We start from the raw sequence: 72,089 nt of genomic DNA, 5'->3' as shown, positions 1-72,089 counted from the left end.
ATGCGGGTGGGGCTTGATCCCAGGACCTCGGGATCATGACCTAGAGCCAAAGGCAGATGCTTAACCAACTGAGCCACCCAGGGGCCCCAGCATGATACTTTACGTGAAAAACCCAAAAGACTCTACCGCAAAACTGCTAGAACTCATACAGGAATTCAGCAACATGTCAGGATATAAAATCAATGCACAGAAATCAGTTGCATTTCTATACACTAACAATGAGACAGAAGAAAGGTAAATTAAAGAATCAATCCCATTTACAATTGCACCAAAAACAATAAAATACCAAGGAATAAACCTAACCAAAGAGGTAAAGGATCTGTACTCTAAAAACTACAGAACACTTATGAAAGAAATTGAGGAAGACACAAAAAAATGGAAAAATATTCCATGCTCATGGATTGGAAGAATAAATATTGTTAAAATGTCTATGCTACCCAGAGAAATCTACACATTCAATGCAATCCCTGTCAAAATGCCATCAACATTTTTCACAGAGCTGGAACAAATAATCCTAAAATGTGTATGGAACTAGAAAAGACCTCTAATGATAGCCAGAGGAGTGTTGAAAAAGAAAACCAAAGCTGGTGGCATCACAATGCCAGATTTCAAGCTATCTTACAAAGTTATAATCATTAAGAGAGTATGGCACTGTCACAAAAAACAGACACAGAGATCAAAAGAATATAATAGGGAACTCAGAAATGGACCCTCAACTCTATGGTCAACTAATCTTTGACAAAGCAGGAAAAAGATCCAATGGAAAAAGGACAGTCTCTTCAGTAAATGGTGCTGGGAAAATTAGACAGCCACATGTAGAAGAATGAAACTGGACCATTTTCTTATACCTTACAAAAAGATAAACAAAATGGATGAAAGACCTAAACATGAAATAGGAATCTTTCAAAATCCTAGAGCAGAACACAGGCAGCAACCTCTTTGACTTCGGCCACAACAATTTCTTGCTAGACATGTCTCCAAAGGCAAGGGAAACAAAAGCAAAAATGAACTATTGGGACTTCATCAAGATAAAAAGCTTCTGCACAGCAAAAGAAACAATCAACAAAACTAAAAGGCAACCTATGGAATGGGAGAAGATATTTGCAAATGACATATCCGATAAACGGCTAGTGTACTGCACCATATCTTGATAAAATAAACCATCCAATTGGTAGCAAGTGGATTCATGGAAGAACAATGATTTTTCTTGATGCATTTTAACTTTGCCTTTCCTTCAGAGCCTCATATAGCAACCATAGTGAGGTTAGAGAGTATTTGATTCACCCAAACAGGATACTTTTTAGGGGCATACTTTTCAGCAAAGGTGATACAGTGTGAACATGATGATGAGATTCAGTGCTCTTATTACATATAACAATAATGAGAAAACACAGACCTGATAATAATAGAACAACATGTGAGTGCCGGCTCAGAGATAATAGCCTGTAGCATACCCTGAGTCTGTGGGGAACCATACCATCAGGATTCAGGAAGACATAATATCAATGATCATTTAGTACTTTGTCCCAATAGGCAGAATATGTGAGTCCAGAAGTCAAAATACAGGAGTGTTTCTACTTAACCATATTCCCGGTGATCTACTTTCGAAACTTGGGAATCATTCCCCACAACTCCATACTCTGTGCATATAGAGGTTCTTATTTCCATAGAGATATTACTTCTACCAGGGAAAAGAAGCAAGGGACCAGTTATCAAGGAAAGGAGTAATTTCCCTCTCTAGAGGAGGTAGAGTAGCTATTACACAATGAGGGCAGGGAAGGAGACTTGGACACCACATGACACTCTATGGAAATTCCTGGGACACTCTTGCCCTATTTTGATTGTAAATTGCCATGTACAGTACCACTGGCTTGAGAAGTTCCTGGTGGTTAGAGACTCACATCCCTCAAATCATTCTACCAGGTGAGCCACTGAGACCAGTGGAGGTGATACCTGAGAATGATGGAAACTTAGCTAGAATGGGGATAAGAAGAGGGAAATAATAAATATCAGTTGCTGTTCTAAGACCAGCAGCTAAGCAACAATTATATGGTATCTCAAAAGCCTTTCTTGTGTTAGTTTCCACTAGAAAAGAAACCCAACAACCCTTAAAGAACTATTTCCAGCTGAAAAAAAAATTGATACAAAAATGTGGATCTGAGTGAGAAAGAGAGTGAATGGTGTGATGTGCTGCCCTGACCCACCCACATTACTTTGAGACTGAGGCACCCATTCCCTGACTGCCCAGGGCAATGGCTACGGATGGCTTATCTGTGAGTCTGTCACTGAGGACTTCCTTCAGCCAAAGGGAACTATCCTAATGAACATTTTTCACTGGTTGACGCAGGAGGGGAGACATAGGGCCTATCTCAATTCAGGCATCTCTGAAATACTATTTCAGGTTTTTTTTTGAAATTGCCTTATGGTTCAGATCCCCCCGCCCTTTTCCCAGTTGTGTTTGTCTTGCTCCCTCATAGGTGTTGGGCCCAGGAGTGGTCCCACTTGCAAAGCTCAGAATTTCACAACCAGAGTCCCAGGGAAACTTACCTTTGACACTGTGAGCAGTGCAGCCACATAGCTTAATCCATAGTGGAAGGTTGGAGCTAAGGAAATAATAATTAGTACCAAGTAAACAGATGATAGGCAATCTGGAGAAATAAGAATATATTTGAGACAGAATAAATCTAGAAGGTAGAAACATCAGCATTTGAAATTTAACTGGGAGTGTGGGAGAGATGGTCAGTCACCTCTGATTTGGGGAGTCTGTTCAGAAACTGTGTGAACTAGAAAGAGAGCAGAGTTTGGAGAAAGAAGGGAATATTTGGTTTGGGATATAATTTTAGTTGTTTTGAAACCTCTCAGAAGAGTCCGTGGTATGTAGATACAGACTGAAATTGTGGGATTAAAAGGGATTATTTCAGGGACCTTTTATTGCAAAAACAGAAGGCAGTAGGTCTAAACCAGAGGAACACAGACCTTGAGAGATGACCAGAGGAATGAGGGAAGTTCTTAAAGATAGTCCATTGAGCTGAGGCAGAGGAGGAGAGAAAAATAATCACTCCATTTTTGATTGATGAAAAGTCATCTTTCTGTTTGTAGTTTTTCTTTATCACTTAAAAAACAAAAAGATTTTAATCAAGTTTGTTGTTTTGCCTGCTAGCTAGAGTACTAAATGAAAATGCTTTATCAAAATAATTTCATGGTGAATATGTATCCCATATTTTCTCATATACTTAGAAAACATGTTTTTATGAACTCAATATATCTTAATATAAAGTTAACTAGAGAATATTCAAAACAATTAAAATAAAAGGAAAATTTGCTGGAGCATGTTTTTGTTTCTAAATACTCTTGAATCTTCTTCCTGTTAACCAAGGATCTGGCTATTATACCAGCTATTATATTTTCTTGGCACTATTAAGGATATTTGGACAATCTTAGATTTATGTTGTCACTCTTGATTGTTTCCAAATGTTTCAACTGGTTGGAACAATGTCTGTCTGGAACCTATGAATGTGACCTTATTTGAAAGTAGGGTCTTTACTGATGTAATCAAGTTAAGATGCCGTCATACTGGATTAGGATGGACCCTAAATCCAATGTGACTGGTACCCTCCTAAGAGGGCAATTCAGACACAGACACACACACATGATGGCCAGGTGAAGATGGAGGAAGACGATCTAAGGAACATTAAGGATTGCCAGCAACCACCAGAAGCTAGGAAGAATCAAGGAAGGATTCTTTCCTAAAGTCTTCCGGTGGGCCATTGCCCTGACAATAACTTGATTCCATACTTCTAGCCTCTGGACTGTGAGGAATACATTTTCTCTTGTTTTAAGTCACCCAGTTTGTGGTGATTTGTTACCACAGCTCTAGGAAACAAATATAGTCTTTATACAAAGGAGAATTTGAAAATGCCCATGTTTTTGTTTTTCCGATATAATTTTGCATTTCTCTGTCCTCAACTTCTTCTGGGTTTAAAATGAGAAATAGAATTGTTTAGAGTTTTTTGGGGTTTTTGTTTTTAATATAACCTATAACTAAACTTATTTTTTCTTTCAAAGTTGCTAAAGCCATTACCTGTACAATTGACCTGATTAACATATTCTTTGATCTCTCAGGTGATCACTCACTTTCCTTGCCTCTTAACTATCCCTTGTATAATCCCTTTAATTTCATTATGGAAATGTGATAGAATGATGATATACATATTTGTCCTGACTTAGGAAACACATAAGCCCTTAGAATGAATCATTTAAGTAATAGAATAGTTTTAAAAATTTAAGGTATCTATCCCCCCCCCCCACCCAGGCCTGATGAAAACAGGTAAAGAATTCCATGTTCATTACATCTTTCTAATAGTTCCTGTACTTATAAAAAGACAGTAAGTGGTCATAGCCAGGACCACTATAATTTGCAGAATAGAATGCCATTCCACAGTTGAAACTTCTCTGAGAAGCTTGTAGGCTACCAGTTCCTCACTCCAGTAAAGTAGGACACAGCTCTCTTTTCCATAGATTCTCTGAAACGTATCTCAATATTTCTATCACTTCCTTCCCTTGATTTTAATCCACAAGCAGGGATCCAAGATATGCATATGAACTCTTTTTTTTTTTTTAAGATTGTATTTATTTATTTGACAGAGAGAGACACAGCGAGAGAGGGAACACAAGCAGGGGGAGTGGGAGAGGGAGAAGCAGGTTCCCCGCAGAGCAGGGAGCCCGATGCGGAACTCGATCCCAGGACCCTGCGATCATGACCTGAGCTGAAGGCAGTCGCCCAACCGACTGAGCCACCCAGGCGCCCCGCATATGAACTCTTAGCCTCCCCTCTGTCATCATTTTCTACATCCTTCTGGACAGGATAGCCCTAACACCAGGGATATCTTCATGACTTGGCATGATTCAGCCATTACAAATTATGGGTGCCACCAGGGTGCTTTGGATTCTTTGCATCTGGCAACCAGCAGGCAAGAAGAGGAGTCAACATAATGGGTGTGCTCTTTGACACTGACCAGCAGGCTTAGGTAGGGCTACTTCCACATAACGGAGATTTGAGGACACCTTGCAAACCTCCCGACTACTCTTTGCCCTGTTGTAACTGCAAATGGACATGTGCAGTCACCCTGGACTGAGAAGGGTATGACTAACCTTCTGGAATGAAGGCTTGTATCACACTACCAAATACGCTGCCAAGACCTGCTTTGGTGATGGCTGAGCCTGGAGGAAATTGAGAATCTATAGTGAAGTGGGAGAGGATGAGCACCCCTTGTGGCCCTGAGATTGAATGCAGTGGTGGGAGCTGTAGTTCATCACACTCATCTCCTGCATAGGAGTTTTCCTTCAGAGAGAAAAGCCCATAGGAGTTGTGCAAGACCTACTACTTGGACTTGTGTGAAGTGGATTTGTGCACACAAAGGGGAACTGTGGTGGTTCTGAGAACTGCTTCATTTGATAATTGAACAAAGGTCCCAGCTTCTGTGCTCCGAAATCTACTACCAAGCTTCCTCGTGCACCTCCCAGGCAGTGACAGAGAGCAGAAGGGATATTGAGGCAGGTGCATTCCTGGGAAACTGGGAATCTTTTAACAGCCCACTCAAAACTCAAGGGTTCCCTGGAGACTTTGCTGAACCTCCCCTAGACTGCAAAGCAGCCCATGATACTTCCACCCAACCAATTCCCTCAGAATTGAATCATGGTCCAACAACCCTCTCAAACCCTTTACCTTCATCCCTACTTCCTGTCACACTGGTATTTCCTCTTTTAAAGTCTATGTGATTCATTCTGTCTTGGCATCTGCCCCGTGGAGAACAGGCAGACAGCAAATCAGGTATTTCCAGGATCTGGTTTCTGCGTGACTCTTTTTGAACATTGTCCTCTCCGGCCTTATTTAGGATTAGATTTCTCCAGGTCTCTTATCCTGTACATCTTATCTTGTACATTATTAGAATACTTTCTGTTGTTATGAGTTTGGAGTCCCAAGAATTGCTTTAGAGGTTTAAGCATTATCGATTTGGGATTTCTTTTGACTCTTGGTTTCCTTAAATATTTAAGGAATTTATTAAATATTTGCAAAATACTTGTTTTTGATCATGTTTCTAGATATATCTGTGAAAGGGCGATTTTTTTTTTTAAATCTCTCATAGGATGGTATTTTAAAAATTTAGTATAGGGCGCCTGGGTGGCTCAGTTGGTTAAGCAACTGCCTTCGGCTCAGGTCATGATCCTGGAGTCCCGGGATCGAGTCCCACATCGGGCTCCCTGCTCAGCGGGGGGTCTGCTTCTCCCTCTGACCCTCCCCCCCCATGCTCTCTCTATCTCATTCTCTCTCTCAAATAAATAATAATAAAAAAAATTAGTATAAAGTGAATTACTAGAAAAAATGAAATTAAAAAATGTATTGGATTTTGAAGCAATATCAAAATGTTATGACAGCTTCTAAACACTCACTCTCAATGTATAAGCAAACCCATAATAAACACTTCAGGAATTCACACCAGTCTGTGAACCAGTTACAGAAACAATCCTTTAGATCAATTTCATGGGATGGAAGCTACTCAGAGAAGTATTGTAGAATGTGTTTTTGATCTATAGAATTCCTGTTTCTTCAGCTTTATCCATGTTTTCATGCTGATCTTGAGTTAAAGTTTTCTGAATTGAGGTATTTGAAATTATGCCCTTGACAGGGGGGGCAACTGGATGAGAATGCCTCTCTGGAGCATTAATACAATGAGTGTGTTTGGCTTGTGTATGTGTGTGTGCACGTGCGTGCATGCATGTGTAAAGAGGGAAACCAGGGCAGAAGCCAAGATGATCAAACTTGATTTTTCCATCGATAACATTTTCTCCTTTTCTCACTTCCCTCTATGTGCTTGTTTCCCCATTATTGGGTTAGAAAATTTCTTTTGTTTTACATTATATAGAATGCCAGATTATCAAATTTACATTTTCTATTGTAGTCTGGGAAACAGACTTTCTAAGAAAAACCAGGCTTCCTCTATTTTCTGTCTCCAAGTGTCCCTTACGTGTAGTGACATACGGAATGCCCCAAGAAATACCTAATGCATTATAATATATATATTTAGTGATTAGTTATTGCCAACTCTCCTACTGCTATGCCATTAGTAAATGGGAAACAAACACCAGGCCATAGTTTAATCAGCCGTTTCTCAACAACATAACAAGTATTGACATCTGAACTTAGCATGGTGAGGTCCTCACCACCTTCTGCTCTATCTCCTCCATTCAGTCTGACCAAGATGACTTTAATGTTCCCCTCGGTCTTAGTTCTTTAGACTGCTATTACTAAAGTACCATAGACTGGGAGGCTTATAAATAACAGAAATTTACTTCTCACAATAAATTGAAGTCTGGGAAGTCCAAGATCAGGGTGCTGGCACATTTGGTGTGTGGCACGATCCTGCTTCCTGGCTCCTTGACAGTCCTCTTTTGGCTGTAACCTCACATGGCCGAAACAGGCAAAGTAGTTTTCTGTGGTCTCTTTTATAAGGGCCCTAATCTCATTCATGAGGACTCCACCCTCCCAAAGGTACACCTCCTAACGCCATTACAATGGGAATTAGGTTTCAAAATATGAGTCTTGAGGGACACAAGCATTCATTCTATGCACTTGATTAAATTTAAGTCAGGTTTCTTTCTGACACTAGATCCATGACCTCTCTTAGAGCATTTACTTTAGAAAACATGTAAACGTTTTCTATGCCCTTTGAGATACAAATCTTTTTTAAAGGTTCTGTTCAGTTTTCCAACCCAAGGATGTCTTTCTCAGGGACTGGGAGCCAACCTTTTGGAATGTAATCATCAAGGAAGATACTGCACCTTTCTCCCATTTTCTGTGGTAGGATAGGAGGTTAACTTCAGCAAGAGCCTTGCTCCATGTTGTAAAACTACCTCCTATCATGAAAGTCCACTCTTTTTTTTTTTCTTTTTCTTTGAGTAAAGCAGATTAGGAAACACAGATGGTCTATGATGTCCCCACCTCAGCTCTTAAAACTCTCCAACTCTTTATTTCAGCAAAGTTGAGTTCAGACTGAATTCTGGCCTCAATCTCTTACTGCAAAAGCCTTGAATAATGTCTCCCTTGCCTGTTTAACTTTATACACTGCAGTTTTGTTTTGACAAATTCATTCCATTTTATGTTGATTATAGTACCATTTCTTCTTGGTCCCAAATTCTTTATCATTCAGAAAACTTTCCTCTGCAACAAAGTAATAGTGAAATCACAGTGGCCCAAACAGTGGGGAAGTATATTCTCATTTATCATAAAGTCCAGAAGAGGAGTGGTGTTCAGGTTGATCCAGCAACTTAATGGTGTAATCAAGGTGCACAGGTGTTTCTGAGTCTCAGTATGCTTTCCACAATATTGGATCAGTGCTGAAATTCTTTAATCTCCTGGTTGTAGGATAGCTGCCAATAACAAATGAGGCTAAATGCTTCCAATTTTTAAGAGAGACACAGAGAGAGAGAGATACAGAAATATATATATCAATTTCCACATATATGACTTGGAAGTTGGGAACAATTATCATCAAGACTTCCAGCGACTTTTTGATTAGACCTTTTTGATTAGACTTTTGCTTACATTTGGCCAAATTTCAATCATGTTCATAAACCAAATACTGACAGCCACATTAACACTATGTGAAGAGGATAGGGTAAAATAGTTGCTAGCTTTCAATAATAATGTCCACTACAAAATGCTATCCCTAGATTTTTTGAATTTTAAAGTTTTGTTTAATTCCATTATTAAATTTAAGTAAATTGAAGTATAAAATTGTGATTTTTTGAAACTAAAAATTATAAATGTTTTAAAATACCAATATTTTTCTCTGCTGTTCACATATTTCTTTCTGAAACACAGTGGTCTGAATAATAATACTTTCTAACATTTTCATACTTTCCTTTTAGTTGAATTTCTTCACTTTTATTATTTTGCTGGAAATATTAATTTTGTGTTATATTTTCTGTGCTTTTAACATAATTGAATAACTGCATAATAAGTTTTTTCTTGGTATAATATGAATGCTTCCCATCATTCTTCTTCAAGCATGAAATTAATTGAAATGATTGTCATCATCATGGTTGTTGATGTCATTACAAGAAGAGTAAGATGGATATTTAACTTTGAATTCAGTGTTGTAAGTCAACAAATATGGAGAGAAAAAAAATCGAGGACACACAAGAGAATCTTAACAGGATACTTGTAATTGCATCCAACTGAAAATACATGTGTTCAAGTTGGGATATTAAAGTTAGATTAAAAGTTAGTTTGTATTGTGAATAATTCTTTGTTACCTTAGAGTAAATGGCATGCAATACGCTTGATTGTTATTTTGCATTTTATTTGTGTTCCTTGTTGTCATTGGATAATTGTCTGTGACTTGAGCTTCAGAGAAAATACACTTTCAAAATTAGTAGTTGTGTAATTTCTTCTATAACATCAAGTCATGGTGATTCCAAAGAGGCAATATAAGAATGATTCATGTGAACACATAGTTTATATCATGTGTTAAAATGCCATGATACTACTCTTTTATTCTTTTAAATTTGGAAGAAAATTTTTTCAGTTTTTTGTTTAAATTCTAGTTAGTTAACATATATGGTAAAATTAGTTTCAGGTATAGAATTTAGTGATTCATCACTTATGTATAACACCCAGTGCTCATCACAAATGCCCTCCTTAATACCCATCACCCATGTAGCCCATCCCTCACCCACCTCCCTCCATCAACCAACCTTCAGTTTGTTCTCTATCTTAAGAGTCTCTTATGGTTTTCTTCCCTGTCTCTTTATTTTCCCCCTTCCCCTATGTTCATCTGTTTTGTCTCTTAAATTCCACATATGAGTGAAATCATATGGTATTTGTCTTTCTCTGATTGACTTGTTTCACTTAGCATAATACACTCTAGCTCCATCCATGTTGTTGCAAATGGCAAGATTTCATTCTTTTTTTTATGTCTGAGTAATATTCCATTGTATATATATGCCACATCTTCTTTATCCATCAGTCAGTTGATAGACATTTGAGCTCTTTCCATAATTTGGCTATTGTTGATAATGCTATTATAAACATCAGGGTGCATATGCCCCTTCAAATCAGTATTTTTGTATCCTTTGCGTAAATGCCTAGTAAGGTAATTGCTGGATGATAGGGCAGTTCTATTTTTTTTTTTTTTTTGGTAGTTCTATTTTTAACTTTTTGAGGAACCTCCATACTGTTTTCCATAGGGGTGATACCAGTTTGCATTCCCACCAACAGTGCACAAGCGTTCCCCTTTCTCCACATCCTTGCCAACATCAGTTGTTTCCTGTGTTGTTAATTTTAGCCATTGTGACATGTATGAGATGGTCTCTCATTGTGGTTTTGATTTGTATTTCCCATATGGCATTACTAAACACAGACAGATTTGCTCTTCTCTAAATCTGTTCTCTTAAAATTTCTCAACCAACCATCTCAGCAATTTTCAACTATTAGAAACATTTGATCTGTTATAAGCATTACTGATCTCTGAGAAGTTACTAGTGACTGAATTCCCCTGCTAATTTGTAGGTTAGATTCCAGTGGGTAGAAAATAAATCTATAGTTGAAATAGGTGAAAGATAATGTAGGTGGTGTTCATTCAGTCTTATCAAATTGGAACTACCACAATTTAGTAAATATTTCCAATGGCAAACATGTAAAAAATATCCAAGACATATTAGAATGTATTATTAAATATATCTGTTATTTACTTAGAAGGTATTTTAATTAGCCTTCCTAGTTTGATAGTCTTCCTAGCATGATAATCTTTACTGATAAGTTAGATATAATAAAAGGCAAGCATTTTTTAGCATATGTATTTCAATGAATCTGACAAATTTAAACACTATAGTTGAAATATGGAGTATTCCTACCAATCACAAAAATTCACACATGGTTCTTTATCACCAACCCCCCTTGATCTTTGACTCCACACAACCATTAATTTGCTTTACATTATTATTGACTGATTTGCATCTTCTTGCTTTCCATATAAAGAAAATCATGCAGAATATATTTCCTTTGTGTCTACCTTCTTTTGCTAAGCATAATTATTTTGAGATTCATTGATGTTGTGGCATGTGTCAATATCCAGTCATTTTTGTGACTGAAGAGTATCCCAATTAATGGATATGCTGCACTTATACATTCATCTGCTGATAGGCTTTAGAATTATTTTCAGATTTTTATTGTTATAAATGAAGTTGTTATGAGTGTTGGTGTGCAAGTTTTTTGTGGATATGTATTTTCATGTAGCTTAGATAATTATCTAGAAATAGATTTATTTTTATAAGAAAGTGCAAAACAGTTTTTCAAAGTGGTGGTTCCCATCCTTTGATTTTTACCTTTGTATATATATATATCTATGTGAAAACTATTATCTATCTATCTATCCATCTATCTATCTATCTATCTATCTATCTATCTATCTATCTATCTATGAAAACTCTACACAGTAAGGTTCACAGTTGGAATCATATAGAATATACAAATAAACATTTTTACACAAATATTTACACACAAATATTATACTTTACATAATAATTGATCATCACTTTTCCCCTACAATTTATGCAGTGTTTTTCTATTCCTCTGTAATAAAATATTTTGCAAGATTATTCTTATGAATTTTAAGGGATTAACATGAATTTATGTTGAATTTTAATGGGTTAACATAATTTATATAATCAATAGCTTTTTACATTGATTCTTTTCTTATTATAAGAATGTCACAGTATTTTTACACTTAGTCTGATGTACAGTTCTAACTAGTTCCTCCAAATTAACTTTTAAATGTAACATAAGCCAAATAAAATAAATAGTTCTTAAAAGTCTTATACAGATTTCTAACTACTTCCAGCTACTTCTGCAGCTGCAGGCTCCATTCCATTTGCACAGGTGGTTGATGCAATAGCATATGAAATTGCTGTCTCACCGACACATTTGACTACAGTTTGAAAAGAAACTATATTCTTAAAACCCTACAAAAGATTTCTTTTACTTTACATTCACTTAGCTAAATAAGAACCTAGAATTTTTTTTTTTTTTTTTAGATTTTATTTATTTATTTGAGAGAGAGAGAATGAGAGAGAGCACATGAGAGGGGTTAGGGTCAGAGGACGAAGCAGACTCCCTGCCGAGCAGGGAGCCCGATGCGGGACTCGATCCAGGGACTCCAGGATCATGACCTGAACCGAAGGCAGTTGCTTAACCAACTGAGGCACCCAGGTGCCCAAGAACCTAGAATTTTTTAAGAACATTTTTAATATTTTTTTGTGTGACTTCATATTTTTCCTTCAGTCAACCTTATTTTCTTATGTAGGCTATTTATTTATCTTTGAACATTTGAATTAAAATTAATCTCATAAAATAAAATTTTCTCCCATATATGTGCTGAATATTTTTTTTATTTTTTATTTTTTTTAATTTTATTACGTTATGTTAATCACCATACATTACATCATTAGTTTTTGATGTAGTGTTCCATGATTCATTGTTTGTGTATAACAACCAGTGCTCCATTCAGTATGTACCATCTTTAATACCCATCACCAGGCTAACCCATGCCCCCACACCCCTCCCCTCTAGAACCCTCAGTTTGTGTCTGAGTTCATATTCTCGCATGGTTCGTCTCCCCCTCCGAATTCCCCCCCTTCATTTTTCCCTTCCTGCTATCTTCTTTTTTTTTTTTTTTTTTTTTTAACATATAATGTATTATTTGTTTCAGAGGTACAGGTCTGTGATTCATCAGTCTTGCACACTTCACAGCGCTCACCATAGCATGTACCCTCCCCAATGTCTATCACCTAGCCACCCCATCCCTCCCACCCCCCACCACTCCAGTCTTGAATATTTTTATCTAATTATCGTTTTCCTTCAGTTTTTTAATATATGGAAATTTAAATGTTTTAATTTATTAATTTTATAAATTATTTATATCATTTAAGTTTTCACATTTAAATATCTATATTTTTACATTTATTCATGTATAATATTTAATAAGCAAATTGTTCCATCATCTTTATTCAAATAATATGTCTATATTACTTTGTAATAGAACACTATATTTATAATAAAAAACTTTGCATACTCTGCGTAGGGTATTTCAGTGTATTCTACTGAGCCATTTATTTTATTTTATTTTTTAAAAGATTTTATTAAGCAATCCCTACACCCCATGTGGGGCTCAAACCCACGACCCTAAGATCAAGAGTTGCACACCCTTCTAACTGAGCAGCCAGGTGCTCCCCATTTATTTTTATTTTGGAACTGTACTGTTTACCGTGTATTTTTATTTTTTATTTTTATATTTTTTGTATTTTTATTTTTGAAAGTACATGTTTTCTTAACATATGTATTATTACTGTATGTATTATTTAATGTAAGCTAATCTATTTTTTTATGAGTCAAAGATTTCATTAACTAATCAAGGAAATGTTGGGGCGCCTGGGTGGCTCAGTCGTTAAGCGTCTGCCTTCGGCTCAGGTCATGATCCCAGGGTCCTGGGATCGAGCCCCACGTCGAGCTCCCTGCTCAGCGGGAAGCTGCTTCTCCTTCTCCCACTCCCCCTGCTTGTGTTCCCTCTCTGTCAAATAAATAAATAAAATCTTTAAAAAAAAAACTAATCAAGGAAATGTTAAAACCAGTTTTAAGTGTGTTTAAGGTATTATTTATTGACTATTTAATAAAGAAGCTTTACGAAAAGAATGTCAGATTAGTTTTAAAACTGGTTAAAAAACAGAACAATAAATGACTTTTGGAATTTTCTTTCTCACTGGACAGAAATCATTGATAAATATATACACGTTAACTTCTGCTTCTACAGAGCTGTAAGATAAGCTGTAAGAGAGCTCAGTACACAGTAAATCAATTAAGGGTGCAAGCCCAGTATAACATTGAAGAGAAAAACAGCAATCGCTTCTGTTTGCTCCCAGGTTCTGCTAATTACTCTCACAGTCTAACCCTGTGTGATCACAAATAAGCTCCAGAAATTATTCATGATCACAAAGGGCTGTCCTCATTAGATTTGGCCTATTTATTTCCATAAGCACAGCAAAAGTATTGATCGCTGTTATTAAAAGATAAACTGAGGCGTATTAAAAACTTTAAGAGTTTGAGCAAAAATCTAGTCACATCAGGCAATGCTCAGCCAGACGTGGCTAGGAACTGTCCACCCACAGGAGCGGGGGAAAAGATCTTTACGGAGAAGATGCTGAAGCAAAGCAAGCTAATTACTTAGTGGGCTACAGCTCAAGTGAGGCCTTATTTGAGAAAGCGTCACTGGCTCTTTGTGTTTGGTTGTCCTCAGGTTTCTGTTTCTTGACCTTGCAGCATTACAGGCGTAGGTTTTGGTTTATTTAGTTAGACTACTAATACCTTAAAGCCACCTCAGTCCAATGGCCTCTTTGCTTAATTTAACACTATATATAAGTTATTTGGAAAATACACTATTGAGCAAACTGAGGCTTTCTGTTTGTCAGTGTTCACATGGAATCTTAGATTGGATTTTTTAAAGTTTATGTGATCACCACCTCTATCCTGACACTAGAAAAATAAGCCCAAGAGATCAGATTTTAGGTCCTGTAAGTGTGGCTAAATTCCTCTGTGACTGAGGTTTCAAAAATCTGCTAAAGTTTCTGGCCAGTCAGTGGTTTTACCAGTGAGATTGAATCCCTAGATGCCAGATACTGAGCCAGTTTTCTTAAGAAGGCTTTGTGTAGAGCACTGATTCCACATATAAAGTCAATTTGTGTTCCTTAATAGTGTCCTTGTCAGAACTTGTTAAGTTAAAATTATTTGCAGATATGACACTTCAGGTAGAAAAAAAAAGATTTACTCTAGAAGGTGGGAAAAGACATACATGACTTAAGCAGACGATGAAGGATATACTTTTCCAGAAACATAGTTTATTAGCTATCTTGGGTGAATCGCTTTGGCTACGTGGGGGTGGTGTACAAAACTGTTAAAGTAGAATTTTCAAAAGGGGTAAATTATGATTGTAATGCAAAAACAACATGAATGCCTTTCAAAAATTGTATTAATATTCTTAAAATCCTTGCTTTATCCCTGCAACTTCTTTGAATGTCCTCAATATGGTGTTTCTTCTTCAACAGGAATTTCAACTACTCCCCATAGAAAGGGGGAAAAAGAGGGTGCCTGGGTGGCTCAGTTGGTTAAGTGACTGCCTTCGGCTCAGGTCATGATCCCGGAGTCCCAGGATCGAGTCCCGCGTCGGACTCCCTGCTAAGCAGGGAGTCTGTTTCTCCGGGGCGCCTGGGTGGCTCAGATGCTTAAGCGTCTGCCTTAGGCTCAGGTCATGATCCCAGGGTCCTGGGATCAAGTCCCACATCGGGCTCCTGACTCAGCGGGGAGTCTGCTTCTTCCTTTCCCTCTGCCTCTCCCACTGCTCATGCGCTCTCTCTCTCTCTCTCTGTATCTCTGTGTCTCAAACGAATAAATAAAATCTTTAAAAAATAAAAATTAAAAAAAAAGAAAGGGGGAAAAAGATCTTTTTAGTTCCGTTCTCTTGCAAAAGTGACTTTCTCAGATACTGACCAGGTGCTAAAGGACAGTCTACCATCTCCGTTTCTAGACTAAAAGGGAAGGTGGGCTGCTCTGGCCCATTGTTTATGCTGTAATGCCACTCAGTCTCCCACGCTACACATAGAGCTTTATCGATTTCCACAACAGCTTTTCTTAAAAAGCACTGCGTATTGCAAAAGAGAGGGTTAATCCTATTTTTTTAAATTTTTAATGTATTTATTATTATTTTTTCTGGAGATAATCTGTTCTAGCTCCATGCACACACACACACACACACACACAAAAGCATATGCCTCCTGTTATTAAGAATTTTGATGCTATTTCTAAAAACATAATAGCACTAGCATTACTTTGTTAAAGTGCATTTGACTCCTTCTACAACCGGGCTTCCATTAAATCTGTCCCCACTTTCACAGTGAATAATTCTGTCTCACTCATACAGTGTAGGTGATACCAGTTCTAGTTAAATTTTTTTCTGATACCTCAAACTGGTCCCTGGGCAATCACTGTTAAGCCAATTTAGAGGAAAATAGCATTTCTGCCATAAGAGGGGTGTTATAAAATGTCTCAACTCTCCTTAAGTTTACAGTTAGTGTGTTGAACATTCTGTATGATAAGGAGAAAAATCTCACAGGACTTTGTGGATAGAAATAACAAGACGTGAAAATTCTCTGCCAAATAGTCCATGTCCTGCATCATTTTTCAACAAATTATCCTTCGAGGTTTCATTTTAGGTTGCCTTCTTCCCATTAGTTTCATTCTTTATCCTCAGAGGAAAAAGAAATGGAGAGAGTGTTCTCTAAGGATTCATATACTCTTAGCATATCTCCTGAACATAGGAGCAGAAAAAAATAATAATAAGTCCAGGACTTCATTTGAATAAGAATGATTTATCTACTAAGTGCTGAAGGACATGAATACATTATGGATATCTCTTTGCATTTGACTTTTATTTCTTTCTTAGCAAGTAGATGGTTTCAGAGAATACTTAAAAACAAGTCTAAAATAGTATGATGAGGCATTTATTTCTCTCAGTGACATAGATTTTATATGAATTATACTGAGCTATATGTGGGATTTCAGACTACTGTATAATTTAAAATTTATCCTAATAGTGTGATTATTTTATATTTCCAAAGTTCAGTGTATGGCTCCATAAACTTTCATGTGTTAATATACATCAATATTTATGACTGATAACTTTTTTCCTATTGAATTGATACTATAATTGTGAAGTAAACATAGACAGAGATTCGGGAATTAATTTTTTGAAGATAAGCCTTCCTTAGTTTATAAAACTACATATAATTAACTAGAGAAATTAAATCTGAGATACGACTTTGAAAACTGGTTTTATGCTTGTAAAATTTTACATTGTTTTTTGTTTACTTGCAGAAATTGCTTTGTTTATGCTATGTTTGTTTTTTTTTTTTTAAGATTTTATTTATTTATTTGACAGAGAGAGACACAGCGAGAGACAGAACACAAGCAGGGGGAGTGGGAGAGGGAGAAGCAGGCTCCCCGCAGAGCAGGGAGCCCGATGCGGGGCTCGATCCCAGGACCCTGGGACCATGACCTGAGCCGAAGGCAGACGCTTAACGACTGAGCCACCCAGGCGCCCTGTTTTTTTGTATTTTAAGTAACCAAATAATTTTCACATATATGTGATACGAAGATTATTTTAGGTCTTTATCGAGGAATGCAACATTTAACATAACATGGTATAACTGCCTTATCTTTTAATGGATTTAATATTTTAAGTGCTTTAGAAATTCCTGGGACTGAGACATGAGCAGCTTAATATCATCCCATTTATAAAGAGGTAAATCACTCTAAATTCTTTAGGATAAAATACTATAATAATTAGAGAATAGTAAAGAGACAGGGTTCCTGTTTCCTCTAATCTAAGGTCCTTGTTGAATGATTTAACAGCATCAGACACTCGCTGTACCCTTTTTATATTCCTGATTCTTAGCCTAGTCTTTGCCATATAGAAATCACACCAGTTATGATGTGATAGGTTTTAAGAAACCAGCTTATTATATTCTGAGTTTTAAAACTAAAGGACTATAAGTTTATGTATCAGTGGTGTTACTTATGATTCTGTCGAATAATAAGGAAAATGTGATCCATGTCTAAAGACTCTAGACAGATGAATGTATGATAATCAGTAAACTGACACGTTGAAAGTTGAATCAAAGTTTTTAAAATGAATAAAATTTTTGTCCTGTAGTATAGTCAATGAGGGATCCAGAAAATTCCCCTTGGATGCAGTTGTAGCTGCAGATTCACATATTTACCCTATATTCAGGTATATTTATTTGGCTTATGCTCCGTGAAGGTAGGAGCCATGTGTATTTTTTTTTTAAAGATTTTATTTATTTATTTGACAGAGACACAGCGAGAGAAGGAACACAAGCAAGAGGATTAAGAGAGGGAGAAGCAGCCTTCCCACTGAGCAGGGAGCCCGATGCGGGGCTCGATCCCAGGACCCTGAGATCATGACCTGAGCTGAAGGCAGATGCTAAAAGACCGAGCCACGCAGGCGCCCCACCATGTGTATTTTTGCTCACCACTGTTAGTTGCCTGTGCCATGAATTTTTCATTTTTCCTCCCATATCTCTGCAATTCTAATACAAGATGTATTGCATTTGAATTTATAAAATATCTTACTTGTTTCTCAAATCAGACAGAATGCGATTATTTGAAGCAAAGCTCATTTTTCTGAATTTATCTATGTTTTCATAGGGCCTAATCTTGGGTCTCAGGTCAGTTAGGAAATATTCAATGGATAATTGGCTATGTCTGCAACCCTCTAAAATCTTCACATCTAGGCACCATTGGTAGTTGGCTCTCTGTTAGCTATCCTAGTTGGAGAATCATAGGTCAGATTCTAGGATCATGGAGCAAATCCAGTTTTGTGCAGAAAACTATTCTCTTTTTGAGAGAAAATTAAATTAAATTAAATTAAATTAAATTAAATTAAATTAAATTTAAATTAAATAGTAGATTGTGTGACTTGCTACTTGGCCCTGGTAGGGATTAAACCCCTAGCATCCCCCAGTCAAACTGTGACTTGAATTATCAATCATAAAGTAGGGCTTCACAAAATTATAAAGTTGAGCTTGTGTACTGTATTCCACCATCATTTAGAAGTACTATATGCAAGATTTGGCTCAAACAGATCACAAACTCTTGAGTAAGTTAAGTGAATATGTGTCTCAGAATCCCAAGACATGCACTTTAACAATTTTGCTCCATCTGCTTCCATCCACATCTACTGTCTCACTGAAAGTACATATATACATGTACTTTAAATATATATATATATATATATATATATATATTCAGCTGAATTTTCAGATGGTTATTTGCAATATCTTTCCACCAACCACATGTATATTGTTGAAGCATTATAGTCCCCTCATAGGAGTTCCATCCAAAGACAGTAGGAAGGAAAATCTTCCTAGTAGGCAAAAGGCCAAGGAGCGTATTTGGTTGTCTGCTGTGCCTCGATGTGGGGAGGTAGCCAGAGGACTAGGTTGATTCTGATTCATGACCAGTTTGGTAGGATAGAAACAAAGAGTTTGATAAGATAATCACAAAGAACAAAATTGGAAGATTGTTTAAAGGGAGTTGATAAAGAGAACTATAGATGGACTTTATTAATGGCATGAAATATAAGGATATTTGTATCTAATGTGAGTGCTCACTGCAGGCATTCATTACAGAGTATGATCTAGATAATATGTTAGTGACTCCCAACTGTAGCTGCTGTTCAAGCTGTGATCTCTTTATTAGAACAAAGTAACAGAGCAAAGCATTTAAGATTAAGCTACTGATGTGGGGATCTGGAAAATACTCCACCCCTACGTTTTTCCCTACATATCAATTAGTAAGGATGGCTAGTAGTAGGTACTTTCCACTTGCCAGAACAGCTGTCCACCTCCACCATCTTAAATCAACACTCTATCAATACTCTAAATCTCTTCTGTAATTAACCTTAATTGTTTCCACATTGCAAAGAACATCATGCTGGTCTACTACTTTGCTGGCATGCTGATTAGAACTGGTGAGCTGGATGGAACAAGTTTCCTAGTTACCTTTGTAAAACCCATGCATGGAAGAAAACCACCTTACTTATGAAAAAACAAAAACAAAAAACAAAACAAAACAAAAAACAACCCAGATTTATGCTCCTTATTTCAAGCTGAGAAGTCTATAGAGGAAACTCATTTCAAAGTTACTGGAGGGGCTAAATCAACAAAAGAGTAAGAGGGGAAGTGAAGTTATAAAATGGGAGGAGGGAAAACAATCTCTCTGACTTAATTCCTACAACTGTTGCTTTCTGTCTAGGCAGAAGTGGTGGGTTTATCCTGGATCCCAGTGGCCAGTGCAGAGGCAGCCCAATTTCGGTGGTTCTAGGCTTGTATGGAGCTGCACCTTTGAGGCAGATGAAGAATTAAATGTGACATCATTCTCCATTGTAGAGTAGGTGTTGACTCATATACACTAGCCTTGGAACATTAGCTCTTCTGTTCTCCGGGCTTCTCCTTCCTCCTGTTTCTCTGGATGCCCTGCCTCCAGCAGCCCCACAGATTGTTCTAACAGTTTTGCAGTGGATTTGCTATTCCCATTCCCTCTGATTAAAACATCTAGACTGCTTTCTGTTTTTCTGCCCAAAACCTGGCTGAAACATTAATAATTGAATTACTGAGCCAATAATGATATGTAACTTTAGTGGGAACTTATTAATTACCAACTACAAGTTCTGCTCTTTTATCGCTTTGCAAATAGAGATATGCCAAGAAAAGCAGCATTAAGTTAAACTCCTCTACAGAGGTCCTACCGAGCTCAGCAGGATATCCATGTCTCAGAATGAACTCTTACGATTTATTGTAGTAACTATATGAAAAATCTAGGTCTAACTTAGTTGGCAATATATGCTGAATCTAATGGGATAGTAGCCTCCTCCCAAAAAGGGGTGGGGGGACAACCTTTGTTTTGAAATAGTAAATTGAGTTTGTCATATGTATTTTGCAGTGATATTAAATTCTTGGTTTCACAGACATGGTTCATGAGACTTATAGTCAGATATTAGCCCAAGGTAATACTGATTCAGAAATAGTCTCCTTTTGCAATTTTGTTATTTTTTCTGTAAGTGTAATTTTATAATTTAAAATGAAACAGGATGAAATGATTATTTAAACTAGAAATTCAGTTAGCCCTGAACTGGAATTATAATAACCAATTAAGCAAAAATATAGGTTCCCCTCTATGAAAGCCAGGGTGACATAGGTCGTATCTATCCTTGATAAGAGGGAGAAGAGAGTAAAAACTGCTGTTCTAAGCACAGCTGTAACCTTTAATCTATGTAAAAAAACAAAAACAAAAACACTAAGGAGTAAATGATCTATTACCCTTCATAATGTGCTTATTTTATATATATAATATATATATATATTTGTATTATATATATTTGTATTATCTACTGTCTCACTGAAAACATATATATATATATGTTATATATATATATATATATATAACATATATATATTCTGCTCACTAATTTTATTATACAGTACTATCTTTGAGATTCTAACATGTGACAGGAAAACAAGATGGAAGTATATTCCAGAAGAACATATGTTATTGATTGGAATCATTCATTTGAAAATGTTAAAATGTCAAGTTTTTAAGTTTTTAATTATATTTTATTATCATTTGATTTTGTAAGCATACAAACAAGGTCAGTGCAAAATTAATGTGTGCTTTAGACTTCCTGTCTGCATAGGAGGAAACAATATTGAATTCAGAATTCTGTTCAATATAATTGCTTCTCTACATCTGCACGTGTCTCACCAAACCTTTTCTTAGAAAGTTCTGCTCTGGTGCAGGTGGTAGAGACTTCTGAATAATAATTAAAAAGATTTGTTCTTCTTCCAAGCTACAATGCTGGATTAAAGCCCCCAGTTTCCCTTGCAGATAAGTGTGGCCAGGAGAGTAGGTAATGGGGTGTGGGTAGAAGTGATATGTACCCTTTCTAGTCTGAGTCTAGGGCTCAGCTCTCCCAATATTTTCCCTTCTGTAGAGCCCTGAGATAGAGGTATCTATGTCCCTGAATACCTCCTCCCAAACACCAACAGCCGCACTGTCAAGCCACTGAGAAGCTTTGCTTTATATTTGCTGAAGTCACTTGAAACAATAAAAGGGATCAAACAACCTCTGTTTAACCTAGTTTAAAAAAAGTTATAGTAAAAAAATACTGTAAATGCTTTTACTGTGTTTTTGGTAAGTTTTATTTAAAGTGGTAGTTTAAAGTTTACTATTCTTAATTTAAGCTTTTGCAAGTAATTTGAAGGTCTATTATACAAAGTGATCTGGGCACCTGGGTGGCTCAGTTGGTTAAGCGACTGCCTTCGGCTCAGGTCATGATCCTGAAGTCCCTGGATCAAGTCCCGCTTCGGGATCCCTGCTTCTCCCTCTGACCCCCCCCCCCCATGTGCTCTCTCTCATTCTCTCTCTCTCAAATAAATAAATAAAGTCTTTAAAAACATAAAAAATGAAGGTAACAAAGTGATCTGTAATTACTCTGGTTCACATACTTACATCATGAACCTTCAAAGGTGGTAAGTAAGCCCAATTTGGCTGTGATTACTCAGTGTGGCTGTCCATCTCGCATCTTGCATCTCACAATTGGTTTTCTTCTTCTGAACTGATTTCCCCCTATCTAGTAATGCTCAAGAAATAATGAGAAAACATGTTTTAATTCAACTTAAGACCTAGTTTAAAAAAATGTTGCTCATAATGTAAAAAAAAAAAAAAAAAAAAACATAAATGGGGCGCCTAGGTGGCTCAGTGGTTTAAGCATCTGCCTTCGGCTAAGGTCATAATTCCAGAGTCCTGGGATCAAGCCTGGTGTCAGGCTCCCTGCTCAGGAGGGAGCTTGCTTCTCCCGTTCTCCCCGCCCCCGACTTGTGCATGCTCTCTCTCTGTCAAATAAATAAATAAAATCTTAAAAAAAAAAACTTAAATATTCTTGAGAAAATACCTCCTCCAAAAGGACTTTATGGAATCATTATGCATCAAAGTACTCACTATATTGTATCCCTGAAACTAATATAACACTGTATGTTAACAATACTGGAATTAAAATTAAAAACCTAATAAAAAATTGATGCTGTGTAGGTGCTTTGCTGAAACAGAATACACAAAAGTACTGAAGACATTTTTTATGATAGGTGGCAATTCACATACATTTTGATTATTCTGGGTAGGACTTAAAGGATACAAATAACATATTTGATGTAATCTTGTAGTTTTCAGGGCAAAACAGCACATTTGACCTTATATTTCTGAAGATTGATACTTATTTGTTGTGAGATCTTAGCGTTAACTGGGTTTTATTTTATTGAGCATAATATCTTTTTTTAATTTAATTGACTATTCTACTTTTTACATAGGAAACATTTAAGCAGAAGATAATGCCACTGAGAAATAAAAACTGACAGGGCTTCAAATACAAGGAACAGACCACCACTGGGAGAATTTTTCAGAGGCCATCCACCACTTATCGATTCGCTTTTCCTGTCAGAACTTTCAAGGTTTATTTTGAACAGCTACTGGAGGACTCAATATTTAGATAAAGTACTCAGAAATCAGTTTTTTTGTGCTGTGTTAAAAGAAAATTTTGACTTCCAATAATACTTAGCATTTTAGTTTATGTCAGAATGTTAAAAAGGCAATGTTGAATCAGAATTCAAAAGAATCTGATGAAACCTGAGTTGAGATACCCAGCAGGTGAAACAATATTTGCTAAGAGAAGTCACTGTATGGAATGCAGAATAAGGTATCAGTTACATGGACAAAAGCCTACCAGAGGCAGTCATCATTTTGACTACACAGTTTGATTCAGTTAAACAAAATAATTATGTTAATAGCTGACAGTTTGTTTGAACGAATTCAGTAGTTTTGTGTTGTGTTCTACCAGCACAATCATATTTTCTTAAACCTGCTATTGGATTATCAAAGGTGTAACTGGATACCAAGGAGAACCAGGAGAGAAAGAAAAATCATGTTTGAGGGTTCAAGACAGTGGTGATTTAGTTATTTATTTACTTATTCAGGAAAAATAATTTTACAAAATTAGGAGAGCCCTTCACACAAGTGTGATCTCATCAGAAATTGAGTCAAATTATATTACCCACAAATTCCTGGGTGGATCTCCCGAGCATGTTTAAGCCAACCAAATCTGGATAGATCTAAGAATATTGCTCATTATTATTAAAGCAAAGTCATAAACAGGAAATCAATACAAAATAATCTAAAGAAATACAGATTATGTAAGCAGTTGCTGCTGAACGTTTACCATTCTCAATTTCAAATGCAGTCTCAGTTTTAGAAACTATTTAAGAAGAGAAAGCTCCATATGTCTTTTTTTATGATGAGAAATATGTTCAAGTAAAGAGAAAGCACAAGGTGAATATGTTGTACTTTTTATAAAGACATAGGGAACACAATTTGCCAAACTGTTTTTTTTTTTTTTTTTTTACAGTAAGTCAATTAAGAAAGACATTTTAAAACTCATATCAGGGAAGTAGTTACAGAGCAAGATTATGATGTAATGGAGTTTCTCATTTCTCCTTGTGAAGGATATTAACATGGAATATATTAATCATTTAAACAAACAATAACCCTAGTCAGATTGATAAGGTTTTTATACAAAATACATGTAGACAATTGAAAACACATACATACATGTGTTTTTTGTTGTGATTGAACTGTAGCATTTTCCGAGAAGCTTTTGTCAGCAATAAAAATGTTTGGGAGAATGAACCAAAGAATCAATCATGCTGTATTTAAAATGCCATTCTGGAAAATCTACTCATAACCCTTTACGGTAATTCTGATACAATCTATAAACAATGTAATATAATTTCGTTAAACAAAAAAGAAGTGGGTTCTTTCTATGGAATGACTATTACTTAGACTATCTGATAGCAAAGCCCTCAAGAGTTACCAGGAAGCCTTCTGGTTTTTATTTTGTTTCTGTCCGGACAGAATTACTGTTAGTACTTTCTGACAACTTTGTTTCTTTTTCTGCCATATTTTATTAGAGTTGGTTTTAAACATGTCTGAACTGAAATGGTGAAACCAAATCTTAAAGAAATTATTTCCTCTGATAGTTCTCAAACTAATACAACTAGTGTCTTGGGTTGTACAAGGAAATTAGAAAGTATTTTTCCCTCAAATATGTAGAAGTCAGAATGGTAAATTTTTTACTTAAAAAGGTGGGGCAACAAAGAAACTTAATTTTTTATTCTTTAAAAACTTTTCATTATGGAAATTTTAAAGATATTAAAAAGGGAGAGAATAATATGATGACTGATCCATCCAAACCTCAGCTTCAATAAGTGTTAATTTTATTCCATTTAGCCTCTTCCAACCAATTATTAGTTTGTATCACATACAAACTTAAGAAATCATCACGCTATTAACATAAGTCCTTTATATTATCATGTCTAGTCCTTGTTCACATTTACATTTTATTTTGTTAGATTCGGAATTCGAATAAGGTCTGTTACATTGCATTAGATTAAGTGTGAAGTCTCTTTTAATCTAGACTACCTCTGTATCTTTTTTATTATTATTATTCCTTGCTACATTTGGTTGAATTGGTTGAAGAAATAGTTTTAGTGATGCTGCATTTTTAGATAACTCCTAAGGAGATAATATCTCCCTCTTCATATACACACCACAAAAGAATAACTGTCACTGGTGGAAAGGAGTCTCTTCTTAATACAGGTCAGTGGAGAGAAAGCCCCTGATAAAGTACCCTTTCCCCAGGGAGAGCAACCAATCACCTGAAAGCAGAAAATGACATTGGACCCCTTCCTCGAGTAGGCAATCATCTGCCTTCACTGTAATACGGATTTACCTTCGTACTTTATTTTTTTTTTAAAGATTTTATTTATTTATTTGAGAGAGAGAGAATGAGAGAGAGCACATGAGAGGGGGGAGGGTCAGAGGGAGAAGCAGACTCCTGCTGAGCAGGGAGCCTGATGCGGGACTCGATCCAGGGACTCCAGGATCATGACCTGAGCCGAAGGCAGTTGCTTAACCAACTGAGCCACCCAGGCGCCCTACCTTCGTACTTTAAATGACTGTGTTAATACCATCATCTGTAGATTTAGGGAATGCTTTATCCAGAGTCATGGTATGCAACTCAGCATTGCTCTTGAAGGAACATTTCACAGCAAAAGATGCAGCACTGTGCTCATGCCTATGGACTGGTGTAATATGGTGATAGAATATTCTGTTAGGTCGAAGTGCTACATACTGGATAGATGTTTCTAATATTTTATGGTGCAACAGGATGCTTGGATTCAAGGATCAAGTGGTAGAATTATAGTAGACTATAATTCCTCTGTGTAGCCAAATTATTATATTAAATTCTTTCAGTTGCCTCATGCAATTTCCAATTTACTGAGTTGACCCTGACTGATACACTTAAAATGTATTTTTCAATCTTTTTCAGGAAGACACATAATTACATAACCTTAATTGCATCTCGCAAAGCTCAAGGACCAACGATAGGAAGGTCCAGCTAAAAATTTGACCTAGCTAGGGCATTTTTAATTTCTCTCATTTTTATTTTCTCTTTTTGGAGAGAAATTCAGTTCCAATGGATTTCGAGAAATGATCTCCGTTTTGACAGGTTTGCCCATCAGAAATTGCAGTAGTCAGACCAGACTTAGCAAGGAAAAGTTCACATTGCTGAGCTCATGCTTAGCCTCTAAATGGCTGATGTCATGACCACTTTGTCCCTGCGTGCATTGTACATACAGCAGACTAAAGAGAATGACTGATATCCATAGGTCATAAAATACTGTCCATCAGATTATTAAGAGCTGACTCTGCAGTGTATATTATTTGGTAAACATTCAAATAGACACAAGTATCTTCACATCATCTGTACCCTTTGAGAAGTCCATCCATATACCTCTTTTCTGGACCTTCAAGTTAATAATTTTCCAGTCCCAGTCTTTCTAAGATTCTAAACACCTGGTCAAACTTTTGAACATTGCTCTTGCTCCACTGTGATTGAGTGATATTTTCAGTTAAAACGGGACAATCAGATGCAGTACTCAGAGTTCTGCCTAAAGAGGCGTTTCCTTTCACTACTGCGTATCAGGAAGACTTTCAATTAGAATGTTAATGCTGCACCAATCATTTCCATCGATGCCCGCATATCAGTTAACACCATCTAAACCATTTATTTTTTCCTACCTAAATCCACTGGTTTTGGGAAACTGTCCATGGGTCCATTGTTGTGGAATGAGGTAAGGGGGATATGTAGCAAGATCAGGTGCACTGAGAACCTGAGACATATGCATCTGGAATTCATTTTTATCGTAAAGACCTATTCAATCCTGACCATGTGCATACATTTTCAATTGAGGATGGGTTACTCTTGTAACTTGGATGATTTTATGACATGTTGGATCAGATAGAATCCAAATAATAATCAGAAGTTTATTTGATTCTATGATATTCATAATTTACTATTCTAATAATGAGAAGACCTGTTTCTCACAACTAGAGGAAGAACTATGGCCTTTTCCCCAAACTCTGGAAGTTGGTTTAGTGATTCCCTTATTAAGGCTTTATGGTGGCTCTATACAATATTCTACATGTCAAGGATACATAGATTATATTTAGATCTGTTTGGCCATGAGGCAAAAATAGCAGAACAGTTTTCATAGCAGACTGAAATTGCTGCAAAGCCTTCTCTTGCTCTGAGCCCTACTCAAAATGGCCACTTTATGGTTACCTCATTAGTGAGCCATAGAAACACTTTCATATATGACTTATATTGCCTCTAAAATTGCAAAAGCCCCATTAAGAATTATTCCTATTTTTTTGGTCAAAGTCAGTGTAAGATATAAAAAAAACATCTTTTATTTTGGAGGGTCAAGACCTCTGGAGAGAAATTTCACCAAGGTTGTGGATTCATGCAAGACACATATTATTAATGGGTTTCTCTCCCATTATCTGAGATCCATACCATTGCTAAGATACATTAATCTTATAGACTTGCTAGTTTTCTTTTGTTTTGTTATAATTAGGTACAATTAGCATGACATTATGAATTTAATTGGCCACTGTGATTGTCCATGGGTTATAATTAAGATCTTGGTAAACTTGATCAGTGGTACTGAAAGTAAAGTCCCATGGTCTAGAGCTGATTTGAAAACTATTTGTTATTGGCCCACAATGAGATAAATATATAAATAGAAGTAAGCTTTTATTTACATTATTAGAGACTGACATAAATCCATAGATTAGACATCAAATAGCACTGGAGAGATTATGGGTGGAAATAGGACGGTTGGCATGATCCTGAGGCAAGACCATGAAATTGCACTGTCATCCCAGCCAGATGATAGCAAACAATTTGTGGTGGTACCTTTAAATTCACATAAAGGAGAGGAAGGATTTGTCAGATCAATAGCTGCAAACCCCGTGCTGGGTAAAATTTGTTCCGGGTAAGATAATGTATCAAGAAAAGCATTGACAAGTGGAAGAGCCATCTGATTAAGACTGTAATCCATAACTTAGTGTTAGATTTCATCTTCCTTTTACATAAGAAATACAGCCAAGTAAATGGGGGTATGACGGGAATCTTCATCTCTCCATCTTCCAAGTCTTTAATTGTGGCACTAATTTCTGCAGTTCCCTAAGATAAAACTATTCATTTGGTTTATCATCCTGGTAAGAGTAATTTATAGTACTAGTCATACTCTAAAAACGAGGATGAACATTTTCATATATTGTGCACACCTGGACACTTTTCTAAGTGAAAGGGATGCAATAGTCACATCTGGCCAGTAGGTGTAAATTGAGTTTGGGCAGAATGTATAGTAAATAAAAGTGCCTCTCAATCCATAAGTCCAGGATCCAATGTTGGGATTTTGGCTTATGCCTATTATGATTATGAAAAAGAAAATGTAAGGCATACCTGCCAAAATTGAGCCTCTGATATAGTATAGATTATGCTTATTCCAATTATGCATTTAAGAACTGATAAAATAATTACAGGGTAGGGCTACAAACATGCTATCCCACTGTGATATGGCCTTGTGTCACAATTTCCATTTATCTTCTCACCACCGTAGACAGAGTATTTTTTGTGGTCCTCAGGAAATTGCATTATATTAAAGTTAATGTCTATATATATCCTCAAAAGTCCCCCCAAATTCCCATTTTCTAGTACTCTGTCATCTTTATAAATGGTCTCAGTTCCTTTAGAGATAGCCTTGGAAGCATAATTACAGTTTGTATTTCTCAGTGTTGTAGGGTCTTCCCATAAGAAAACCTAGCGTCTTACTAACACAAGGGATCACAGAACTTTGAATAGTCTAGACATTTCTTTAGTTTTATTACTTTCTATTGTGACAATACAAATAAATCTTCTCTCAACCAAAAGATTTTTTCCTATAATATATATCAAGTAATATCTAGGACATTAATCTCATATTTTATTGCCAGTCATCCATTATTAATTGGCCACTGCAAAGATGATGTCAAAGGAAGTATTTTGAGGACTACTTAATTGTTGTGGCCTATTATGGTATCTCACTTTGTTTCTAATTATTAAGTACTAATATTTGTTTCCATTGCTCCTGATGTAATTATACTCAAGGAAATCATCTCACCCATTTCAGTGATCCCATTTCTCGTCATCATTTATGGTCTGCAAACCAGCCACAACAGCATTTATGAGGATGATCTTACAATGCTCATTAGTGCATCTTAAGTTTTAGTGAAATGAATATATTCTTGACCTGCTGGAGAATATATCAAGCAGGTGGGTTTGCCAGGAGCACATGATAAATACACTCCAGAATTCCCATTTCTCTAAACCTTTGGGATTTTTTCTCTTCATTATTCTAGGACATTTTCAGTATCTCAACCTAATTGAATCTAAGCCTGCACAATTGAAAATCAAGTTTCAGTTGGTATTTCAAACTCTTGAGTCACCTCCAACTATGCGGGCTGGCCTTTTAAAATCAAAATCATTAAACGTACCGCAAATCAATAAATTCAACCTATTTTAATGTTAGAGTGCATTATTGTATAGGACTAACATTCTTAGAATGCATTCATGAAATACTCTGCAGGCCATGACTCCCTGTATTTGCCTGTCTTTCTCTCCATCGTGAGAAGAGTGGTTTGCCCTCTCTCCTTCCCTCCCTCAAAAGTCCAAGAAGAGTTGTTGATTTTTGAGTCTGCTCAAATTTTACTTCTTGTTGGGACAGAGTGGTGACTTCGAAGATCCTTACATGTGGAAGAGGAAATTGAAAGTTCCCAGTATTCCTTAGATAAATGCCGCTCAATTTGTTGTATGTTGCATGCTTTTGTTCAATTACTTGGTTCCAGGAATGGTTGTTTTGAGAGTTTTCTCCAGTTTATTGTTGCTTTTTTAGGGAAAAGATACCCTAACTTTCTGAAAGTCCCACTCATCCAGTGAACGTTCTACTTTATTTTTACATGTGCATTTAACACAAGTTGTCATCTTATACCTTAGAGAAAAAACTTGGCATCTGACATCTCTACTTACTGTTATCTATTTCCTTCCATTTTTGGTAAGCTTCATATCAGTGGAATCTGTAATTTACCTTCATATGCCTTCCTTCTTAGTTATTTCTCATTATATTGCAGGCTGATAATCTTTTTTTTTTTAAGATTTTATTTATTTATTTGAGAGAGAGACACACACAGAAACAGAGCACAAGCAGGTGGAGGGGCAGAGGGAAAGGGAGAAACAGACTCCCTGCTGAGTAGGGACCCTGATTTAGGGCTTGATCCCAGGACTCCTGGATCATGACCTGAGCCAAAGGCAGACACTTAAGCAACTGAGCCACCCAGGTGCCGCTGCAGGCTGTTTTCTATTGGAATGATTTTGCTGAAACTGATGTTGACATAATTGCCAAAGAACTTAAAAATTCTAGATATTTTTTTATTGTCTATGTTGATATTGTGAAAATACCACAATTTTATTTCTCTTCTGGGCACTTTTCTGCTGATTTTCCTGTTTTTAGCCTTTAAGCCCCTTCTTACTCTGAGCATCATTTCTGGGTGATGGTCCTATGCATTTCTTCAATTACATTCTATACATTGATTTTTCTCACATATTTATCCACAGTCAATATTTGTCTTATTGTAAAGCCATAAATTAAACTGCCCACTCAAGAAATATGCTTGAGCAGTTCCCAAGAGACGCTAACTTAACAAGTCCCAGACTGATCTTATCTTCTACATATCAGATCATTTTTACTTTCTTGTGCTTCCCATCTCCATCCACAGTTACACCAGCTGGAAACCTAAGCCTCATCTTTCACAACTGTCTCTATCATCACATAACCCACCAATTAACAAATTCTACTGATTCTGCTATTTAAGTGCATTCACTTTTCTACATACCACGTGCCACTTATTAGTGTGCATCACCATTACCATTTTTTCCTTGGATTCCCACAGCCATTCCAGATCCTTCTTACTACTGCTTTTCTTTTGTCCCATAATATATATACTTCTTAGTGAAGACATAAAAATCGTACTAAAATGCAAATATCTCCATTCCACTTGTCTGCCTAATAGTATTTAAGAGCTTCTATTACCCTCAGGAAAAATTCCAGACATTTTAGTGTGCCATATATATAAGCATTCCTTTATAAACTTACCCATGTTTATCCTTCTAGTCTTTTATAGGCCACTATTACTTTGTGTTAAATTTATAGTGACTTTCTTACTACTCTCCAAATGTACCATTCTTTATCTTCCCTTCTGGTGACTACATGTGCTAATTTCTGTGCCAATGACTCTCTTTCATTCTTTTATTTTTAGTGCAAATTCCTCTCATCCTCAAGAGCCACTGAGATACCAATACACACATTATATTGGCTTTTCTGCCTCTGTTTACCCTTATTCCCAAGAATATACCTATTACAGCATGTTTTGCATGATGATGCTATTGCAATGTCCTTTTTTGTACCTCTAATCTTCTGTAAATTTTTTGAGAGCAGGGAATATTAGGCAGTGTTCTAATCACAATGACTAGCATAGAGCTAAACCCATAATAAGCATGAATTAATTGCCATGTATGAAGACAAGTTGAAGAAAAGAAGGAAGTTCCCTAACAAAATATTATCTCTAATGAATATTTAAATGATTTTGTAATAGTCACTGTGTATGGTGCTGAATGGAAAATATTTAGCTATTCTACCAAAGTAAGGGTCAATATTGGTCAAACCTAGAACACTTTAACTTTACTACATATTTTGACATGGTTTTCTTCCCAAAAATGACTTCAGCTTATGCGAACTATACTATAACACTTTGATTATATTCACCAAGACACTATATTTGTAAGTATATTTTTTGGATTGGATGTGTCATCATCACTGTAAAAATTAATACATTTTTAGATCAACCAGAGCTTTTTAAAAATATTTAAAGATACTTTTAGATTGCATTTTCAATTAATTGAATAAAATAGTGGAGTATACATAAAATGAATTTTTATATAAAATATGTAATATATACAATGAATTATATGTGTTTTTAGATTAAGAAAATATAATGTTAAAGCAAATCAAAGAATATTTGGTCTGAGAGAATCAGTGATACTTTTTCTATCTCTTATTAACCAAGCAAAATACTAGATACCTTTCACAAAAATAAACAGTCTACAATGACAATATTTTCATGATGAGGCAAACTTAAGTGTCAGCATGCACTTAAGGTATTTCTCTAGAAACTCCAACTCAACATTCTAAAATTAAATTTTGCTTCTCTTTAACTTCATCCCCCAAAACTTTTTTTTCTTTCTGTCCATTATTTCATCTGCAATTTACACAAAGCAGAAACCTGACTTTCACAAATGATTCCTCTTTTACCTTTTCACTGACGACTTCATAATTAGCAAGACATTTTGATTTAATGAATGAATCTCCTTAATGAATCCACAGCATGGAATATTCTTTGACTTTACTTTGTTACTGCCAACATGGTATGTTTAACTTGCGTGTATTTTAAAATAAGTGTGATAGGCCTGTCTGAGGACTTGACTTCACAGCTTACTTGTGACCCTCTAAACATTTGTAAATGGAGCATATAGAATGTGTTCTTTTATATCTGGCTTTTGTCATTCAACATTATGTCCATGGGATCCATCCATTAGGTGTATGTAGCAAATTTTAGTTTACTTTCAAACTATATGGTATACATTAAAGGAATTATTCTATAAACATAACACATTTTATTTAGCATTCTCCTATTGTTGAATACTGTTTTATTTTTTACTTGTTTTTTCCCCTAGATATTGACTCTAACAATAGTGCTATTATGAACATACCAGTATACATAGTATATGTCTTTTGGTGAGTAATGTACACATTTTGGGGAGAGTATAAAAAGGAAATGGCATTCTGGGTCACAGAACATGGTTTTGGTTATATGCATTATTATATAACTTTTCCCCCTAAATCTCCGGCCATTACTATAAGTTTTTTTCCCCCCAGAATGCTATATAATTACAATCATACAATATATATTCTTTACAGACTGGCATCTTTCATTTAGCAATATACATTTAAGATTCATCTATGTTTTTTCATGATTGGTAGCTTATTTCTTTTTATCACTGAGTACTATTCCATAGTATGAATCTGCCATCTATTGAAAAGCATCTTAGTTCAAGTTTTTGGCGATTATAAATAAAACTGTTAGAACATTCACATGCCAATTTTTGTGTGGGCATAAATTTTCAGATTATTTGGATAAATACCTGGGCGTGTGATTGCTGAATTGTATTGTAAGACTATGTTTAGTTTTTAGGAATCTACCAATTGGCTCTGTCATTTTGTATTCCCACCAGTGATGAATGAGTTCCTATTGCAAGTGCTTATCACAAGTGCACTTCTCAATCCCCATCGCCTATTTACCTCACCCCCCACCCCTCCCCTCTGGTAAATATAAGTTTGTTCTCTATAGTTAAGACTCTGTTTCTTGGTTTGCCTCTCTCTTTTTTTCCCCTATGATTGTTTTTTTTGTTTTTTTCAATTCCATATATGGAGTGAAATCATATGGTATTTGTCTTTCTCTGACTTATTTTGCTTAGCATTATACACTCATCTTCACCCATGTCATTGTAAATAGTAAAATTTCATTATTTTTAATGGCTTTTCATTCTTTTTTACTTTATTTTTTTTTATTTATACAATATTCCATTGCATATATACCACTTCTTTATGCATTCATCAATCGGTGGACACTTGGGCTGCTTCTGTATGTTGGCGATTGTAAATAAATTGTCAATTGTAAATAATGCTGCTATAAACATGGTGGGGGGAGGAACCCCTTTGAATTAATGTTTTTGTATTCTTTGGGTAAATGCCCAGTATTGCAATTGCTGGATCATAGTCTAGTTCTATTTTTAAGTTTGTGAGGAACCTCCATACTGTTCTTCACGGTGCTGTCCCAGTTTGCATTCCCATCAGTGCAAAAATGTTCCTAGATACGTCCTAGACAGCATCTCTTGTTTCTTGTGTTGTTGACTTTAGCCATTCTGACAGGTGGGAGATTGGATTATTTGTTTTTTGAGTGTTGAGTTTTATAATTTCATGTGTATTTTGGATACTAACCCTTCATAAGATCTATCATTTGCAAATATCGCCTCCCATTCTGTTGCCCTTTAGCTTTATTGATCATTTCTTTTGCTGTGCTGTTGCTTTTTATTTTGATGTAGCCCCAAGAGTTTATTTTTGCTTTTGCTTCCCTTGCCTCAGAAGACCCATCTCGAAAAAGTTTATTGGACCAGTGTCGAGGAAGTTACTGCCTGTGTTCTCTTCTAGGATCATTATGGTCTGGGGTCCCACAATTAGGTCTTTAGTCCATTTTGAATTTATGTTTGTGTATGGTGTACGGAAAGGGTTCAGGTTTTTTCTTTTGCATATAGCAGTCCAGTTTTCCCAACACTATGTGTTGAAGAGATTTTTTTTCCCTTTGGATATTCTTTTCTGTTTTGCCTAAGATTAATTGACCATATAGTTGTGGATTTATTTCTGGGTTTTCTGTTCTGTTTTATTGGTCTATATGCCTGTTTTTATGCCAGTACCATACTGTTTTGATCACTACAGCTTTGTAATGTAACTTGGAGTCCCAAATTGTGATTCCTCCAGCATTACTCTTCTTTATCAAGAATGCTTTGGATGGGGCGCCTGGGTGGCTCAGTTGGTTAAGCGACTGCCTTCGGCTCAGGTCATGATCCTGGAGTCACAGGATCAAGTCCCATATCGGGCTCCCTGCTCGGCAGGGAGCCTGCTTCTCCCTCTGGCCCTCCCCCCTCTCATGTGCTCTCTCTCATTCTCTCTCTCTCAAATAAATAAATAAAATCTTAAAAAAAATAAATAAAGGGCTGCTTTACATTATAAGAACCAAAGAACTGCTATTTGTCAAACTTCCACATGAAACATCTGCCAAGATATCTTATTAGGTAGGTTTTCTTAGTGATAATGAATGGGTGCATAAAATAAAACATGCAACCCTGTCATTGTCAGATTCTATCCACACTAAATAACGGAGACATTCATTTCCCCTTGTCAAAAGTTCATAAATAACAGAAGTAAAACCAGCGAATTGCTGAAGTAGTCATTAGTGTAAGATTATTATGCACACAGGCTTACGCTTTATGCATGATGATGGGCTTTTGAGATACCCAGATGGCCTGCCACTAGGTCTCTTCTCAGTTTCTTGCCCAAAATATAAGCCACAGCTTCCATAAGATTACACATCATGGCAAAAGAAATCTTAAATGTCTTCACAAATATCAGCCCTCATCGTGAGCAGCTAACCTCAACCTGCCTCATCTGACTGAAACAAGTTGTGGTAAAATGTACAAGTAAGGCAAGAAAAAGTGCCTTAGGGGCGCCTGGGTGGCTCAGTTGGTTAAGCAACTGCCTTCGGCTCAGGTCATGATCCTGGAGTCCCTGGATCGAGTCCCGCATCGGGCTCCCTGCTCAGCGGGGGGTCTGCTTCTCCCTCTGGCCCTCCTCCCTCTCGTGCTGTCTGTATCTCATTCTCTCTGTCTCAAATAAATAAATAAATAAATCTTAAAAAAAAAAAAAAAAAGAATGCTTTGGCTATTTGGGGTCTTCTATGGTTCCATACAAATTTTAGACTTATTTGTTCTAGTTCCGTGAAAAATGCTGTTGATATTCTGATAGGGATTGCATTAAATGTGTAGATTTCTTTGGATAGTATAGACATTTTAACAATAGTTATTCTTCCAATCCATGAGCACTGCATGTCTTTTCACTTCTTTGTAACATTTTCGATTTCTTTGATAAATGTTTTATAGTCTTTCACCATCTTAGGTAAGTATATTCCTAGATATTTTATTATTTTTGATACAATTGTAAATGGGATTGTTTTCTTAATTTCTCTTTCTACTGCTTCATTATTACTGTAAAAAATGCAATAGATTTCTGTACATTGGTTTTGTATCTTGAGACCTTATTGAATTCATTCATCAGTTCTAGTAGTTTTTTGGTGGAGTCTTCAGGGTTTTCTGTATATAGTATCATGTCATCCGCAAATGGTGAAAATTTTGCTTCTTCCTTAACAAACATTTTCTTGTAAGTTTTGACTTGCCTTTTAATTTCCCTAGCAACATCTTCCTTATACATTTAAACGATATTTATTGGGATATAAATTATATACACTAACATTAAGCCCTGTTAAATGTAGTGTTTGATGAGTTTCAACAAATATGCATAGTCATGTAACTACCACCCCGTGGTAGTTCACAATATAGAGTATTGCCTCTCCAGCAGGAAGCTCCCTAATGTCTCTTTTCTCTGAGCATCATCCAACATCTCAGCCTTGATCTCTTTCCCTGTAATTTTCCCTTTTATAAAATGTCAATATTTGAAATTATACTTTATGTAGTCTTTTTTTCCTCTAGCCTTTCCACTTAATGCAGTGCTTACCATATATTTATTCATGTTCTTGCATTGATTAGCAATTCATTCTCTTATTGATGAAAAATACTCCTATTTTTTGATTTACTACAAATTGTTCCTCCACTCTCCAGTTGATAGACAACATCTGTTGTTTCCTGAGTTGATAATTCTAGCCATTCTCACGGGTGTGAGGTGGTGTCTCATTGTAGTTTTGATTTGTATTTCCCTGATGCTGAGTGATTTTGAACATTTTTTCATGTGCCTGCTAGCAACATTTTTATAAATTCTTTAGGATTTTCTGTGTAGACAGTTATATAATGTCTTAGAATAAATTGGATTCTTATCTAATAGATTTTTATCTCATCAATCTGAATAGATTGTATGTGTTGTTCCTTGCCTTATCATACTGGCTAGGGACTCTGCACAGTGTTTAATAAATGTGATCGATTCAGACATCCATGATAGTTTCCTGATTTCAGGAAACCATCCTGTCTTTCATTATTAAATATGGTGTTAGCTCTAAGATATTTTTAAATGCCTATTACTAATTTGAGGCAGTTTCCTTTTATTTCTAGTTTATTAAGACAATGTCAAATATTACATATAAAAACAGTGTGTAGATAATGTATGTGATTTTGAATATGTTATTTTCTGGCTTAGACAGTTTACATTTCTTTCTGGCAGGCAGTGGAATAGGCACACTACTAAATTGGATCATCTTAATCAATTCCAAGATTAGAATGGTCCAGCCCTGGCGCGCCCGGTTGACTCAGTCAGTTAAGCGTCTCCCTTCAGCTCAGGTCATGATCCCAGGGTTCTGGGATGGAACCCTGCATTAGGCTCCCTACTCAGTGGGGAACCTGCTTCTTCCTCTGCCTCTGCCGCTCCCCCTGCTTGTGTTTTCTCTCACTCATTCTCTCTGTCAAATAAATAAATAAAATCTTTAAAAATATATAAAAGAATAATCCAGCACTGAGTTTAAGTCATAATATAGCCTAACATTCTTCAAAAGGTATAATCCTGAATGCATGGAGTATTCAATAGGGCCCTCTCAAGTTTAGCACACTTGAAATACATTTTTATTGTCAGTTCTTTCATTCTTTTCAAAAAAAAAAAAAAAAAAGACCTTCTCAGCTTCTCTTCTTTTAAACCCTTCTTTTCATCAAATGACCCAAGGAGAAATGCAGCACCAAATGCCTTGATCATCTCTTTTGGTTTCTCTTCTTTCTTGGATTTTTTACCTTATAAATTCTGATTACATTATTAGCTCTATGATGCTTCAAATAGATGAAAATAATTTGTCCTGGTTTTATAGTTAATCCTAGCAGGAAAGTAGACCCGATAAAGCCTAGCTTGTACGGAGCGCCTGGGTGGCTCAGTTGGTTAAGCGACTGCCTTCGGCTCAGGTCATGATCCTGGAGTCCCAGGATCGAGTCCCGCATCGGGTTCCCTGCTCGGCGGGGAGTCTGCTTCTCCCTCTGACCCTCCCCCATCTCATGCTCTCTCTATCTCATTCTCTCTCTCAGATAAATAAATAAATAAATAAATCTTAAAAAAAAAAAAAAAGCCTAGCTTGTAATTGCTAGAAAGAGAACCTGAAAAGACTTTTAAAACAAAATAAAGACATCTCTATGATGAATGCAGGGATTATTTATATATATATATTTTTAATTTTTTAAAATATTTTATTTATTTATGTTGGAGAGAGTGAGAGAGATCATAGAGGGAGAAGAAGAGGGAGAATATTTATATTTTATTTTGATATTAGCATTAGGATATTCTAACTACAATTATTAGCTTTCAGTTTTGGGGGAATAATTGAAACATGATATACTCACACACCAAATGTTTGATATTTGTTTTGCATTCAAATGTATAATATTGATATTTTATAGTGAAAAGGTGTGCATTAGAGGGAAGTAGATAAGTAAATAATAAATGAGGAATGTGATTTTAAGTCATTTTGATACTACTGAGAAGCCAAGAAAAGTTAAGAAAATCAACTAATAAGATATCAACAATTTACTTTGCCTATCACATGTATTTCTTTCTATAGGTGCTGTAATAAATTACCACAAACTTGGCCTAAAACAACAGAATTTATTCTCTCTCAGTTCTAGAGATCAGAAGTCCAAATTCAGTTTCACTGGGCTGATTTCAGGTGTCAACAGGGCTCTGAGCAAGAGTCTTTTTCTTTCTTCTTCCAGCTTGTGGGGGCTTCCATCAACCCTTTACTTGTAGCTGCATCAGTCTTCATCACATATCTCTTCCTCCATGACAAACTACCTTCTGTATGTGTGAAATCATCCACCTCTGGCTCCCTCTTACAAGGATACATGTGATTGCATTTAGGGACCACCCAGATAATCCAACATACTCTCCCCATCTTGAGATCTTCATCTTAATCACATCTACAATATTCTACTATTCTATATAAGATAACATTCACAGGATCCAGGGATTAGGGCATGGATATCTTTATTATTACTATTTTTCAACATACCACATTTTCCAATCTCTCAAATCCACCAAAATCAGGAAGAGAGATTTACAGTAATGGTATTTTACACATTGATTATGCACCATTCTTTTAATAATGAGCAATGCCATTGATTTATTTCATTGTTTTTAGGCTGAAAATTATTAAAGCAGAAATGGAAGGATGACATACATTGACAATTTATAATCAGAATTTATATTAATAGACAGTTGAAAGCATATAATATGACTGCAATTTGAGAAATATTTAAAATATTTCATAGGAAATATTTACTATAGACCTATGGTTGTAAATAGTTTCCATTTAAAATTAACCTCCTAAACTTATCCAGAGGGCTAGATTTTCATTATCTGTCCTATCAAGCATTTATAGATTGTATTATCACTGAAACTTACCAAATAGCAGAAGCCCCATTTGTTCAAAACTTGTGTTCCAAATATTTCTCAGTTCTAGCTTAGATTACTCTAATATTTTATATTTGATCTTGGAGTCATTTCTATTTTCCTCTAATCATTTTATCTTACTATTTTTATAAAGTTGTGGCATATTTCAAATACCATAGAAAAATACAGAATTTCACGTGTTGCTTAAACATTTCTAGTTTGGAAATCTTGAGTGTGATAATATAATTCTGTCTTAATTACTGAGTATAGGTTGGAGAGGACCAGAAAGGTGTAGGAATCCAATCAGGAAGCTATTGCATTAGTTCAGGCAAGAAATAACAAAAATTCAGAAAAGAAAATTGTTGGTATATGTGCAAAGAAAAGATGAAAGGGTGCAATAAAGTAATATTTATTAAATGACTTTGATAATACTTTGTAATGGATTGTTTATGAATAATATGATAGGATACTTGCCTGAGATAGGAAATTCTGGAAAAGTATAGGGTTTTAAATGCCTTAGGAAGAGATTATGATTTTATGAGGAGCATTCCAAAATTGATATTTTGTTGAGATATCCTTGGGGTGATATCAAATAGGTAGCTGAAAAGTTACAGAAACTCAATAAAAAAAATAAATAACCACTAGCAAAGATTATTTTCCTCTCCTGTGGTCCATGGTATATTCATTTATTGCATAAGATTGACAAGTACTCTCTTACATACTCTACCAAAGGAGATAGAGTATTTAAGTTTTGAATGATAAAATTTCACAGGAATATTTAATGCAAATATGTATGTACTTAGCCCTGCTGTTCCTGTCACCTGAGAGAAAACTACTTGTGCATTTTTTAAATTGTCAACAAACATATATTTTTAAAGATTTTATTTATTTATTTGAGAGAAAGGGAGAGAGAGAGAGCACAGAGGGAGAGGGAGAGAGAGAAGCAGACTCCCTGCCAAGTGGAGACCCTGATGCTGGGCTCAATGCGGGGCTCGATCCCAGGACCCTGAGATCATGACCTGAGCCAAAGGCAGACGCTTAACCAACTGAGCCACCCAGGTGCCCCTAAATTGTCAACAAACATTAATTTGTTAAGGTCATGGGTTTAAATCTGTCTAAAAATTGAGCTTTATAGTTTCCTCAATATTTCAAATATTATGGCATATGTATGTCTGACTATAATTAACATTGAATATGGAGTTTTTAATACCTTATTTCTTTTTTTTTGGTGATATCAACAATCTAGCTTTTAAATATATTTCATTATTAAACGCCAGTGTTTGTAAATATAACTTATGATTACATATGATACTAAAATTTCATTTTACCACACCATCAATTATTATTAAAATCATGTGTTTGCAGATTTTGGTTTCTTCCAACATGGTTGTTAACACTACTCTCCTTTTTAACCTAATTTAAATGGTTGAAAATGTAACTTTAGAAAGAGTAGTAATAATAAAATGAACTTGATTTATTATTGTGCATCTATTTTTTCACTGAGTTTATATGTGGTATATAAATTGATATTTGTGTATCACATAAAGTACATGGATTTTGTATTTAGACATTCTTGTTAAATTAAGTTAATAGACACTCGAAACTCAATTCAGAGCAGATCTAAGAACCAATAAAATAGATCTGCAGCCCATTCCAGGTAAAGTCCTGTTGACAGTCAGTGACTTGTGAATAAAGCTAAAACAAATGACCCTTATTAAAGAAATGGATAAGTTTCCAAGTAGCAATAATCGCGCCTCGGATAAACCTCATTGGCTCCGATACTGCTTAAACAGTCCTAAGACACATAAAAGCTCCATAATAGGGTTGGACATATTGAATTTAGTTGATTGGGGTCAGTTGTGTCCTTAAGAACTTAAGACCTTTAAGTCTTCAGTTGTAGAACAACCTAGCCTACTTGATATTCTTTTCTATTTTGCTGAAGAATTTATCTTTCACACATTTCTGTTCTTTTAGAAAACAGGTAGAATAATATATTTTGATAAAATTTTGATTATCCTCCAGTTATTTTGTGTTATTTTCCTGCACGGGCAAGTATACCTACTATATTTGGACTGATTTCTGCCACTGTTCTGTTCTTGCAAAATAAACTTTTCAACATTTAGGACTATTATTGATATTTGTGCCAGTCATATGTAAACAATTTACTTTCAAGAAATATATCCTACATATTTGTAAAGTGTTTTTTCTTCCTGTTTCTTTTATATTGAAATTATGATATAAATATAAATAAATCATATTAAGAAATAGATTAATGCAGTGACCTATTGTGTAGATCAATAATAGGAGGATTAGTCAGTCTCTCAGACTATTTTTAAGAGAAATCACAGATACTACAAATGCAAATAGCTTTGACTTCCAATTCCAGTGAAACTGCAGGTGTTACTGGGTCTAAGTTTAGTTTGATACCTTGAATGCAACATCTTCAAATGGGATGACAAATGGTCATATGCTTATTAGCATATACATAAATTAAATTTTCTTTGTCCCTAGAGATAACCATCTGAGCCACCCAGGCGCCCCAATCACAGACTCTTAAAACAATTCCCTCACTTAAATAAAGACATTACTCAGCGCCTGGGTGGCTCAGTCGTTAAGCATCTGCCTTTGGCTCAGGTCATGGTCCCAGGGTCCTGGGATCGAGCCCCGCATCGGGCTCCCTGCTCCGCGGGAAGCCTGCTTCTCCCTCTCCCACTCCCCCTGCTTGTGTTCCTGCTCTTGTTAACTCTCTCTCTCTGTCAAATAAATAAATCTTTAAAAAAAAAAGAAATTTAAAAATAGACATTACTATTCTAAATATGATTTTTTAAATATTTATTTATTTGTTTGTTTATTTATTTATTTATTTATTTATTTTAGAGAGAGAAGGAGAGATCGTGTGCATGTGCACAAGCACGGGGTGGAGGGGCTGAGGGAGAGGGAGAGAGAGTCTTAAGCAGACTCCATGCTGAGCAGAGCCCAACATGGGGCTGGATCTCACGACCATGAGATCATGACTTGAGCTGAAACCAGGAGTCCCACACTTTACCGACTATGCCACCCAGGCACCCCTAAATATGAATATTTTCATCTCCATTTCTGTGATGTTGTTATGAAATAGACTGCCATAAATTTTCAGACTGCCATAAATTAAGAATGCTCAGTTTCAGCATGGAGAATACTCCTGAGTTCTTAGCATATTGTCTCGAAGCCACCACATATTTCACTCACAAGCTCTTTCATGATGACACTGGTTGGTTCCATTCCTTTCCTCATTAAGAGCAACAAATTATGGGGGCACTTAGGCGGCTCATCGGTTAAGTATCTGACTTCAGCTCAGGTCATGAACTCACGGTCCTGGGATCAAACCCCACATCGGGCTCCCCACTCAGTGGGGAGTCTCCTTGTCCCTCTCCCCCTCCCTGCGCCCCTCCCCCACTCATGCTTGTACTTGCGTGCTCTCTCTCTCTCTCAAATAAATAAATAAATAAATAAATAAATACATACATACATACATACATACATAAAATCTTTAAAAAAACACAATGAACATCCTTGAATATGTAATTCTATAAATGTTTGTGAATTTTTTTGAGATGCATACACAGCAGTGTAATGTATGGTTTATGGGTCATACACATATTTATTTCCACTAAATACTGCCTGTTTTCCATAATATAGCAAATAGTTTCCACTACTACCTACCGTGCACAAAAATTCTTGTTTTCTCAAATTCTTAATAACATATTTTAACATGTATTTTTCTTTTTCTTTTTTTTTTTTAAGATTTTATTTATTTGAGAGCGAGAATGAGAGACAGCATGAGAGGGAGGAGGGTCAGAGGGAGAAGCAGACTCCCCGCTGAGCAGGGAGCCCGATGTGGGACTCGATCCAGGGACTCCAGGATCACGACCTGAGCCGAAGGCAGTCGCTTAACCAACTGAGCCACCCAGGCGCCCCCATGTATTTTTCTTAATTTTGTCATTTTTTGGGCATAGGCATCTTGTAATATTTTTAAATATCTAGTAGGCTTATTTGCCTGTCTGTACCTTTCTGTTTCAGAGTTTAATTTGCTTATACATATATACTCCACCGTGAATTATAGAATGAATTTAAGGAGTTAACAAATTTAAAAAAGTGAGAATTTTGATTGGAATTTTATTGAATTAGAAGATCTTGGGGTAGAATTTAAATAATATTTTCATGTTATATTTTCCTATTAATAAGCATAGACTATTTCCCTATTCAGATCTTATTTTATGTTATTATATGCATTCTGTATTTTTCTACATGAAGACTATGTACACTATTTTAGTTTGATTCATGCATATTTTATAATTTAAACAATTGCATTGAATAGTAATTTTTTATAGTTCAGTATGTTTGCTATTGATTTTTTATTTTTTTATTTTTTCTAAGATTTTATTTATTTATTTGAAACAGGGAATGAGTGTGGGAGGGGCAGAGGGAGAGAGAGGTAGAGAAGCAGGCTTCCCAGTGAGCAGGGAGCTGGATGCAGGGCTGGATCCCAGGACCTGGAGATTATGACCTGAGCCAAAGGCAGATACTTAGCCATCTGAGCCACCCAGGCTCCCCAATCACAGACTTTTAAAACATTTCCATACTTAACATGTCCGCCTCTACTATTGGGAACTTCTAGGGTTATTTATTTACCTTACAGCATTGTCTGGGGTGTGCAATCATGTGTATTTTCCAAACTCTTCTCTTAAAATGATAAGGTTTTGCAGAGCAAAATTATGCAGTCTTTGGCCTAGAAAAACACACACAGACAGTGCAAACCAAGAGCTAGAATAATCAATTTTCAGTATAGTAATTTCAGATGATTCCTCTATTTGCAATAAGTGATAACATTTTATGCATTATTGTTTATCTTTCTCTTTCTGTCTAATCACCATATTCAGAGGTGTATCTGTTATTCAATTTCTGACACTTAATCTAATGTAATATTCTTATGCAACAAATGCAATCTCTTGTAGATCACTATTTAAAAAAAATTAAGAAATGAACATCATTTCATACCTTTTCTAAATTTTCATTTATTTGAGAACTCTTCTTTGAATCTTATTTTTTGAAGATTTATTTATTTACCTCAAAGAGAGAGAGAGAGTGAGCCCTTGTATACAAGCAGGGGAAGGAGAATAGGGAGAGGGAGAGAATCTCAAGCAGACTCCCCACTGAGCATGAAGCCTGAAGCAGACTCGATCTCATCATCCCGAGATCATGACTGAGCCAAAATCAAGAGTCAGACGCTTAACTGACTAAGCCACCTAGGTGCCCTGAGAACTCTTCTTTGAATCTTAATCCTCCACCTAGTAAATCAACTGAGATACTACTTTATTGTCATGTTTCCCATTAGTAGTGCCTCAAATTGCATTTGAGCAATTCATTGTTTAACTCATATATTTGGTATCGAATCCCATGCTGTAGATGCTTATTAGAAGTGCCAGTCTTGCCTGAAATTTGTTTAAAATAGAATTACCTAATCTTTTGGGAATAGCCATGGTGTATAGTTTTTCCTGTTTTGTTCAGAAAGGTTGATTTATGTCATTTTTTCCTGTGACTTTTATATACTTCACTGGGAAAAAATTCACAGAAACAGAGAGAGGAAGTTCTCTGTGGTTTACTTAGAGACGCTGAAGCTAATTTCCAATATTAGTACCGGTAATGTGAACATTAAAAAACAGTAGGAGTGCTGTTGTATATTTTTAAAATAGAATGCAGCTTTTTAACATGGAATGTATAATCCTTCCATTCTTTAAAAGAAATACAATATGTTTTTATCTAAGGTCATATAACATATTATTGGCAACTCATGGCAATGGTAGGCATTGGTCTCTCAAGCAAACAATTTACCTTTTATATTGTCTTCAGTGCAGGGTATCACAGTTAAGTGCTGTCATTAATAGGAATTTGGACATTGAAAGTATCTGTCACAAAGAACAGCACTCTCAATTATATTTTCTATTGTGTTTTTAATGGAGATCTACTTCCTAAAATGGAAGTAGGTACCTAAGTTTATTTAATTCATTTTCTACATATAACAAGATAGCTCTTTTTTAAAATCTGATTAAAATTTGTTCCCAGAACCCAGCGGTCATGGTTTAGATTTGTCACTAGGTGACTAAATCAAAGTTGACTTTGTAAGGAAAGTATAATGATTTTAATGTTTCTATTAGAGACAAATTTAGTATTTGACTGCCACTATTATTTCCTGCAATAGACTAACTTATGTCATAGAAGAAAAACACTTACTTGAAATAATTTCTACATGGAAGTTTTTGCAAAAATGGCCTTCCCTCCTACAACTTAATACTAAATTTAATTAATAGCAACAAAATGATGTAAAACAATATAGTCATTGGAGAAAAAAAACAGGAATTTGCAATTTCATTTTTATATTCTGACTCTTCAATTTATATGTATTGATTTAGTGATGTACTTTTCCTATATTAGTATATAAGAATTTGTTAATTCAAGAATACTTGATTTTAATTCAACAACACAAATTTCTGGTATGTTCTGATACTTTGTAAAGCATTGTACTGTAGCCACCTACCCAGAACTAATGAGCACATTTCCACAAGAAAAATGATCCTAGCAATTCATTTATGATAGCAGGTTAAAGTAAAATAAGCATTGTTTTCTCCTTCAAACCTACCCAAGGAAGGGTATGTTGGGGACAAAAATGCATACAAACAAAAATAATTACATGTTAATTTGTTAGATAAATATGATGAAGGGAATATAAGCAAATGCTCAAGAGTACAGGACCCATTTAACTCATAATAAAATTTCTTCCCTTTGGGAATATTACTGCCTTTAGTCACATTTTTTTTTATTTATTTATTTATTTATTTATTTATTTATTTATTTATTTATTTATTTATATTATGTTATGTTAACCACCATACATTACATCATTAGTTTTTGATGTAGTGTTTCATGATTCACTCTTTGCGCATAACACCCAGTGCTCCATGCAGTACGTGCTCTCTTTAATACCCATCATCAGGCTAAACCATCCCTCCACCCCCCTCCCCTCTAGAACCCTCAGTTTGTTTCTCCGAGTCCATCCTCTCTCATGGTTCGTCTCCCCCTCTGATTTCTCCCCCTTCATTCTTCCCTTCCTGCTATCTTCTCCTTCTTCTTCTTCTTCTTCTTCTTCTTCTTCTTCTTCTTCTTTTAAACATATAATGTATTATCTGTTTCAGAGGTACAGGTCTGTGATTCAACAGTCTTACACAATTCACAGCGCTAATCATAGCACATACCCTCCCCAATGTCTATCACCCAGCCACCCCATCCCTACCATCCCCCACCACTCCAGCAACACTCACTTTGTTTCCTGAGATTAAGAATTCCTCCTATCATATGATACATGTCTTTCTCTGATTGACTTATTTCGCTCAGCAGTCACGTTTTTAGTCATTCAGTTCATCCCACCAGCATTTTCTATGAATTTGGTATAATCCAGTCCTCAAATCTTGTGCGATCCTTAAATTCAGGACACCCAGGATATCTCTTGGAATCTGCAAATAAAAACAATCCCTAGGTAGTATAACTTAATTGAGGCAATATCTGAATGCTAAAACTCTCTTCCATATGGGGGCTTGTGAGACTTGCATCATTATGGTTAACTGAAGTTACACCAACCACCACATGAGACAATCCAGTCCAATCCAATTATGACCGCTGCTCAAAATATATCTGCTGTGTTCTTAATACCTTGAGTTCCTATCTTACCTGATTCTCCATCCTCCCCAATCTTTCCATATGACATATGAAATTCTGCTACACTATTAACAAACTTAGTGGCATCCACATTTTCATTCATACATTAACTGAAACTCTTTTCTACTCTTGAGATGCTGCTTTCTCTGCAGTTTTTTTCATGTTTAGAGTTCTTGTTTCTGATGGTATGAGTTTGTGACAGTCTCCCCCTGCACTTTTAATCATTACTCTACCTCCTTCATATAAAACCATTATTCTTTTGGGTCACATGTATTTATTACCCTCTTTACATACATGTTATAATCTAGGAACTTCTTCCATAAAAATCTTTAATAGCCAACTAAAAGTGTTATTTTCTTACTCCAAATCATGCTATTAACATAAAAAAATGATATCATCAAATATGTTATAGCTAAAAGCATCAATCTTTAATTCTTTAATTACCTTAAGAGCAAGATAATTTTCTGCATTATTTGGAAGTAGAATCCCTCCAGGGTCTTGTCTACAGCAAGTAACTGCTTTATTTCTGAGATCTTTTACCCGTAGCTTTCTATGTCTCAACAAGAACAACCACACATAACACATGTATACCTTTTTTTTAGGTCCTAGTCATCTTTCTAAGAGCTTTATCATAGTAACTTACTGAATTCTCAAACGTTATCATGAAATAATACTATTTCATACATAAATAATACTATTTCAATAATACCATGGTACTGTTACCACGGCCACTTTAAGTTTGTGGAAATTGAGTCACAGAAAATTCAGTCACCTGCCCAAGGTTACTCTATTAATAAGGGCACAAATGAATTCCAAACCAACGCAGCATGTTTTAGTATTTGTGCCCTCAATTTCTACAATTAGATACTCTTGTGTATCAAAAATTCAAGTCTATAGGGCTGTCTATATTTATTTATGTTTGTCATCCTCTTCAATTCTTGATCATTCTCTGACCAATATCTTTCCAATTACACTTTTACCAATATGTTTCTATTTCAAAGCCTGGCAAAACTTGAACCCCAATTTTTACTATTCATTCATATTTTGCATTCATTAATAATACAATTTCAGTCACCTAATAAATATGTCCATGCTCTTCTCTGTTTTTTTAAAATAAAATCAGCATATCTTTCACTTAGCTACTCAGAAGCATTTATTTTATTAGTTCTTATAAGCAGCAATATATAGGTATAGATTAATATATATCTGATATATATAAATATATACTTTTGCTCACTTCCCAATCTATTAGCTAATATTAAGTAGATATATTTTTGTTATATTAAAATATAATTTACTTTTATTATTTCTCAGGGACTAAGAACATCTACATAAGGAAGACTAGATAGTTTAATGAAATATTTTTTGAGTGATTGTATTTGTTGTTATTTTATCTAATATAGTATAAATGTTACAAGTGGTGTTGTCACTCCTCTCACTCTTGGATATTCTTTTTTGGACAAATTTCTAGACAGACAGTTTCCTTCTTAAGCTGAATTCCTCTGCCTGTGATGAACTTGAAGGTGAAACTGTATGACAGTTTAAATAGTGTCTGTCTACCATCTATCTATCCGGTGCTCCACTTTATAAACAAGCAAAAATTTTCCCTGGAATTTTAGCTTGTCTTTCTTTCTAATCACCTCCATTGAAATCTGATCATGAGTGTGACACCATAACACCCACCTGTACACTTAGATTTCAGCTCAATTATAAACTAGACTATGGCTTAAGGGGCACTTGGATGGCTCAGTTGATTAAGCGTCCGCCTTGGGCTCAGGTCATGTCTCAGGGTCCTGAGATCGAGCCCCGTGTTGTCATCGTAGTCCTTGGGGGCACCCCGCTCAGCAGGGAGTCTGATTGTCCCTCTCCTACTGCTCTCACTCTTTTACTCTCTCAAATATATATATACAATCTTTAAAAAATAAAAAATAAACTATGGCTTTTGCTGTTTTGCAGCATAAGACACTGGGGAACATCATTTTTTTTTTAAAGATTTTATTTATTTATTTGACAGAGAGAGGCACAGCGAGAGGGGGAACACAAGTAGGGGTAGTGGGAGAGGGAGAAGCAGGCTCCCCGCAGAGCAGGGAGCCCGATGCGGGACTCGATCCCAGGACCCTGGGATCATGACCTGAGCTGAAGGCAGTCGCTTAACCAACTGAGCCACCCAGGTGCCCGGGAACATCATTTTTAAAATCAAAGAATTGACTTGCTACTTGCATTGTCTGTCCAACCAAGTATTATTTGTTCCACTGGGGCTAAGGGGAAATATTGCAAAGGTGAAACTCTCATCTGACCCCAAAACTAATTTTAGAATATAGTTGGATCTTCCCCTTTGTCAAAACTCTTTTCAACATTAAAGCAAAATTACCTGGTTTGAGTAGTCATTTTCTCCTTCAAGGTGAAAATATTAATGAGGATGAGGTGTTTTAATAGTAAATAAATAATTGTACCACAATATAAACAAACAAACAAACAAACAAACAAACAAAAAACACAAACATGAGCTTTCAGCCTCCAGGAAGAAAAATAATGAATTATGTGAATAATTGTTTCTCTCTACTATATACATAAAGAAGTGTTCTCCCAGTAAGTACTTTGTGAGATAAATCCCATGATACATTAACTGCTGATCCTCTCTTGATGCTGACTCATGCTAGAACAAAAATAAATATTGTAAAGAACCAAACATGCCAACTGTTTGGTGACACTAAGGTACATTGTGAAAAACATTTATAATTAAAGGCACCAAATGGAAATGTAAAATAGGCTTCTTAAATCTTATTTATAAAATAGCTGTTTCATATGTTATGATTCAAAGTAACAATTACCCAGATTAGTCCATATTAAGTCTTTTGAAAAGGGAGCTCTGTAGCGAACCACAATATTAACAAATGTATTTTAATTGTTTGATTTCCAAAAAGTGACATTAATCACTCAAGAAGGCTAGGTTTTTGGGTTTTTTTTTAATATCTTTTTTTTTTTTTCAGATTTTGTTTATTTGTCAGAGAGACAGAGAAAGAGAGAGAGAGAGTACAGCAGGGGGAGCAGTAAGCAGAGGAAGAAGCAGGCTCCCTGCTTAGCAAGGAGCCCGATGTCAGACTCGATCACAGGACCCTGGGATCATGACCTGAGCTGAGGCAGATGCTTAACTGACTGAGCCACCCAGGCACCCCAGGCTAGGTTTTTATAAAAATGTATAGAATTTGGGGCAAGCATACTTTATGTGTGGGTTTTTTTTTTTAAGATTTTATTTATTTATTTGACAGAGAGAGTCACAGCGAGAGAGGAAACAAAGCAGGGGGAGTGGGAGAGGGAGAAGCAGGCTTCCCGCTGAGCAGGGAGCCTGATGTGGGGCTCGATCCCAGGACCCTGGGATCCTGACCTGAGCCGAAAGCAGATGCTTAACAACTGAGCCACCCAGCTGCCCCTTGTACTTTATGTTTTTAATGTATACTACTACTATTACTACTACTAATAATAATAGAAAATAAAACTGAGGATCCAATATATAATATGAGTTATCTTAAATGTGTCCTTGTAAGGAGGAGATATTGTCAGTCCATTTTACCTGAGGAAACTGGAAGATGGAGCATCTAACTGATAAAATCACGTTGCTGATACTTGACAGTGACACATTACAAATCCACAATTGACTAAATTCAAAACTTAGAAACATAAACATTGATTTATAGCACATTTTAATATTCTACAATAGTTTACTTTGCTGGACATATCTACAATTTAAAGATCTTTGATTTATTGTAAACAAACTATTTTTATTTTTTATTTTATTTTTTAAAGATTTTATTTATTTATTTGAGAGAGAGAGAATGAGAGAGATCACATGAGAGGGGGGAGGGTCAGAGGGAGAAGCAGACTCCCCGCCGTGCAGGGAGCCCGATGTGGGACTCGATCCTGGGACTCCAGGATCATGACCTGAGCCGAAGGCAGTCGCTTAACCAACTGAGCCACCCAGGCGCCCGTAAACAAACTATTTTTAAGCACTTGGTTAGATTTCACTTAAACTAAATGGTTGTCTTCAATCTTTGTATTGTTAAAAAAATTACATATGTATTTTTATTGGCAGTAGGAAATACAGAGTTTAATTAAGAATCTCTTGTTATAAAAGGAACATTGAAATATCTGGTTTAAGCATAATATCAGATAGTAACCTAAAAATTCCTCTGAAACAAGGGAATTTTGAAAAAAATAAGTTGTTTATTATGCCTTTCTCTAAGAATATGTAAGAAAATTATTCTGCAAAACTTTTAAAGGCAATTCCTGACACAAATAGCTCTGTAAGTAAATAAAATAGTGGAAAATAAAAGAGAGTATTTTCTGGCTTCTCTTATGATGTGATTTTTTTGATAATAGCTTTGTTGAAATGTAACTCACATGTAGGTACAATTCGCCCATTTAAAGTGTACAATACAACCTTTCAATATACTTACAGATCTGTGTAACCATCACCCTAATTGATTTAAGATGTTTTCATCACCTTGGAAAGAAACCCTGGACTTTTTAACTATCAACCCCTAACTGCATTCCTCACCCTAGCCCTCAGTAATTACTAGTCTATTTTTTGTCCCTATAATTTAGTCTATTCTGCACATTTCATATAAATGGGATTATATAATATCTGCTCTTTTGTGTATGTTTTCTTTCACTTAACAATGTTGTCAAGGTTCATGCATGTTTTAGCATGTAATAGTACTTCATTTATTTTTATGGATGAATACTATACCATTGTTACTTAGGTAAGCTATACTTTGTTCATCCATTCCTTGGTTGGTAGACATTTAGATTGTTTTCTACTTTTGGCTATTATGAATTATGCAGCTATGATCATTTGTGTATGAGTTTATGTATGGAATATGTTATTTCTTTTGAATATATTCCTGAGTGGATTTGCTGGGTCAAAAGGTAACTTTATGTTTAACCTTTTGAGGAATTTCCAGCCTGTGTTGTTGTTGTTCCATTTTACATTCTCACCCATGTGTATGAAGGTTCTGATTTCTCCACATCCTCACCAACACTGGTTTTTATGATGACCATCCCAGTGGGTGTGAAGTGGTACCTTACTGTGGTTTTGAATTGTTTTACCCTGATGACTAATGATGATAAATATCTTTTCACGATCTTTTTGGTCATTTATATGTCTTCTTTGGAGAAAAGTCCGTTCATGCATTTGCTGTTTTTAGTTGGTATATTTGTCTTTTTATGATTCAGTTGTACGAGTTCTTTCTATATTATAGATATAGTTCCCTTGGCAGCTACATGATTTGCAAATATTTTATCCCATTCTGTTGTTTCTCTTTTCAGTTTCTTGATACTGCTTTTGAAGGACAAAAGTTTTAATTTTGATGAAAGTCCACTTTATCTTTCTTTTGATCAATATGTAAAGATCAAATATATTTCTATATACTAGGAATAAACTGTGATGGAAATTGAAATTTTAAAATACCATTTTAAATGGGATCAAAATATGAAATATTCAGGGATAAATATAACAAAATATATGTAACACCTACATGCTAAAACCTATAAAATGTCATGTTTAAAATTTGAAAGGACAAAATGAATAAATAAATTAATTTAATTTAATTTTGAAGGACCAAATAAATGAAATATTTCCTCTTCATGGATTGAAAAACTCCATGCTCTTAAAATGACAGTTCTCCCTAATATTTTTTTAAAGAGTCAAAGAAGTAACTAGGAAAACTTTTACAGAATTTCTGTAGAAATTGACAAGGTGATTCTAAAATTTTTGAGACAATCCAAAGAAACAAGTATAGCCAAAGAACATTAAGAAAGAGAAAAAAACTGGCTTACCTTCAAGATATTATTTAAGCTACAGTAATCAAGGAAGTGGGAGTACCATCATAAATGGTGATAAATAGATCAGTGGAACAGAAGGAGCCAATAAATACATTGGCCCAGATAGAGTTAATTGATTTTCAGTTGGGGGGGAGGGAATTCAGTGGGGGAGGATTAAACATTTCAGTATGGTGCAGAAACTATTGAATATCTGTATACAAAGAAGTAAATCTTGATTCATGCTTAAGTTACACACAAAATTACATCATAATAGACCATGAACATAAATATAAAACTTAAACTTCTGCAAGAAAACATAGGATATAATTTCATGATTTAGAATTAGCAAAGATTCTATTGTAAATATGGCAGCAGAGTGATCCTCTTGTGTCACATGGTGTGTATATGTGTTGTATATATTTATCTTTATTAGAAAGTCCACAGTCAGCAAATTATGGTTTTGTTGGGTACCCTAAAAACCAGGTTCACACACATAACAATGAAGTATTTGGGATTTTAGCTGGTGTTAATTGAATCTAAGAATGAATTTGTAGATAATCAAAATTATTACATTAGTGGTTATTCCAATCTAATAACATGGTACCTTCTCTATGTATTTGGATATTATTTTTATTTATTTATTTTAATTTTTAAAAATATTTTATTTATTTATTTGACAGAGAGAAATAGTGAGAGACAGACAGAGAGAGCACAAGCAGGGGGAGCAGTAGGCTCCTTGCCAAGCAAGGAGCACAATGCGGGGCTCAATCCCAGGACCCTGGGATCATGACCTGAGCGGAAGGTAGCCGCTTCACTGACTGAGCCACCCAGGCGCCCCTGTATTTGGATATTCTTTAATGAATCTCAAAACTTGCATATAATTTGTTTCATGCAATAGAAAGGTATATGCACTCTTTTCTCGAAGTTGTATCAATTTGTATATCCACCATCAGGCATGAATACCAGGTAACATAAACTTGTGATAAAATACCAAGGGATTTATTTTTCTCAGTACATTAAAGATATATCATCCTATATTGTATTTGGTATGTTCCTGTGCTGCTTATTTCAAGTTACTTTAAAAATTGTTTTACCCTGACTGCTGCTAATATTTTCTCCTTTTTATTTAGTTCTTCAATTTTAAAATATGTTTATGTGCGGCTTTTAAAACTTAAGTTTACTTTTCTCCCTATAATTCGCTCATTTTATCATTTATTAGCTATTTTTCATAAAATTTTTTCTCCTTTCTCTTCCATCTGGAACACCAGTTGAAAGTGTATTAAGCCTTTTCTTCCCCTTTATCAATATTTCTTTCATATTTTCTGAAAATGTAGGTCTATAGTTCTAGTTAAGTTTTGAACTATTTTATGGTAATTTAATTCTATCTTCAGCAGTAACTTCTATGTTTTATAGTCATTCAACTACTTTTTAATTCATAGCAAATGAAAACTTACCATTCTTACAATTGGAGAAGTTTTCTTTTTTAAGAAATTTACTGTTGATGTGTTGATGTTTCATTTTTCTTGTTCTTGAAGGTATTTAAGCTTGACTTTTTACCCCGTTATTCATATTAAACATAGTTATTTTTTCTTTTTCTTTTTCTTTTTTTTTTTTTGTAAGATTTTATTTATTTATTTGACAGAGAGAGACACAGCCAGAGAGGGGACACAAGCAGGGGGAGTGAGAGAGGGAGAAGCAGTCTTCCTGCTGAGGGGAGAACCCGATATGGGGCTTGATCCCAGGACTCTGGGACCATGACATGAACTGAAGGCAGACACTTAATTACTGAGCCACCCAGGCACCCCTATTTTACCTTTTATTTCTGGTATTTTTTGTATTTATGGATCTGTAGATCTTTTGCTTTCCCAATCCCGTTGGTTCTATTCCAAAAGAAGCAGTGACTTGGTTCCTTATGTGTTTAATTATTTTTTATTGTTTCTTTGTGAAAAGGCTTGGAGCAGTATATGAGCCCTAGGAGGAAACTATGTTTCTCCAGAGGATTTGCATTTGCTTCTAACAGACACTGAGGCACCACCAGTCCAAAGAAAATTTAAACTAGAATTAAAACATGAGCGTTTTCAACACATAATTTGATTGAGAAATCCATACTATGTTTGCTTCATGGTTATCCCTTTCAAAGATCTTTTACCTCACTTGCCTTCCCTGCTCAATGTCAAGCAGGAATGTTGTTGCTCTGATATGGGGATGCAGGACCCGGGTTTATCCCTCGTTCCCTCTTCCATATCCCCAGTAGTGTTAGACACCCTTTCATAAGTGGATCGTTAGCTAATTTTTCTGTCTGTTGTGTGCCAGGAGGGCCATGTAAGCACAACATCATCAAAGTAACCGAACAGTCTCAAGCAAAACCGACTTTATTACTCATTTTATCAATCTGTGCAGTTTGAATATGTTCATAAAATTTTGGGGGCTTTTAGAAATATGTTTTGTCATATTTCCCCAGCATTATATATCCTGACAGATACCTAACATGCACCATTGCAAGAAATGGAGAACACAGCCATATTTTATCATTTCTCGTTTTTGGCTAATTCACTTTGGCAGATACTTTGTGAGTAGCTTTTAATCTTATTTTACATGGTTAGGTTACTTAGGTTTGTCTAACTTTTTAAAATATACATATCAAGTTAATGCTTGTACTGTAGTGATCTGTTTGAATATTAAAGCATACACAAAATTCCTTTAAGACAAAAATTCTGAATTATCCAATCCAAAGCAATGACAGTGTTCAATTTCCGAGAAATAATTTCACACTAAATTATTCCAACCTGTGGTCTGTCAGTCTAGTTTTCAGTTTCTTCTTTACATTAATTTTTGTGTGTATTTGTTGTTTGTTTATAAATGTGATCCTTAGTTTGCAGAATTCTAAGATTTTATTTTTATTTTTATTTTTAATTTATTTGACAGAGACATAGCGAGAGAGGGAACACAAGCAGAGGGAGTAGGAGAGGAAGAAGCAGGCTTCCCCGCGGAGCAGGGAGCCCGATGTGGAGCTCGATCCCAGGGTCCTGGGATCAGGACCCTGGCCGAAGGCAGACGCCCAACGACTGAGCCACCCAGGCGCCCCGCAGAATTCTAAATTAAAAAAAAAAAAAAAAATGCTTCCCACCCACCCCTCCAAAAGAGTCCATTTGGAAGTTTTATGGTAGAATTTTGGAAGAACCATAGAAAACCACATAGCTTTGAAAACTCAATGGCCGGGGCTGGGGGCAAATATAAGTTGACGAGAGATTTGTGTGAAAACAGTGATGGCATTGCAAAAAGGAGAATAATTTACAAGTCATGGGGATTTTCTGCATACAACCTGAGGTAAACTTAAATCCAACTTTAACATGTAAAAAATAGTTTACCAAATAGTAAACACTTTCTGAGAAAAAAAATAACTTTATGTGAATTGATATGAAAGTTGTTCATCTTCAAGCAGTTAATTTGCAAGCATGGTCCATGAATTATATATTGCAGATTCACCAAGTGAATATGTGTATACCTTAAATCAGGGGAAAAAAAGGAAAATTATTACAGTCTGAATGGTACTGTATTTACTCGAAAGTTAATACCACTTTTTGCTCTTTTATTCTTTTGAACATGCACATTTTTTTCCGTATCTAGTTATCCTATAAAATAAGAAAGGTAAAGTCAAAGTAAAAGTAGTTTAAAGAATATATGAAGCATTAACTTTTTTTTTTTTCCACATTTAAACCAGGATAGACCTAAATGATATATCTTCACTTATGGTAAAGAGAGAGAAGCTGCTATAACTTAATTAGCTTGCCCTTCTCACCAGCAGCTTTAATTAAGGCACCACTAATTAATGTAGTATTCTTCCAGAGGGCTAAATAGAATCAGCTTCTTTAAATTTGACCTGAGAGGATATGCCATGAACTCTACAATTTTGAGAACTTAAGAGGCTCAAATGTTAAGATTCAACATCTCTTTTAAGCATTCTGAAAAAAAATGCAGATTTCCCAGTTTACAAAATACAGGCATTTCCTTGGTCATTCAACTGTCTAATTAATAAAAAATATTCTTATTAACTATCATTCTTAGTATTTGCATAATTTAGTGTATGTAAATATATTGAAATAAGCTCATATAGACTACAATGTGTCTTTGCATTAAATTATGTCAATCTGCTAAATAAACAAATTCCAGCACATCAAGTTAAATCTCACTAAAAATTCAATAGAGAAAATTCTAAAATTATTTTTAAGATCCATAAAACCAAATATGCATTAGATTTCATTATGCTGAAATCCTATTCTGTCTTTCATAAGATGTTCTCATTGTAGTTAGAAGATAAACTTCCCTTGTTCATAGGTGATACGTAGTCTTATTCAGCCATTTACTTTTGAAAACATTATCCAAGACTATAAATACCTGGCACACAGACCAGTTTCATTAATGCATTTTAAAATTAATAAATAAATATCATAAATGTCTTTAACAGCAGCCTCACCAGGAATATGTTCATGTATTTATAATGGCTGCATTCCTAATGAAGTCCATATTGCCTCACTATCATATTCTCTTGGTATTTCTTTATGTGAACCCAGTTCAAAGTAGAGAAAAAGGGAGGCACTTTATGTAACCCATAAAGATCTTAGAGCATAGTGTACAGTGGAGAAGGATAGGATAGAGAGGATTTGGGGCAAATGGAGAATATTTCAACACAGTCTGGCATCAGTTGATTACTTTCAAAATGTTTACATTCGTTTTCACCTTTCAAATCTCAGAATCAAACTTAGGTAGAAATTAGATACTATGCTATGGACTTTACTGCCTCACACAGGATGGAGATCCCCTGCTGCACACATCTGTTTTGCCTTTATCACAACTAGATTTGGATTATCTATTCTGCTTCCTGATATTTAAGAAATTCAATTGACAAGTCTCCTTGAAAAAGAAAGTTGGGCTTTCTTGCCTTATCTCTCTGATTACTTAGGACAAAATGTTCAAAAGAGTAAATTCCAGATATTAAAAAACAAAAATAAACAAAAACAAAACAATAAAACTCAAATAATGTTACATCTCTGCTAGGTATAAGAATACAATATGATAATATATTAGAAGTTTGAAAGATATTTCCCACTATTGACTGAAAAATTATAATTCAGAGGAATCCTCATCGAATTTGGCAGAATAATTTCTACTGCTTATGCCCTTCTACGTTTAGCTAAGAATAATAAGAAAAATTTAAAAAAGAATCATTACATCACATCAGAGGCATCTCACATAGCAAAGCATATAATTTAAATAGCTGCCAATACAATGAAAACTGTAACACCAAGTGAAGTTATTTATTTAAAATAAATAGCCCAAAAAATGACATTGTTCCAATAATCCTAACAGAAGGCTGGAATCATAAGCAGTTTATGGACACATTCCTGAATCCAAGGCAATACAGAGTGGCAACAGAGCAATGGCGTAAATAGAAAATTTATGGTTGCATCATTCTGCAGTAAGATGTTTGTCTGTATCCTTGGGGCATCTAGCTTGTCAGTAACTGATTCATTAGTGTTTTGCTTTCTGATTATAATAGTACTACTTGATATGGCTCTTGTGAAAAATAAGTGGGGGCGCCTGGGTGGCTCAGTCCTTAAGCGTCTGCCTTCAGCTCAGGTCATGATCCCAGGGTCCTGGGATCGAGCCCCGCATCGGGCTCCCTGCTCCGCGGGAAGCCTGCTTCTCCCTCTCACACTCCCCTTGCTTGTGTTCCCTCTCTCGCTGCCTCTCTCTCTGTCAAATAAATAAATAAAATCTTTAAATAAATAAATAAATAAATAAATAAATAAATAAATAAATAAATAAATAAGTGAATTAATGTATTTCCATGCTTAAAATACTGTTTTGCACATGGTAAAATTATATGTGATATTTATACACTGTTACAAATATCATAGCCAAATGGATCCTGCAAAATATGCTATAGATGAAGAAAACAGAAAAAAAAAAAAGAGCTTGGGGAATACAGAATTTATGAGCTATTCTTTAAAAAATGAAATAAAATAAATCTTGGCACAAAAATAGAGCCTTCCAAAATGAATCGAAATGGGATTTATTGTTTAAATAGTATTCATGCGATGAAAAAGCAATAGTAGCAAAAGACTATGGGATGTACATTAGTAAATTGAATACTGAACTAGAAAAAGGCAACTGCAGATGTTATTGTCATAGAAGGAAATGTTAAAATGATAAATCTTTGAAAGCAGAAGTTAAAAACTATCAAACTAAGAAAATGGAAAGGAAAAAAGATGAGAAGTCTAAATATGTTTCACTATCGTTCACATTTGGAATTCAACAGTTATTTCATAGTTGTTTATTTGATAAATATTTCTATATTCATGTGTCAAAGCACTCTAAGTATTTGAAATGTAGTATTGAACACAGTAGACAAAATCCACAATTTCATGATGTCTGCTTGCATTGTAGATAAACAGAAAATACACAAATACATAAGCAAGAATATATCATTTTATGTTCAAACTTCAATTAATTCATTTTTTAAATAAATCTATGTGTTGTCTTGCCTCAATTTTTGACAAAATAATATCTGAAATGTGGCCATGAGGTCTTGATTAAGATTTCCCAGGCTAGTATTCAAGTTCAGTATCTTTTCATAAAAATTATTTACTAGATATTTTTCTTTTTTGAAATCGCATGCATGTCTTTACCTGTTTTTATATTGGGTTGTTTATGAGTTTCTTATTTGTTTGTAGAAGTTCTCTATATATTACTAATATAGACCAATACCCAAAATTTAGGTCTGAATATTTGACAAATCAAATTTGCATTTTTTTTAAATTAGCTTTAAAAAATATAACAACAATACTTTATTACCCCAAGGTCCAAATATTTCTTAACAAAATTTTTAAATATTCTGTTTCACATTAAAGATTAAAACACATATGTGAAGTATATTTTGGAGTTATTTATGATTTATGAGTTTACTTGTATTTTTCATATGACTATTTCAATTCTAATGCAAGTTTACCTTCTTCCTCAATTGATCTGCGAAGTTACCTCTGCAACTTCCAATTTTCCATATTTGTCTTTCACAGAATTCTCTCTCTCCGTTTATTGGTCAATATGTTAATTGCTGTATAAGTACCATACTGTCTTAATTACTGTAGCTTTATGATAAAAACTTGTATCTGATGTGATAATCTCCCCTCTCTCTCTGCTCTTCCTTATCAGAAGGATCCTCAATATTTGCTTCCCCTTTATTTAAACTTTTAGGGTGATGTATATTGTAGGATTTCAAAGAATATTTTTTATAAGGTTAAGGAATTTCTTTTCTATTACTAAGTTACTAAATTAATCTCTAATGATTTCTGATATCAAGTAGAATAGAGAAGCTTATGGCAGAACATTACTCCCTATAAGAAATAGAAAAGTGAAATAAAAATACGAATGTAATGTTTTAAAGGCATCAAATAGCTTTTGAAGCATCAAGGACTAGAGTGACTAAGTTTCTACAGAGGACAACTCTACAGAGGTAACCTGCAATCTGCTGGTATCTTTAGTTTCTTGTCTTTCTTTGCTTCTTACTTCCTTCCCCCACTCCCCCCCGGCCAGCCACCTTTTACACTTGTTCTGTGCCTAAGGTTAAATTGTGTCATGTTTTTCATTTCTCCTCCATGAGTTTGTGACTGTCAAGAACTTAGAGGATTCTGAGATTGCATCCCGCTTGAAAGCTACCTAGATAGCCTGTGTTGTTTTCACAGAAGACATAGATACCTGGATCAAAGACAAAGGGCGTTATTACTCATGGTGGAGCATGAAGCCTGAGCTTCATGCTTGTATTGTTCCCCTTGTTCCCCTCCCCTAAATCAATGGGAGTGATGCAAAACTAGCTGTGTGCATGCCGTGCACACAGTGGGTTTGTGTGGCAGCAATGGAACACTGAGTTTAAGAAACCTCCAAAGTTACAAGTGAGCTACTGGCAGGTCTTCCCATTGTTCCCTCTTGGAGAGGGACATTCTTTTTAGTATTCTGGAAAGTGAACAAATGGTCTCTGGTAAGAGAACAAAGAAGTCTTGATCTTTACTATCTGAGCAAATCGGTGTGCATGCCTAAAAATAAAGGAGTGTGAGGGATACATCGAGAATTATGTCCTAATAGTGATATAATTTTCATCCTTCATTTTGTTAATGTGGTATATCACATTCACGGATTTGTAGATGTTGAGCCAGCCTTGCATCCCTAGAATTAATCCCACTTGATCATGGTGTGTTATCCTTTTAATGTATTGTTAAATTTGGTTTGCCAATATTTTGTTGAGGATTTTTACATCTATGCTCATCAGGGACATTGGCCTATAATTTTCTTTTCTTGTGACAACCTTGACTCGTTTTGGTATCAGGGTAATGCTAGCCTCATAAAATGAGTTTGGAAGAGTTTTTCCTCCTTCTATTTTTTTGGAAGAGTTTGAGATAGGCAGGTATTAGCTCTTTTTTTTAATGTTGGGTATAATTCACCAGTGAAGCTATCTGGTCCTGAACTTCTGTTTGTTGGGAGGTTTTTGATTACTGACACAATTCCTTACTAGTAATCAGTTTGTTCAGATTTTCTATATCTTCATGATTTAGTCATGGTAGGTTGTTATGTTTCTAATAATTTATCCACTTCTTCTAGGTTGTCCAGTTTGTTGGTATATAATAGTTCATAGTACTCTTTTATCATGTTAATGCATATTAAAGCAAGATTAAGATATAATTATTATCCTATCATTTTGCCAAAATATACAGTCAATACATTTGTTATTTTAAGGCTAAGACAAATAGTTATTCTCATAAACACTCTGGATGAATGTAAATTGCCAGGGTATTAAAAAATATTTATTTACTTATCTGAGCGAAAAAAGAGCATGCATGAGTAGGGAGAGGGGCAGAGAGAGAGAGGGAGAAGGAGAGAGAGAATCTCCAGCAGACTCTCTGCTGTCAGGGAGCCCCACATGGGACTAGATCTCACCACCCTGATCATGACCTGAGCTGAAATCAGGAATCTGATGCTTAACTGAAAGAGCCACCCAGGCGCCTCTGTCAGGGCTTTTTTGAAAAGAATTTTTCCCAACATTTATCAACATTTGCAATTATTATTAAATAATGGCTGAAATTCAGGTTAAAGCCAAAATAAGTTATGATTTCATTGCCTCCAGATTTTATATACACATATAAATAAATCTAACATGACCAAGTTATGGCTCATGTACTATGCAATGGTACTGTTTCTTTATTGTGATGAAAGTGTAAAGGGTATAATAATTGTGGTCAATATTTGCCATTGTATAGTAGATTTAAAGATACTAATACCCTAAGCACCAGGAATTCTACTCTGTGGATTGTAACTTAAATTATGCACCAGTTATATCCAAGAATGTTTAAAGCAGCATTATTCATAAGAGACTAAATTATAAATGCACAACTGGATTGTGGTAGCAGCATGCAATGAATGAATACAAAGTAATGGAAAGACGTTAACTGCAGCCATACATAATCAGCTGCCTGATTCTTAGAAATAAAATCTTGAGGGGCTATTTGGGTGGCTCAGTTGATTGTGTCCAACTCTTGATTTTGGTTCAGGTCATGATCTCAGGGTCCTGAAATCAAGCCCAGCATAGGGCTGTTCACTGAGCTTGGAGCTTGCTTGGGATTCTCTCTCTCCCTCTCCCACTGTGCCCCCCAATCCTGCCCTCTTGCCCCACTCACATGCACGCACATGTGCTCTCTCTCAAATAAAAAAAAGAAAAGAAATAAAATCTTGAGTTAAAGATATAAAGCATGATATGTTTCTATGTATGTGAATTAAAAAACTTGCTGAATTGAACTATATTGATGTATTGATTAAGCGTGCATATAATGGGTGGTCAAGCTCAAAAAAAGAAAGAAAAAAAAAAGGTATAATATCACTAATATCAGAATGGTGGTTAACCTGGAAAGGCAAAAGCATATCTTGATGGAAAAGTTTACACAGGGAGTTTCTAGAGAGGTACTACTTTTGAAAAGGGAGATATGTTTCACACCCTCCTAAATGTGATCAAGGTATTACTTGAAAATAAGACTTAAAGGTTAAAAAATATGGGAAAAATTTTATTGTCAAATAGATAGAAGAAGATGGACATTTATTTTGTACTGCTCCAAATGGCAGATATTATCACTGGATGAAATTTAGAAGGAATCAGCTTTCCTGGTTAGAAGTAGGGATGTTGTAACAATCAGATGGTTTTTTTTTTGTTGTTGTTTTTGTTTTTTTTAGGTGGGAGTATTTTATCGCAACTTCACAGTATTATTATTTTTTTTTAATTTGGAATTTGCCAACTCATTCACATATCCCATGGCTTCTGGTCTGCAGAAGCCTTCAAATTGGTCCCTCTGTCACTGTTCTTGCACTTCTGATAGTTCTTTACTCATTTGTTTGAGGTGTCTTTGAAACAATGCATCAGGTTCTATAACCACTACTAATAAAATTAATATATTACCTGTTGCCAAAATAATTTTTTTAAAAAATTACTACTATTGCCTGGAAGGTCCACACATGATTACTTGCTCCACAGAGAGGGAAAGGGAAAAAGATAATAGAGACAGGGAAAGAGGGAGGAAGGAAGGAAAGGAAAAGTGGAATGAGCAGGAAGAGTTAGGAAGAAGAGAGGACTCAGAAGACTTATACATTTATGGATTTTTCACATATTGTATTATGAGCATTGTAACATTAAACAGGGATATTGGATACCATTTAAACAACAACAAAAATAGTTTGGAAGTCATGGGAATTTGACAGAGCAAACTGAATGGGGTAAAATAAGTACTCCCTAACCATTCTTTGTTTCAATTTATATATAAGTATATTTTTTAGATAAACTGAAAATAGGGCGCCTGGGTGGCTCAGTTGGTTAAGCGACTGCCTTCGGCTCAGGTCATGATCCTGGAGTCCCGGGATCGAGTCCCGCATCGGGCTCCCTGCTCGGCAGGGAGTCTGCTTCTCCCTCTGACCCTCCCCCCTCTCATGTGCTCTCTCTCATTCTCTCTCTCTCAAATAAATAAATAAAATCTTTAAAAAAAAAAAAAAACTGAAAATATACCCTCAATCTGGAAGAAGCCAAACAATGAGCGTGTTCTTAGTCACACTTTGCTGATCATATGGTCTTTCTCTCATTATAAAGTGTGGTTTCTAGAAACAATGGAACATGTTGGTCAATTACTATCAGAATGAACAGTTCGATAACAACTATTTCAAAATCAGAATTGTTGATACTGGCAGAATCTTTTTTTCTACCCAGATGGATAATACTTAACCAGCCTATCCATCAGATTAATTCATTTCATGATCTGAGATAATATTTTATGGGTTTTTTTTAACTTTTATTCTGACAAACACACCAAAACACAATTTGACTGAAAAACAAGTAATTTTCAGAAGTCACTCTGTATTTATTGTGTTTGTATATGTTTTTGTTTTTATGTTTACTAATGCGTGATTTCCACTACCTTTAGGTTTTTTGATTGGAACATAATTTCCACAGATTATAGTGCTAGATTTTGAGGGTTGAATTTGAACCTGGTAGCAATATTTTAGCAGCAAGCCTGAATATTCTTGGCCTGGCCTGACCTCATTAGGCATCTACAGACAAAGGCTGCACCATGGAGGTGATCCATATGACTGTTTCTATTTCTGACTATGTATTATTATAATATATCCTGCCTACCTCATGCATCTGTTTCCATCACCCATTATTTATTACTTGATTTTTGTTCCTATCTATGTCTTAAATGATTTCATTCTATCTATATTTATTATTGGAAGTTCACTAAAAACAGGTATGAAAAGTAACAATAGAAACCTAAGGATGTAAAAAAAATTTATGGGCTATCTCACTTGAACAATTAGGCTATTGTTTGAATGTAACACAGTATAAACACTGAAAGTGTTTGAGTTGCTACCTGGAACAGTGTTAAGGAAACTGAATAAGCATTATCAGAACACCCTGGGTATGTAAATTGAAATATTGACACACTTTACTGAGTAAACCAACAAAACTCAAAATTACTTGATTGATTTTTTTTCCAGTGTTTAAGTTATTTGTATGGGGATATTTACTCCCAGAATATAAGCTTTTTTAAGGTGGGTAGCCAATTCTAAATCATCTCCTTCTCTACTCTAATATCTAGCACATTAACCTAGAAATCATTTAAGCCAGTATTCTACGAACTATCCTTATTAGCAATAATAATGCAAATAAATGAGATTTGTCAAGCTCTACAGTGTGCCAGAAACACGTTTTGCATGCTTTAATTAATTTAAAAAATCCTTAGCAACTTTAGAAAGTAGGAACTATCATCAATCTTATACTAAGGATGGGATGGAACATGCTGAAGTCATATAGTTAACAAATCTAAGTAAATGAGATGATTGTACTTTATAATGTAAAGAAAAAAGGGAACTCTGTAATGTGAATTTCCAAAAGGGAGAGGCATTCTTGAATAATACTGAGTTGACCCAGCAAAAAATGGGAAAGGATGAGCTGTCATTATCCTTTCATTAAACTAGGTCCATGGGACCTTGGCCAAAGTCAGCGTAATGAGGTTGTAATTAAAAAAGAAAAAAAAAAAAAAAAGTTCTGACCTTCTTCCTGGTTGTACTTTGTTCTGAAAGTTTGATATTATCCTTCCTTGGAGAAGCTTGTTTATAATTACATAGATTTTTTTTTTCAAACCAATGCAAGGAATATTTTTTGTTGCCCTGTTTGTATGATGAACTATAATTTTACTTATCATAAATGAATAGATGCTTCATCGGGTATATTGATTTCTTTAGTATATAAAGGAGCACAGAAAATGATGAGATTTCCAAAGATGGATAGCAGTATTAGAAATGAGATGATCAAAATTAATACTCAGCCAGGATCTCTTTACTATCTTAAAAAGATAATTAAGATGCAGTTTTGAACAAAGTCAATTTTGAAAAAATACGATATTGTCTTTCACATTACTTCATATGTAGGTTATAAAAAATAGTTTATGTAGGGGTGCCTGGGTGGCTCAGTCAGTTAAGCATCTGACTCTTGGTTTTGGCTCAGGTCATGATCTCTGGGTCGTGAGATTGAGCCCTGCTTTAGGCTCTGTGCTGAGTGTGGAGCCTGCTTAGTATTCTCTCTCTCCCTCTCCTTTTGCCCTCTTCCCCTGTTCTATTTCTCTGTCTCTCTCAAATAAATAAATAAATCTTTAAAAATATAGTTTATATAATTGCTGAATGTGCATATTAAATACTTGAATTGCCTGTTGAGCAATAGCAGACTTAATACCAAATTAGGCATATTTTTTCCTCCAAATGAATACCATCCTTTGAGTCATGAATTTATTCTTATGTAATAGAAGAAAAAATTATTTATTCTTAGCTATTTTATCAATGATGCATTTTTATTCAACTATCACAAACAACAATTTCATTAAACTTACCCCAGTCATCCTTAACCAGGTTATAGCCTAATGAACTGGAAAGCGCATAATATCAATTGTATTTCAGTCAATATTTTCAGAGATGCTATTTATTTGTTAGTAATCATTTGATAAGTTATTTATCATATTTGAGTCTTTCTTCTTCACATATTTAAGTCAAGGATAAGATTTTAAGCATTTACTAAATGTTCATTTATCAGTCCACCAAATTATTGGGAATACCTATTTTTCCTTAAATTTAATTATCACTCATACACACCATCCACATCCTTCCACAGATATAGATCATGGTTTTGTAATCCATTGAGAGTTGACATCTCTGATATTATGGACAGAGGGCTTAATAAGTCTTTGTGGCTTTATTATGTTCTCAAGTGAGCATCTTTCATGTCATGACACTGATTTTACAGTGAAGATCCATTTATCATTTGTTTCACCACGACAGTTTGATTGTAGGGTTTAGTTTTCTTCTAATATCAGATAACCATTCAATTAACCAACCTTTGTTCCTATCCATTTAAATATTGACATTCATTGAATTTGTTCCAAGTTAAAATTATTATTATACTTTGACCCTTGTCTTTGAAGTAAAGCCTTTTTAGCTCTACAATTGCAATGCAAATTAACATTTAGCAATGACTTTGTAGAACTCTACTAAATTAAAAGGGGTTGAGCCTTTGACATACACTGGAATCAAATTTAGATGCACAGACTTGAAATTTTATCCTTATTTTTCATTTATTTATGGTATATCTATATACACAGACATTACTAAGTGTAATTTAATGGATTGCATGCTTTCTCACAATTTTTCTGATGTTCTGGTTATTTGAAGCTTCATAAAATTTTGAAAAATTTCTATGGGTCTTCACCTCCTAATAGTTTTGTGTGAATTTAAATTTTAGAACAATAAAACAAGAAACATTATTAAACAAAATCTTTATGAATAAAAGTCTAATGCATTTCTGATAATCAAATTAAAATTATCAAATTTAAAAATTAAATATAAACTGCCATCTTGCTTTCCAATATACCATCTAAATCTAAGGAAAACAATAAATGTATAATGTTATTGTTGATTCCCTGCCTCTGCCATTGTCTCATTCAGTCTCTCTTCAAAACAGCATCCTGAATGTTCTTATATTAAGACTTCAATCCAGGGCACCTGGGTGGCTCAGTAGGTTAAACATCTGCCTTCAGCTCAGGTCATGATACCAGGGTGCTGGGATTGAGTCCCACATCATGCTCCCTGCTCAGCGGGGAGTCAGCTTCTCCCATTCTGTCTACTTCCCCCCCTGCTTGTGCTTTCTCTAGAGCGCGCTCTCTCTCTCAAATAAATAAATAAAATCTTAAAAAAAAAAAAAAAAGGCTCCAGTCCAGATCCTGTTACACTTTTGTATCAAATCCTGCCATCACCACCCATCTCATTTCTTCTCAGAAAGGTCAAGAGTATGTTACACAATTTGGCTTCCCACCTACTTGAACCCACTTACTATTTTGTTCCAGCCACACTTTATTCCTTGTGATTTCCTCTTAAAAATGTTTAGCAAGCTCTGCACTCAGGGCATTTGCACTTTTTCTTCCCTTTGCATGGAATACTCTTCCCTTCAGTTTCTGCCTGGTTGATCTCTTCATAGAGGAAGCAGTGTCAGCTTCTCGGTAACCAGTTCCTGAGCTCTAAATAATATCCTAGTGACATTTCAACACTTCTTAGCCTCTTTCCTACCTTATTTTTCATCATAGAAATTTCCATCTTCTGACATCAGGTTTAGGGGATAAAAGTCTTTTGTTTCTGTTTTTGTTTTTTAAGATTATTTATTTATTCATTTTAGAGAAAGAGAAAGAGTGTGAGGGAGAGAGAGAAAGAAGCAGACTCCCTGCAGAGCGTGGAACCCAATGCAGGGCTCATTTGACAATGAGATTATGACCTGAGCCAAAATCAAGAGTTGGCCCCATAACCACCTGAGCCCCCCAGTCACCTCACAAGATTTTTGTTTTTTAACCTTGATTTCTAATAATTGTATCTTATGTTAGGAGCTGGAAAACATAAAGCAAAATCAAACTATTTTTACTTACCACCAACCAGTTATGGAAAACCAAGATATATGAAATATATTTGCAATTTTGTTATAGATTTGGATAGTACAGTCTTTCATATGGCAAAGATTTTTTTTTTTTTTGAACCTTCATTCATTTTTTTCATTGAATTCATGAGCACCAATCTGACAATGTTAGAGCATCCCTTCTAAACCTTTCCTTATTGGAGAAAACCAGTATTCAGTGAAAGAAAAAAATCATGTGAATTTTTTTGAATATTTCCTACACAAGCATGCTTTACTATTTTAAAAAGAGACATATAAGGAAAATATTTCCATCTTTAAGACCCATTTTTATTGAGAATTTTGCTAATTACCTGAAGGTATTTAGTAGAACATTTAAGTCAATTAAAAGTCAATTAAAAAACATGTCTTTCTTAAGAAAGGCCATCCTCATTTTTCATATCAATAATTATTCAACTCAGTGTTTAGATCCCAGTCATGGAAGAGAATGTCAGACAATTGTGATAAAGCATGGATATTTTCTTATGAAAAACTTGGCTTCAAAGCACTCTTTCTGCACATCAGGGGAACTTTCAAATTTAATTAAAGGGCTGATTATCCTCTTGGATATTCTGAATGGTTCTAAACAATGGAGGGAGAAAATACACACTTTGCTTTCAGTGGGCCCTCTAACTAAAAATTAATACAGCTGTGCTTTTTTATTGTTATATTATTGTGTTAATCATGTTTAAGTTACATACTTAAGTCACTATTACTATTCTAAAAACCTTTCCTAAATATTTCAACAACCTACACTAAATTATTATCTTTATTTATTATTTATTTTTTAGAGAGGGAGTGGGGGAAGAGGCAGAGGGGGAGAGGGAGAGAGAGAATCTTAAGCAGTCTCTACGCCCAGCAAGGACCCAAATGCCGGGCTTGATCTCATGACCCCAAGATCATGACCTAAGCTAAAATCAAAACAGACACTTAACCAACTGAGTCACCCAGATGCCCCAATTAAATTATTGCACAAATATTGAAAATCAGTCTGTAAAGTTTTGTCAACCAAAAAATATGCTAAATAAAACTACTCTTTTTTAAAATGTTATAATAATCACATGTTATTTAAAAATAATAGATATACTTATGAGATGATATGTATTTATGTATACATATATATAATTTGTATTTTATTTCTGTATGTAATATATATACATATAAATGATTAAGTTATTTTGTCTTACAAATAATAAGCTTCAAAACAATTTAAGAAATTTGTTATTATATAACAGTAATGCTAATTAATTCCAATCTGTTCTTACATGAAATAAATCAGCATTTTATCCATTTACTTTAAATGGAGAGCATTATTCTGTTATCATTAAACTATAATTAAATTATAATTATAAGTTATAATTGAAGTAATTAAATGAAGTTAATTTTAATTTTTCACTATATTTAAAGTTATTTCTTTTTGTAACAGAATTGCTATCTCAATTAATTTTAATTTGTCATCAATTGAAAAATTAAGGACGTGAATTCATTATAGTATTTAGTCATGAAGCATGCTTTCTTGAAGAAGTATCACTTGAGTAAGTTTTGAGGTTGATGAATTACTTTCCTTCCACTATAATCTTGATTTGTATTTTAAAAATAAACACTGGGGGGCGCCTGGGTGGCTCAGTTGGTTCAGCGACTGCCTTCGGCTCAGGTCACGATCCTGGAGTCCCGGGATCGAGTCCCGCATCGGGCTCCCCCCTCGGCAGGGAGTCTGCTTCGTCCTCTGACCCTATCCCCTCTCATGTGTTCTCTCTCTCTCATTCTCTCTGTCTCAAATAAATAAATAAAATCTTTTAAAAAATAAATAAATAAATAAAAAATAAACATTGGGGTATGTTATTGATAACAGTAAATCAGGATTTTCCAAAAATATTGAAATCCTTAAAAACTGAAAAAAAAATCCATCCTAGATTCATGTATTCACTCTTTTTTTTTTTTTTTTGTATGTGTATGCATGTATATGGGGGGATGATTGTGGCGAGTGGCATTCTGCTGTTCACAAAAATGAAAGTAGAGTCTATGATTTCAAGGATGCACACTAAGTGGCGGATAGAAAAATATTTTCCATTACACACTGGGTGATTACATGTAAGGTGCTGTGGTGAAATAGAGAATGAAGGAACACTGAAACCAGACTACACTGAAAATATAATAAGATAAGTAAGTGGGAGAAAACTGGAGACGCATAGGCCATGTTAAGAGGAGGAGATAAATCGTCCACTTAAAAGCTATGTTGTTTCTAGAGGACTGGGAAGAGTTATGTTCAAAGAGCTAAGTAAAGTTAAAATTGTAAACTATCCTTACAGTCATAAAAAATGTATAAAATGCTTAAGTCAACTGAGTAATAGTGGCAAATACATTTGCATTTTAGGAAGTTGATGAAAAACTGGAAGTAGTTTTATTGGGAAAGAAATGGGAGTCAGTGATATTAAATTAATGGAGTATATCTTTTTGTTTCTTTAAACCATGTAACCAATCCCATGAGATTACTTAATGCCTTTGCCCCACATCCTTTACACTGCTGCAGAATGTCAATTCTAAAAAAAATAAAAAATAAAAAGCAGATGATAAATTAATTTAATGTGTCTGCTCTTGCTTAGACCTAGTCAGTTAATCTAAACTATAATGTTCATTTAGGGGCGCCTGGGTGGCTCAGTTGTTAAACATCTGCCTTCGGCTGGTCATGGTCCCAGGGTCCTGGGATCGAGCCCCGCATCGGGCTCCTTGCTTAGCAGGGAGCCTGCTTCTCCCTCTCCCACTTCCCCTGCTTGTGTTCCCTCTCTCGCTGTCTCTCTCTCTGTCAAATAAATAAATAAATACATCTTAAAAAAAAAAATAAACTATAATGTTCACTTAGACCAGGTTTACAGTGGCCCAATGCTGGGATATTCAATGATCCATCCTTAGTTGCAACAAAGATGAGCTCTATGCCCATGCAGGCCCCACTCTAAGAATTATTCTGTATTTATGCCTAGTTTCCATATTAGACCTCACCAGTTTCTTTTCCTAACTTGTTAGGGATCTTAGTATGTACGAATGCAACTATTCATTTTTTTTTTTTTAAACAAGTTTAGTACATCCAAAATAGTCCAAGCTACATGGTAGATGTAAGGATGCAAGTATTTGCTGTACGTTGGTAGATTCTAGGAATACTACTGATGTACAAATAGCTCCCAAATGTTCCAGCTCCACTCAAATAAACTATCATCAAAGGCTAATTATTTTGGATATAATACTAATAACCATATTTGGAATTCATACTTTGTTATCCTTTCAAAAACATGCTTACACAAACGTGATTTTCATTTGATTCAGATAGCAAGGACAAAACTTCTTTTCCTTGTCAGCTGGATTCTATATGTCCTCAGTCTGTCCTTTCTTACTTGATGGTCCAGAAGAATTCTGAAAAACTCTCACAAGAAAGTATGGGAATTTGGGTATAAATTAACTTCTGGTA

The sequence above is a fragment of the Mirounga leonina genome, unplaced genomic scaffold, assembly GCF_011800145.1.
Source record: "Mirounga leonina isolate KUSES-001 unplaced genomic scaffold, KU_Mleo_1.0 Mir_127, whole genome shotgun sequence".
In the NCBI taxonomy this organism is placed as follows: Eukaryota; Metazoa; Chordata; class Mammalia; order Carnivora; family Phocidae; genus Mirounga; species Mirounga leonina.
Note: the sequence above shows the minus strand (reverse complement) of the source record.